This window comes from Pistacia vera, unplaced genomic scaffold, assembly GCF_008641045.1.
Source record: "Pistacia vera cultivar Batoury unplaced genomic scaffold, PisVer_v2 Contig210, whole genome shotgun sequence".
Taxonomy (NCBI): domain Eukaryota; kingdom Viridiplantae; phylum Streptophyta; class Magnoliopsida; order Sapindales; family Anacardiaceae; genus Pistacia; species Pistacia vera.
Window position 1 is genome coordinate 615987 of NW_022196014.1, and position 72089 is coordinate 688075.

The 72089-nt window shown below is 36.9% G+C and overlaps 1 protein-coding gene across 1 annotated transcript; it reads left to right on the forward strand.

The window, feature by feature from the left end:
* The first annotated feature begins 1258 nt into the window (after positions 1 to 1258).
* On the forward strand, positions 1259 to 3697 carry LOC116129300 (nascent polypeptide-associated complex subunit alpha-like protein 1). The gene is made up of 4 exons (XM_031415047.1): positions 1259 to 1392; positions 1848 to 1935; positions 2923 to 3050; positions 3147 to 3697. The coding sequence occupies exons 1-4, from the start codon at positions 1333 to 1335 to the stop codon at positions 3483 to 3485; spliced, it is 615 nt and encodes a 204-aa protein (XP_031270907.1). The 5' UTR covers positions 1259 to 1332; the 3' UTR covers positions 3486 to 3697.
* The last annotated feature ends 68392 nt before the right edge of the window (positions 3698 to 72089 follow it).

Here is a 72089-nt window from a genome sequence, read left to right on the forward strand (position 1 = left end):
TTCTGGCTATTATTGACACTAGGGGGTGGGCGATGGTTAGACAAGGGTGGGGGGTGAGGTAGGGGGCGCCAAAAAGTGGCTAGAGGTTAGGTTATGGATTTTGAAACAGTGAAAAGTGGTAACCCGACTTGGAGAAGGCCCTGGCTCTTGATTCAATCGGTAAAACCAGCTACGTCGGGTCGGGTTTCAGAATAGTGGTTTATATTGCATGTCAATTAAGATTTTATTTTTCAATACAATTAATGTTTCTAATTAAAAATATGTCAAATTTTGATTAAGAATCTTAAGCTTATAATTTCTCGACTTTAACAATTACATAATAAGCACATGTAATAGGCTAATTAATGATAAAATGCTATATTTGGTTAGAGATGGCAATGGGCCCGACATTTTTGGGTATCCGGCCCGAAAGGGGCGGGCTTTACCTGAGGTTGGCAGGCTTGGGCTTGGGCCTGGGCTTGATTTTAAGGCTTGACCTCGGGTACGGGCCGGGCATGGGTACATATTTAGGCCCGCCCGGCCCAGCCCGTCCTGAAAATTTTAGTATTAATTTTACTAATTTACCCTTATACTATATATTTAATTGCAATATTATCCTATATATATTTATTTTTTCCAAACCCTAACCTCAATTTTTATCCCATATTGAAGGTTTAACATGTTAAAATTGCCTTTAAATGAGTTAGATGGGTTTGGTTCAACTTGTAAAAGTGGATTTCACCACAACATATTATGCACAGCTGAAAAGTCAGTATAATCAAATATTATGGAGTTTTAATTGCTCAATTATTGCTTAAATTATTTGCGGAAATAGCTTCAATTAATATTTAAAAACTATTTCTAAAATTAAAAATAAAAAAAATTGAAATTTATTAATATTTAAAAATAAACATTATTAAAAAAGGCGGGCTTGGGCCGGGCCTATGGTTATAAAAAACCCGTCGGGCCAGGCTTGGGCTTTGCCTATCATACCCGTAGCGGGCTCGGGCCAGGCTTGGGCCTGTGTCATGAGATCGGGCTTGGGCCTGGGCCAAGGGGTACCCGGTCCCGCCCGGCCCATTGCCATCACTATATTTGGTTTGGGTTTTTTGGGTCGAAGAGTAATCCCATATCAATCCGTTCAAATTTTTGGTTCGATAAATCCGACCCACACGGAAGCGGTTTGGGTTTTCGGGCCCTTAGTTGGTCATCAACTCATCATACTTGAACCCAAACCCGACCCGATTAAGGGTCATGACTATAAAAGCCGCAAGTACGGAGCTCGACAGTCGGGGGGGTTAACTAGGGTTTCATTATCTCATTATCGCATCGTCTTCCTATCGAACCGCAACTATGACCGCTCAAACTCAAGAAGAACTCCTGGCTGCCCATCTCGAACAAGAAAAGCTCAACGTAAGCCAATCCCAAAGCTCTTTCTTTTTTATAACCCACTACTTAATGTCATTTGCAATTTTCTTTTTTTAATTGTATCGTTTGCCGCCAATAACCTCTTTTTAATTTCTGGATTTGTAAGGTTTAATTATTGATGGAATTAGTGTAAAATGTTTGCCGATGTTTAGCTTGGTTAAAATCAAAAAGTAAAATTATACATTTTCAGTGGAATGAATTGAGTACTTATTGGGCAAAATTATCAGTTCATAGAGTATTTAAAAAGTGTTCATTTTATGCTCCTTTGATGCTTTGGTTGATTTAAAAACCTAAGTGAAGAGTTTTTTTTTTTTAATTTTTTTTTTTTTTTTTTGGTTGTGGGTGTTGTAAAGATATGATTTGTGGGTCAGGATTTGACGGTTTGTTGCACAATCTTTGCTTGCGTGGTGGATGCTTCATAGTAATGATGTTTTTTGCAGCCTGATGAGCCCGTGCTTGAGGATGATGATGATGAGGATGACGATGAGGAGGATGACGATGATGACAAGGATGAAGAGGATGCTGAAGGTAAGGGCTGAACACAAATATGGATTTTGTTAAGAGTTTTTGGCTGATTCTTTTGTTTCATTTGTTCCTATGTAAGAATTGCCTGAACATATTATAGCAGTTAGATGGTTTCATCTATGTAGATTTAGAGCATCGTTTTTAATGTGTCTGTCTGTCTTAGCTGTAGAGAAATATAGGTATTGTAAAGACAGTATGCAGAGTTCTTCAATACTAGCGTCACTTCTTATAAGTTGAATATAATAAATTAGATTTATGATTTTATGAAAAGTATAATAAACAAAAAAGAGATTTTTTTTTCCTAACTTGTTCTTTACAAACTTATGTTTTGCATAAATGTGATACTGCATTAAATGGTTTTGTTATTCTGGATTAAGAAGTTTGTCTTTTATGTCTGTTTTGACGGTGGATGGATAAACCTTGGTGCCAAGAATGTGAGATGGTGTTGCAAGGGTATGCAGTGTTACGCAAATGCTAGTACCAACTTTAAATGCTAAATAAAATGAATTGGATTATAATTTTCTTGGGAAACATTTAAGTACATAAGGGATTTGAATGTTTCAAGCAGGCACGAGAGAGCCCTCAGCAGACTATATACATAACAACATTTTATTAATACTCCAAATTTTTTTTGGAATCGTATCCACCTTTTCTAAATAGTTTTGATATTACTGCATTTATTGGATTTTAAGTACCTTTGCATTTCAATCGGACTCATGAATTAATCGGAAAATCATGGAGATGGAATTAGTGTACTTCCATGGATGCAGTGTGTATGTCAAAAAGAATCTATTTGAGGTACATAGTTATTAGAATTGGAAGTTGTAATTTATGCACATTATTCTGGTTGTAAACAATTATTAGCTTTATCATGTGTGAAGAACAGAACCATATGGTATGTGATCATTGTATTCACTGATTAATGGAAAATTGGGCACAATTTCACTGGTGATTTATTTTTTTTTTTTTATTTTTTTTTTAATATTGCAGGGAAAGGGGATGGAAGTGGTCGATCCAAGCAGAGCAGGAGTGAAAAGAAGTCTCGCAAGGCAATGTTGAAACTTGGAATGAAGCCAATTCCAGGAGTCAGTCGTGTAACCGTAAAGAAAAGCAAAAATGTTCGTGTTTGAATTGCTGCCCTACTTTTTGTTTCTTTCAGTTTAGTTTAGTCAGATTTCTGTGTAAACTAAACTCTTATGCTTTTTGCATTTCAGATTCTGTTTGTTATATCAAAACCAGATGTTTTCAAGAGCCCAACATCAGAGACGTACATTGTTTTTGGGGAAGCGAAGATCGAAGATCTAAGTTCGCAACTGCAGACTCAGGCTGCAGAGCAGTTCAAAGCTCCTCCTGCCAATTTGGCTAATGTGGTTTCAAAGCCCGAGTCATCGACCATGGCACAAGATGACGAAGAAGTAGATGAGACTGGTGTGGAGCCAAAGGACATCGAGTTGGTCATGACACAAGCTGGGGTGTCAAGATCAAGGGCCGTGAAAGCACTCAAAGCTGCAGATGGTGACATTGTTTCAGCCATCATGGAACTAACAAATTGATTGTCACTTCGTTGAATATGTTCTGCTGGGTAGTCATTTAAGGATGGTTTCTTTTTGGCGTTGTTACTCTTGGATGATTGGGGTTGCAGATTTTGAATATTTATTATTAATCTGTGTTTTCTAGTTCTCTTTTACTTCTGTATCAACATGAATCAGTGTTGGATGAGCACTTGTGCTATATTTTATTCTTGGAAGCAATATTTTAAACCCAATCCGGGGTGAGCGGTTTGACCCTTGACAAAACTTTAAAAATTCAGTAAATACACATTTGAAAATTATAGTTAAATCCTTATAAGTTTGAAATTTAGCAAACCCGACTCAAATACAAATCGGTTGATGATGTTCGTGGCGGCAACACTTCAAATGCAATCCAAATCGTCTCTTGAGCCTATTCCCCAAAAATCCTATTGAAGATGTGGTTGAAATTTGTTTGATTTCGGTTAGATTTTACCAATGTCGGCTTTGACATTCCAAGTTAGATCTCACTGACGTCGGTGTTGATAACCCTGTTTTAAAAACCGGACTGGACCGATCGGTCGGTCAGACCGGTTGGACCGGGAACCGGTAGTTTCTCCGGTCCGGTTTAGGTCTCAGGGGGGTTTTTGAAATATTTTAAAATTATGAGGGTTACCTTGTCATTTTATAGGGGTATTTTAAAGATATATCAAAAGCTTAGGGATTAATTGGTTATTTTATTGGGGAATTTTTGGAATAAATAAAAATTTTAGGGACCAATTTAAACTTTTTTAGGGGAATTTTTGTAATATATTGAGATTTAAGGGGTTAATATAAGTTTTTAAAAATAAAATATTGCTGACATCATCGGTCCAACCGGTCGGACCGATTGAACCGTGACCAGGACAGCAAAACGGTTTGTCCTCCGGTTCGGGTTTTAAAACAATGGTTGATAACACTCTTTATCATCCCGAAAATACTCCCCTTTTCCTCCAGACCAAAACCCACCTCGCCAATCGTTGGTTGTTTTTGCCACCCCTTTTTTTCGATTTCTTGTCGATTTACTCATTGGAAATTAACTTCGCCGCCACCATTACACTTACCGACATTTTCTCATCAACAATCCCAACATTCCGACCTTTAATTGTTCGTCGATCATCATCCTAAATTCTAGATTTTGGATAAATAGAAAAAATGTCAACCCGGCCCGGTGAAGCTCTTGGTTAAACCGGACAGATCGGGTCAGGTTTTAAAACAGTACTTGGAAGTATGTAGCTTGGTGTACGTCTAGTTACAATTTCTACTAACGAAGCGAGCCCATGCGGTTGAAAAGATTTTAGCAAGATACAATGAATACACAGAATATTCAACAATTATGCAGTTGGCCAAAGCTTCTAATCTAACTCGAGTCCTTAACATCCTTAAAAAAACAGTAATCAACTTCATAAAATGGCATATCTCAAACACTTACTAGATGGCAAAAGCAAATGGGAGTATTGAAATTTGAAATATCAATTTATTGAACTTTATGTGAAGTTCATTTTGCGAGCCTCACTAAACTGCTTCAATTTTATGCATCTCAAAACTCAGTTAACATAACATTAAGATTAAGTCTTGATGGGCTTCCTGACTTGCTCAAGACATTAAGCTTTCAATCTTGTCATTTAGGGCCTAAATTTCCATCGTGAACATAGAAGAAATTACATATATATATTGGATATTAAATTCAACAACTTAAAGATATCATTTCTCATAAACAACGGTTCTAAACAATTGCAACTTCACTTAAAAGTATCAATGACTTAAATGGGCTAGACGTTCTAAAAGATAATGCTTAGCCTCCAAATAAATTTCATGGTGTTTTACCAATGAAATTTTTTGTTTATCTTTTCTACAAACTTTCGATCTGGTTGATAACAGTCTCGTTGGAACCATACTAGATGTGTCACTAATTCTACTGTCATGGTGAAAATATGCTAGTATAGAATATCCTTTATTTTACGGGTGGTTTTGTTAATGAAGATGGAAACCCTGTGATGAATGGGGAAATGGCTGAACATAGGCATTGTTCTTAATTTGGTAAGAAGTATAGACCTTTCCAAATACAATTTCTTTGGAGAGATTCATATCAAATCATTGAAACTGTCGCATAAATCTTTCACAAGAAGAATTTCTTGAAACTATTTGTGCTATGACATTTAAAGAATCCATTGGTTTCTTTAGAAGTCAACTTTCAGGTCCTTTATTTATCAACAGAAGACGAAGGTATAAGTATTGTCATTTTTACATCAACGGGGATAAACTTTATTCTTTGTACTAGATCCTTGATGATTTGAACTATGTTATTGTGTAGTGGAAGAGAGAAATGAATATCGAGATAAGGATAAGGATATTGTTTTCATTCAAAGGAGTCTTGTTCCATGTTACATTTGATCTTTCTTACCAGAGGTTGTTAACTATTATTATTTGAGACATAAAGATAATTATTCGATCGTTTCTGGTATTTCTTACATATTTATACAAAATTAATTTCATTGATGTAAATATAAAGGCATATCAAAGACACATCAGAGATACAGCATTAGAAAGTGCCCAAATGATAAATCATTAACGTTGTTGAAAACTGCGGCAAGTGACTTGATCTTGATTACGAAATTATTGACAACCCTCAGAATTCTCCTCTCCCTTCACCAAGTTATTAAAAGATAGTAAGATTATTGCTTAACAAAAGTCCAATTTATTAATTAAAGGAATTAAATTAAATTATTGCAAAGATTTGAAATTTCTAAATTAGTACCCTTCTCATGTATCAGTATTCAAATTTTGGTCTTTGGGACCCGTTAGAGGGAGGCTCTTTGGGAGTAAGCTCTGCGCGCGTATATTTATTGTTTTGCCTGTACTATGTTAATTTTGCCAAGTGTATGACCAAATTTCCGCTCTACTCTTGTGAGTTTCACATGGATATGACAAGTTTATTCCCCTGGGTACTTGGTTTTATGTAAGCATGCCAATTGGATTTGTGGTGGGCTTCGGCATTTGAGGAATTAGTTAGACAGATGACTGAAGCTCTAATGTAGAGCCACCATGATTTTCTGAAAGCTTTTCAAGTAGCTTTGTGATGCATTTGGAGTAGGGATAGGTAGTGTTTTGAGTCAACATACAAGGGCACTCTATGCCTTATTACTTTACTGAGAAACTTAATTGATATTAAACAACAATAAACCATTTATGATCATCCTTAGGACTTTATATCATTGGCAGTAGTATTTTTTTTTTTTTTTACCATGTGAGTTTGTCCTTATCTCTGACTATCATTCTTTCAGTCACAAAAACGATTGAATGAGGGACATGTGGCATGGATTGAGTTCCTTCTGATCTTTATTTACCTTTATCGTTAGACATCATCTTGGTAAAGATAGTAAGGTGATGATCCACTTAGTTATGTTGTCTATGTCCTATTGACCATGATGGACAAAATTGTAGGGTTGATGAAATGAAATTTGAGTAAACCTCTTGCCTAGTTTTCAAACTCATCTATCAAAAGATTTTAGCAGGTTATAGCCGAGATAGTTTGGAATTCGTTATTCACGATGGTTACCTTTTTCGAGGAGCTCATTGTGCATTTCTTATATATCCATGAGAGACTTCGTAGTTTGGGAGATCCATGTAGGAGGTTTAACTAGCCATTAGGGAGAGATACTTGACGATAGGTTATATAATATCGACCCTATATATCTTTACAAACAAAATCTATTCTCAATATGGTCTTTTGTCTCTTATAATAATATTTTACTTATAATTAAGTCATACAAATAAACAGAAATTATACAAAATTTATGTAAAATAATTATTTTATCTTTTGTTTTTTATCTGTTTGTATAACTTAGTTGTAAGTATAACATTGTTGAATTTTTTGGATGACCATAATGTGGGCTTTATGGTCTGGGAAACTTACTCGATGTGTGGTAACTGGAAACGTGCCAAAATTTTCCATTAATTTAGGTGGCTTGGGGCCATGATCTTCAAGAGTGATATTTGTGTCTTTAAATATTAATTTAGCTAATGATTTTTAGCCCTTACCTCCTCTTTGATTAGCCTTCATTTAATTATATAATTTCATTTTGATGAATTTAACCTTAAATATAAATAACAAATAAAAGGAAAATTATATACACCCAAGTTCTCTTAACTCCCCATTTCAATAAAATAAAATTTATATTACAAATTATTAATAAAATAGAAATTCAATGTCTGCCATATATAAGGCGCGTGCTGTTCCACTAAATGGTGATAATACTGCAACTGAAGATGTTTTAGATCCTTGATTTTGGTGCAGCTGAAATTCTCCGTGTTTGATTCTGGTAGGAAAATAGTTTGTGTAGAACAATTTTTTTAGAGTAATCTTTACAGATTATGGTGGATTGTACTGTCGAAAATGCTCCAGGGATCATTCAGTGCAATACAGAGCTAAAGTGCAGATTAGGATTAAAATGAATATGAAGTTGTGCCTTGCTGATTGTTTTGAGATGTTCCCAACTTGATTGAAGTCCCAAATTTCCTAAAACAATTCAAAGAAATTTATTTATTTCTATGGCAGAAACTACAGATGGAAAGTAAAATGATAGAGTAATATTGTAGTGAAAAAATGGTATTGACAAGCATATAAAAAAAGTGGTGTTATTTAAGCCCCACTAAATCTCTTTGGAAGCCCCAATAATCATTAAAATCATTTTAACAATTAAATTTATAATTATTTTATATTTCATTCCATAATTGTTCTTCTCTAATATTTTTCCTTCCAAATTTCTTTGTTAACCCTGTTATCCCTATTTGTTTTTCTTGTGCTAAATTTCAGTTGCCATTTTTATTTTTGATAAAATCTCAGTTTGCTTCTCTTAGACAACATATTTCCTGTCCAAATTCTTATATAGAGTATTTTTATCCAAATCAACTTCAATTTCCATGAGAACTAAGAAAATGAAAGAGTTTTTACCTTGCAAATCAATTAGCATGGGATGACTATTAAAATAATTTTTGTTTTTCATTTTTCTCCTATATATGCAAAAATTAACTGTTGTTTAAATAGGGTTAAACAAAATCTCCTAAATCAAACCCTAAACAAGAACAATTACTGAGAATATTCAATATTATTTTATTTCAATTGTTTGAATCCACCTTCCATCTTTTCAAAAATATATTAATCATGACTATATAATGATCCGTTTCCAATAGATTAGAGTGAGTTTAAACGCATCAAACAAGAACAAATGCTCAAATTGACAACAACTTCTCTTTATATAACCCAAATTAGCACATAACATCAACACCAAGATAGAATTTTGGCCAACACAAATAACAACACAAACATACACACAAGAGCGACTAACCAATACTAACACAATGCCAATTGATTCCCAGGCCTAAAAGAAACCCATCAGCCAAGGAGATCCACCACCAACCCTTAGCAAGATAGAATAAAGGATGAACAATACTCTCTCAAGAGTCAAGTTTTTCGTTCAACAAGTCTAACCCTCACAAAAGGGAAAATTCGGCCTTAAATAGATGGCTTTACAAGTTGCCCTAGCAAAAATTTAATCTAAACTGTACATGTGACACAACTTAAATTAAATGCAATCAAGACCTTACATGTTGGTTAAGATTGTTACAAGTCAACTTTAGTTCAAAATATTACATGGGATAATGCAAAGGAACAAACATAAATAAATAATTTAACAAAATCCTAGGAGTCAAGATTCATTGACTTTCCCTTTTAGGTAAGGGATAAGGAGCCACCAAAATATTGTCATCTTGTCTCTTGCTGAAAATGAAAAGTGTAGACCACTTTGTCATAGTTAACTCCATGGGCTTGTAAGAACTCCCCTTTGCACAATTGGTTTTCCCTTCATAATTTCCTTCCCCATTAAGTTAATTGAATCCCACCGAATTATTTTGCATCCAAATATTGGGCTTGAGTTGAGAAAGTAACCAAGTGGGGATTTGGGGTGGTTTGGGCTATAATTGGGCTTCTTAAACTCATTTTGAGCACACAAATTCTCTTGGGCCAAATTGTTCCCAATACCTTGAATAGTTTCTTCTATGGGCTTCACTTAATTCCGCGGAGATTATTGATGAACTTTGCTAGTTGTATCTTATCTTGGCTGAGTTTCATCACCTTGCGGATTTAAGGACAAATCCTATTCAACTCGGGGAGAATGAAGCAAATTCACATTCAAGGTAACCCATTAATCTTCATATGAGCCTATGGGTGTTCATAACCGGTTAACAGATTTTCTGAATCGAACCAGTTTTTCAATTTAGGAATGTTCCTGAACCGAAATTGAACTAGTTAAGGGGAAAACGAGTTAACCGGTTAGTAAAAACTGATTAATCGGTTTTGAATTGGTTTTCCCTTTAATTTATATTTTTCCTTAATTTAAACTGATTTTATATTTAATTATTTTTATAATAAATTAGTTTTATTGTTTTTATTTTATATTTTATTATTTTTATAATAAACCGGCTTATAAAACTGGTTTCGGTTAACTGGTTCCCATAATTCTGTAAATCGATAATCGAATCGGAAAATCGGTTTTTGTATTTCTTTGAATGAAACCGAACTGGTTCAGTTTCTACATTTTTTTTAACACCCCTATATAAGCCAAGCAAAGTTCATGGGAAAAGCCATTCATGATTTTAGAAGCTATTTGGTCCAAGCTGAAGTATCATTGCGAGACAATTCCAAGCCCATAGTCAATTCGGCCCAAAGAGAAGGAATGAAGCAAGATGAGATCAAGTTAAGCCCATTTCATCCAAGCCCTTCAATTGTTGATCCAATAGGCCCAATCCATTTATTTGGGTGTAATTTGAATAGTTGGAGCCAAGATTTTCAAGTTAAAATGGAGGGAACAAAGACTTGTCAAACATATGCACATGAAGACATTTAATGGAGGAGACAAGATTATGACATGGGCGGCTCAAGACATTCTGAGTTAGAAAAGATAAGGTTGTCATCCTTGGCGGCTCTATATTCATTACCATTTTGGGAAAATTCTAGGTCAAAGATTCTTACTTATGTTTGTAGGCATTTTGGCTTTTAGGGGATATTTAGGGTGACTAATTTAAACATGTCCCATAGTTTATTATTATCTTGAATTTGACTTTGTAATTCTCTCTCCAATGTGGCGTCCAATGTAACTCTATATAAAGGGGTCTTCTCCTTCATTGTAATACAAGTTGAGAGTTAAATTTTTGGAACTGAAAATGTGAGAGCTCTTGAGAGAGTTTGATCATTTATCCTTTATCCAAGTTCTTGCCATGCTTGGTGGTGGAATCCAAAACTGGTGACTAGGCCTTTACGTTTGAAGACCCTTGGCCGGTGGCATTGTTTTTAAGCCTTGGGATATTGGCTTCTATCTTGTTAGTGATGTTCCATAGCCGGTGGCATGGTGTTTATGCTTTGGATATCATTGGCACTTATATTTAATTTGTAAGTTATTATTTGTTATGTCTATTTTCCATTGGCCAGTGGCATAACCTTTAAGCCATGGATTGTTAGGCTTTATCCTTTGGGTGCATTTGGATCGGGGGCATATAAGATAATGGGGGTATCTTCGTTTATTTTGCAATATTCCAGTGTTTGGTTTGCAAATAATAATATATTATAGGTATCTTTTATTGCAAATAATGTTTACTGTTGGTAATGTAGGGAGTAATCCGATACCCTCCCCTAGGGCTATTATTAAAAAATTATTAGGTAATCTGACTTTTATATCTATTTCACCCTTAATTAAATACCATTTGGACACAATTTCCCTCAAGTGTCTACCAAATAAAAATATCTCAGCCCCTCTATGTTTGAGAATTTAGCTAAAACATCCTAGCCACAAAAAAGTTTTAAAGTTAACAAAATACCCCTAGCCATCCAAGACTACTGTCGGCTGTCGGTGTCAGTCGCCATAATGGTGCATGACTGACGGGATCTGGTCGGTCGTGCGCTGGTGAGGCCTTTTTCAGCTAGATTTGATCGTTTCACGGCCAAGTCTGTGGCCGTTTCATAGCTAGATCTGACCACATCTTTGGTCTTCAAATTAAAATGTTAGAAAAGAAAATAAAGGTCTTAGGATATTCAGAAAACGAGTTTTTTAATACATGGGGTGTACTAAAGAATAAATGCCCTTCTTTTTAATTATTAGTTTTAAAAATATATATTATTTAAAAAATTGTTAATAGGACTTAGAAAAGATTTGATAAGGCTTAAGTAACTCCACTCTATAAAAAGGAAAAAACTATATAGATGAAGAGATGATTGCACGGCTTTTAGAATTTAGAAATTATGGGTGTTAATAGGATTTGATCTTGGGCTTAGGAATAATTGGGTAATGACTAATTGGGCTGGACCAAGGGCTGAGTTATCTTCTCATGCGTTAATATAATTTAGAGGGGGCAAATAATTAAGAGGCCATATTAGCTTTGAATTTAACTAAAAGGCCATCTAATTTTTTAGCCTTTACTAAAAGGCCTTATTTTTGATTAAGACAAACTAATGACAATTAAACACTAATCATGGCTTAATTAGGATTAATGAAGTATTGTGTATTAAAAATTATAATATGTCCCCAAAAACCTAAAATTCTTGCAAACAAACCTAAACATAATATCTTCTTCTTCTTCCTACCGCTATTAATGCATCCCTCCCTTGGTTGCTGTTTATTCTAAGCTTCGTCTACATCTTCTTCTTCCTCCTTCCTGTACATCTTCTTCTTCCCGCCATTAACACTATCTTTTTCCTTCGCCATTAACATCTTCTTTTCCACAGATCCTGCTCCTCCTCCCTATGACATTTCGTCTAGGTATGTGTATCTCCTCTTTCCATTTTATATTTCAATTTACAAAGATTTAATGATGGACTGGGTTTGGGTTATGATTTTGATTTAGTTGTTTAGGTTGTTGGGTTGTGTTTGATGTAATGCAAGTTGGAAGGAGTGAAATTTGTTGAATATTTTCTTCCATTGTGGGTAGCTGGGGGTGGTAGCACCGATTGTAGGTGGAGATGACTGAAAATGTGTTCTGGATATGATGAATCGCTTAAGCTATTTGGTGTATCGCTTAAGCAATTTGGTATGTCTGGTATAATGCAGCAGATTGTAGATTGCTTAAGCGATCAGATATATGGCAAAAGATCGCTTAAGCGATCTGCTATAAGTCTGGTATATGGCAATAGATCGCTTAAGCGATCAGATAAATGGCAAAAGATCGCTTAAGCAATTTGCTATAAGTCTGGTGTATGGCAGCAAATCGCTTAAGCGATCAGGTAAATGGAAGAAGATCGCTTAAGCGATCAGACTTATTTATACCAGATCGCTTAAGCGATCTAGTAAGCGATATACCAGATCGCTTAAGCGATACACCAGATCGCTCAAGCGATTCTACAGATACTTTTTAAAATCTTTTAATCCCTAATACATCAGTTAATAATTTTTTTTCTTGCATTATAGGTACTTGGCTATTATTAGACATGGGACAAGTTGTTTTGGATGTTGAATATTTTGGTGAGTGGGTGGAGGAACAAAGTTGCTGGAAGTGGATTGGGAAGAACAAAGAAGTTATACCAATTGCTGTTAGCATAGAGGTTAGTGTTGATGAGTTGATTGATGAAATAATTAGAAGAGGTGATTTGAGTTGCTCATGTAGTGATATAGTTGTGAAGTACGTTTTAAGCAGAGTTCCTGAACATTAAAAGGTACCTCCTGCTATATTAAAGTCGGATGAAGATGTAAAACTATATATGATTGATGTGGGCGATAATGGTTCGAGGCCGATTTTAAGGGTTTCTTTTGTAGATAAACCATTGGAAGTTGGTTCAAAGGAAGAGGATAATGAGGAAGTTGGCAGAGAGAATGCTGGTTTTAATTTGAACTATGAGGGCATTGATTTCTTAGTTGAAAAATCAAGAGTAGGCAGTGATTTGGGTGGTGAGGAGGACATTGTAGAAGAGGTTGGTCATGTGCGGCAGAATGAAAATGCTGACGAGGAGGACCCTGTACATGTTCTTGCAGATGTAGAGGTTCCTTTAAATACAGATTATGTAGAAGGTGTAGTTTGTGAGGAAGAGAACAATATGGTCCTTTATCCAGGTTCAGAGGTGGCAATTGCAGGTAGTAGTAAATCAGCTCATGTTTTTACTGATGGATCGGACTTGCGCATAGGGTATTTATTTGACAACAAAGAGGAAGTGGTGAGGAAGCTAAAACTTGTTGCTGTGAGAGGTAATTTTGAGTTCATCACAAAAAAGTCTAATTCATCTGTAGTGATGGTTGCATGTCGTGACCAAAAGTGCAAGTGGCGGGTTTATTGTAGAAGGTTGGCAGAGTCCAAAAAATTTATTGTTAGCACATATACCTATGAACACACATGTGGTTTGGGACATATTTCAGGTGAGCATCAACAAGCCTCCGCTGATGTTATTGGACAATTTGTCAAAAGTTAGTTCATTGAAGGGAAATGTCTATCTCCTAAGGACATTCAAAGACTTGTGCGCATAAAGTTGGGATGCACTATTAGTTATTGGAAATGATAGAAAGGGAGACAACATGTACAAGATTTTGTGAGGGGCAAGCTAGAGCATGGGTATGCAGTATTAGAAGTGTATTGTTATATGCTTGAGTTGACAAACCAAGGTAGCAAGACGACTTTGAAGTGGGACAAGAATATAAGGTTTAAATATTTTTTTGTTGCTTACGTTTTGTAAACATGAGAAAGGTGTTGGTTGTTGATGGTTGCTTTTTGACGGGAAAGTATGGAGGTACATTATTGGTGGCCACTACATAGACAATGAGAATCACACATATCTCGTTGCATGGTGTGTGGTTGACTCTGAGAACAACAAGTTGTGGACTTGGTTTTTTCAGCAATTACGTATGATAGTGCCTGACAGTGATGATTTGTGCATAATATCCGACAGGCATAACTCTATAAAGAATAGGATTGCCACTATTTACCTTCAAGCACATCACAGATTCTGTATGAGGCACCTTGGTGAGAATATAAAACAAAAGTTTAAGTGTGCTGGCCTCTTTCAGACATATTACATGACAACAAAAACCTATTGAATTGATGAGTTTGAAGAGCACTTTCGGCAAATCCGAATCAAGGATGATAAAATTGCTAAGTATCTTGAGCATGATGTTGGTTACGAGCGATGGAGTAGAGCTTATTTTCCTGGAAGAAAGTCTAATGTCATGACCACGAACATAGCCAAGTCCATCAATTCAAAATTGTTAATAGAAAGAGAGTTTCCAATAGTTGTCCTTTTTGATGCAATCTAGAGGACATTATCACGGTGGTTCCATGAGCATCGTACGGAGTTAGATAATTTTACCACAACCCTTGTTTCATCAGCTGAAAAATTATTACGAGAATGTATGGAACTATCAAATGCACTGTTTTCCTATCCTCTTAATGCTCAAGAGTTCACCGTGTATGGCTATGGTTCGGATGCCCTAGTTAACCTTCTTAGTAAAACTTGCAGCTGTAAAGTACTTGACATTCAACGTTTACCTTGTCCTCATGCACTAGCAGCACTGAAACACCAACGGAAGCCAGATTTTGGTTCAAGAATTTACATGGAACTTTGCTCCCCTCTTTATATGGAAAATCACTATATGCTTGCTTATTCGTAAATGATATATCCAATTCCTCTAAAAGAGCAGTGGGTGGAGCCGCCAGAGTTGGTTCACATTATCATCCATCTGCCATTCAAGAAGACAGAAAAGGGGAGAAAAAGAGTTAAACATATTCCATCAGCCTGTGAGGTTCCCCGGAGGATGAATAAATGCTCAATTTGTAAGCAACCTGGCCCCAAGAGAAGCAGTTGCCAGAATCGATCACATGGAGATCCAGAAAATTAGGTTCGAATTGATCAATAACAAGAAAGAAAGTAATTTGCAGATAAGATTGGATCGCTTAAGCGACATAATTTCGCTTAAGCGATCGACTGTTATCTGCAGATTTGAACAGTAGATCGTTTAAGCGATCTTAGGTTGCTTAAGCGGTCTGATGTTCAAATCTGCAGATAATAGTTGATTGCTTAAGCGATTTGCTCTTATCTGCAGATCTGAAAATCAGATTGCTTAAGCGACCTAAGATCGCTTAAACAATCTATTGCTCAGATCAGATCTGGTGGCCAGCAGATTGCTTAAGCGATGTAAGGTCACTTAAGCGATCTTTTCTTATATGCAGATCTGACAAGCAGATTGCTTAAGCGACATCCGATTACTTAAGCGATCTGATTAAGTTATTATGCTTCTCTTTTGTGGAGCATTAAACTGATTTTATGTCCTTGTATTTCCAGCTATGTCATCAAGAAGAAGGATGAAATCAAGAGAGTTGCCAAGGCCAGTCGTTGAAGAGTTGCTGTTTTCAATTTTTTATGTTTTAATTTTTATTGTTACCTTGGATAAATCATCCTTTATAACGTATTAAATCAAATTAATTATTTTTCATTTTCATCAGTTTTAAAAAGGGTTTAAGTTAGTAAAATTTTGCATATTACCTATGTACGACACTAATTGTTGCCCAAAGAAGTAAGACAAGCAAAATAAATATTATCAACATTATTGTCGTATCAAGACAATCAATCAATCAATCAATCAATTTACTGAATTAGTCACGAGTGTGGCACATTAGTAGAAACGTACCTCATTTCAAAAATATGGATCGTTATGATTGAATATAGAGCTGATCCACAATACAGAATATAATTTCTTACTCAAACGTGCACAGTATCAAAAGATCGGCGAGATAAGAAGCAAAATGGCCTTGGTCAGGAATCGCTTAAGTGACCAAGGCCAAAAGTGAAGAATCACTTAAGTGATCTTGATTTTGCCTTGGACATGATCGCTTAAGCGACCAAGGGTAAAAGTGAAGAATTGCTTAAGCGAGAACTTAAATCGCTTAAACAACGTGCACCTGGGGTGACTTGATTCTACCTTGGACATGATCGCTTAAGCGACCAAGGGTAAAAGTGAAACATCGCTTAAGTGATCCTGATCCTCGCTTGTACGTGATCACTTAAGCAACTAAGACTGAACATACTGGATCGCTTAAGAGAGACCTAGGATTGCTTAAGCGATCCAGTATAGTCGGATGATCTTTATTCTGCCTTTGACAAGATCGCGTAAGTGATTTATTATCACTTAAGTGACCAAGGCTAAATAGACAAGATCGCTTAAGCGAAACCATATATTGCTTAAGCGACCAAGACTAAATAGACAGGATCGCTTAAGTGAAACCATATATTGCTTAAGCGACCAAGGCTAAATAGACAGGATCGCTTAAGCGACACCATATATCACTTAAGCGATTAAGGGTAATTTATTTTAGTACTTTAAAAACATTCTATACTTTAATATTTCTTTTCCATGTTTATGTACAGACGTAAAAGAATTAATTCAATTAAAATATAATTTTGAAAAAAAATCAATTAAGTGATATAAATAATCAAATCAATTAACACAAGACAGATCATGGTCCACTGAACTAATCGTACAGTCAAAATTGAAGCTTATTTCAATCTAATCATTCTCAAATACATCATCCATATTTATGAAATCAGGTATGTTTCTACTAACGTGTCACGCTAGTGCGCTATGACATTCATCCATATATCATACAGTTGTAATCTTTATATGTGTTGATGGAATTAAGTTGCAAATAATCCTTCTTAATTGGTCTTAATAAGTGTTACTAACCGATGTCACTTAACATTAACGTTAATAATCATGTGATGTTGTGAATCTCTGAAGTTCACATTAACATCACTTAATATGGGTTGATAACCTATTCCAAAAAAATAATAAAAGGAATCGCTTAAGCGATCTTTCCATCGCTTAAATGATCCAGTGTTTATAAGCTTTCATCGTTTAAACGATAACGTTAATCGCTTAAGCAATCTTGTGAAAGGCATAACAAAAATAATTCGAATACACTGGATCGCTTAAGAGATTTCATTTCTTGATTAAGTAATCCTGTGTATTTAGCCTTAGTCGCTTAAGCAATCTAGTACCATCACTTAAGTGATCATGCACAAGCAAGAATCAAGATCACTTAAGTGATGCTTCACTTTTACCCTTAGTCGCTTAAACGATCATGTACAAAGCATAATCAATATATGCTCAGATGCATGATTGCTTAAGCAATTTGCTGTCTCACTTAAGCAATTTTTTGCTTTTACCCTTGGTTGCTTAAGCGATTTGAGATCGCTTAAGTGATTAAGTCTGAGGCAGAATGAAGATCTGCTCAGATGCACAATCACTTAAACGATTTACTATCTCGCTTAAGCGATTCTTTGCTTTTACCCTTGGTCGTTTAAGCAATTTTGGATCACTTAAGCAATCAAGTCCAAGGTAGAATCAGGATCTGCCTAGATGCACAATTGCTTAAGCAATTTATGGTCTCACTTAAGCGATTCTTCGCTTTTACCCTTGGTCGCTTAAGCGATTAAGTCCGAGGCAGAATCAAGATCTGCCCAAATGCATGATAGCTTAGGCGATTTATGGTTTTGCTTAAGCGATTCTTTGCTTTTCTCCTTGGCAGCTTAAGCGATTTTGGATCGATTAAGCGATCAAGTCCATGGCAGAATCAAGATCTACCCAGATGTACGATCGCTTAAGCGATTTATGGTCTCGCTTAAGCGATTCTTCACTTTTACCCATGGTCGCTTAAGTAATTTTGTATCGCTTAAGCGATCAAGTCCATGGCAGAATTAAGATCTACCAAGATGCACGATCGTTTAAGCTATTTATTGTCTCGTTTAAGCGATCCTTTATAGAAAACCCTTGGTTGCTTAAGCGATATATTTAGTCACTTATATATCACTTAAGCGATATGGGCAACACATATTTTTTCTAGCTTTTCTCCTAAATTTTGACAAACTAAAGTCACCAACACATTAATTCCATAATTTCTCTTGAATTTGATAACTTAATTGCATCAACAAATCAATGCCATGTAACAAGAATACTAAATAAACTCAAACTCAAAAGAGGAAAAGAAATACTGAATTGCTTTTATATAAATCTGAAATGTGTCAATTACATTAAATTACAACATTATATACAACAAATAAATGTCTTGTATACACCCAAAACAAAAGCAGGGCCGGCAGCCTCCATCCCCCCATCTTCATCATTCTCTTCATCATTCTCTTCAACCACTTCCCCATCCTCCAAAATTATCTAGCACACCTTCAACATCAGCATTAGCAGCAATACCACAACCCAAGTATCAACAGCCTAACGCCTAACAACACCAGTTGATCCAATTCAAGACAATCCAATTATTCAAGACAACCCAATAAGATAACATCACATAAACTACAAAATTCTAAGTCCAACTTCCATACATTTTGATGACAGCATCAACAATGACTTGGATTGGGTTCTGGTTAGTCAAAAGGGATCCATATGCCCATGGAAGCACTCAATAGCCTGGCGCTCCTGATAGTTGCTCATTGTTTCATCATTTAAGCTGTCCATCGGGGTGTTGGTCATGTCGAACTCAATAAATTTTAGTGCATATGCCTCGCAATCAACACTAGAATAGGAAGAAGAGATTAGCATTAGAATCTTCTTATAGAACAATTGTATTATGTAAGTTTTATACAAAATTTACCTTGAGTCATTTTTCGGGATGGAAAGGCGCTTGAGTGGCCTTTTTCCAGTTAGTAATTCATCACCCAGGTGTTGAAACATCTAGCTGTCATGCAACAACCGTGGGAACAATACACACAGTGGTTGCAACTCCGTCTCCAACTGCCTCTCTCGACAAATACTTGAGTTGCAGTCAAGGATCTGTAACAAACTCTCCTCTAGTAGTGCGATGACGGTTATCCAATGCATATCCTTGATGTTCATGATGCAGTATACTCTTTTAATGTTTTCCCAATTGTTGCTAAGTTTGGGCCTTTCCCTTCATACATAGTGTATCATCCTGTCATCAAACTGAAAATCATCAAGGACACCATTAAAGTCATCTATGGCCCATCTTTTCCACTTGCCTCCCCTTGTTGCACCTCTACTATTGGCCTTTTTCATTAAACTGTCATATGTAGTTACTAGCGTTTGGCCAAAGGCCACATCGGTAATGGCAAAGTGCAGATACAAAATATCACTATTACTGCTCTGTCGTAGCCTCATAAGTGCCAATACCTCATTGATGTGCTACATCAAATAAAAACAACATGATAAGTATACAATACCTCATGGAAAACATAAGCAAAAATAAGGAAAAATAAGGGAAAATAACTCACCGAGTCATCGAGCCACCTGCCCATTGTCAACATCTTTTCAAACCACTCTTGGGGATAATCCTCGGTCTTGCACTTCACATGCGTATCACTTCCAGAATCATTATAATAGGCATAGAAGAGTTTTTTCTTTTCCTCATCTATTGGACTATACAAATCGACCTTTAACTCCTCCGTTTTCACTTGTCCACTTCCTTCGCCTTCCTCCTCCATTTTCACTTCCCTACTTCCTTCATGTCCCGCCTCTCCATCCTCCATTTTCACTTTCTCACTTCCTCCTTACCCTCCTCCATTTTTGCTTCTCCACTTTCACGGACTTCCTTATTTTTTTTCTTCGTTTTCCTCTTCTTTCCATACGTTATTGCCGTGTAAGGAGAAATTACGTGCTTACTCTTTTGGCTCTCTCTTTTATGCTCAGGTTGCACTTCAACCACTTTCAATACCCCACCAACTTCCTCCTCCACCCTATCAACTTTCTCCTCCGCCCTTTTCATCCGCTCTTCCATCTTCTCAAACCTCTCATGAGTGGTTCTTGTAAAAATCTCAAACAGACCCTATGAGGTCAACCACCTCATTTTCCCGACCCCGACGCCTTGACAAAGCGGTACTTGTTGTACCGGTTTGCCAATTGGATGGAGGCATGCAAACCTCTTCATCCTCCTCCTCCTCCTCCCTCCCGCCGATTGGAGCTTCATCATCCTCGGCGTCAACAACATTCTCAAGTAGTGGCCTTGCAACTGTACTCACATGCATAGCCCCTTCTAGGTCTTGCATTAGGCGGTCTATCCCTTCATCTGCTACATCCTCTCGTGCTTTGAACGATGTAACATACTTCTCTCCCGCTTCACCTTTAGTAGTGGTGAGGAAGGGATGAATGACTACCTGCAATAAGAAAAAAAATCAATCAAATTTAAGCCACATTTAAGAGCAAATGCATATTCAAAAGATTAATCCTTTAATCTTACCTGAGCTGCTTGAATTTCCATGTCTATTTTTCGTAATCCCAATGGGTACACTTCTCGATGTGCCACTGCAACATCCTAGGAAATTGCGGTCGCTTATCCGAAGTCTTCATCCTCCCCCCTGCCTTAGTCAGGACAGGAAATACCTCATACATCCAAGCCTACATTGTAAAAAAACAATCCATATCATAATTAAAACACATATAATACAAAAAATATAACAAAAAGCTATTAATATTTACCTGCATTGCCCATGGGAAGCCAAAAAAATTGTACATGCTCGGTCTATTCTTCTTGACAGATTGACGCTGCTTTAACGCCATGTCTTTTTCTTGTAGGGAGTCCATGGTTAGCTGAAATGATACCCGTCCCCACAGATAAGCATTAAAGAAGTCCTTATTGCTTGCAAACTTCACCCAATCCATATTAACGGCTTTTGTTGTGTCAGAAGCCATTAGGATCGAATGCACGAACCATACCAGACATATCTTGAACCTCTTTGAAGAGGTATACCCACCTTCTCCTAACCTCTCCTCTAAATCACGTCCCGTAATAGATGCCTTCCCCCCCCAAAACCTTTTTAGCCAAGTTATCAACTGTCCTACTCTTCTTTATTCTCTCTTGCTCTTCTGCATTTGGAAATGCCACACATCTTAAGCTTGTCATCAAGGCATATTCCATCATCCCAAAACGTAATGGCTTCCCATCCACCACGAACCATATTTCATTTTTTTTGGCTTTTAACTGAGTGCAGCAACATATAATGCACTCCCTGTCCCTAGAATACCTTTCTCCAATTTTCTCCGATGTTCACAAAATGGCCGAAACAACTCTCTTTGAATCGGTCCCTACCTTTCTTCTGTTCCTGTAAAATCTCCATTATTCTCGTAAAAATTTGCCAGCTTGACCTAACTGTCACCCTTACGGGGAAGTACTGTACCTTATTGCTTACAACCTCCAACCCATAGTTTTTATAATTTATGCTTCGGGAAATCTGCATAATTGATATAAACTAAATATCAGTAAAAAAAAAAAAAAAAAAAAAATACCAAAACAACCAATAAGCTGCCAATTTGGGGGATATGGGCTTTGAGAGCATCCGGGAGTGGGTGTTTTTGTCCTCGAGAGGACCGGGGAAGCCAATGCAAGCCCTACAGAGGCTATTGTGGTAGGTTTCATGAGGTTGGAGGGCTGAACGCTGTAGGAGATGGCAAAATAGGGGGGCTGGAGGGCTGCCGTGCATATTGTAGGGCTCGCCACGCACAGAACTAAGATCTCCTGCGATTCTCTAGCCCTCCAACCTCCCACAAACAACCTCTCTACAGCCTTCCTTGCCTTCCCCCATCCTTTGGAACCCAAACAAAGCCACTCCCTCAATGCCCGCCAACTGCTTGACGAAACGCCACAACCACCATAACAATAAAACCAACTACATATCCCTTAAATTCGCACAAATCAATCAAATTTCTCATCAAATTCAAAACAACAAGTAAAAAATGTACCATTTCTTCACTGGTGTCCTCCTCCCCTGAATTCTCGCCGGTGTCCTCCTCCCCTGAATTCTCGCCGGTGTCCTCCTCTTCAGAATTGTTTTCCGATTCTTCTCTTTATTTTTATGTTGTTGTTGTCTCCTACCTCTAGACCACCTTCACTCATCAGATGATCCACCGGAGCGTCTTCTTCGATAGCCTTTGAACTGTCGCCGTCGTCGGAGTATATGATTTGGAGTGGGGTTGGGTTTTCCTCCTCTTTGTCAACTTCAGCCATGATTTTGTGTAAGAAAGCTTTAGGATCAAATATTTGCTGGAGTGGGCACTTTCGTCACCGAAAATGGCAGAGAAATCAAAGGTGTTCGTTGGTCATTTTTTTGGTATTTGGCTCGATTAAGTGATTTTGAAGGGTATGGGTCGTTTTTAATTTTCAAAATTTAAATAAACTTTCGTTAATTATAATATTACCCACATATGTTTAAATCTTTTCAGTTTAACCCGTTTTACATGTTTAATGAATCCTAAGTGTGCCATGTAATATCCCACTTGAGGTACGTATTTAAGATTTGCTGTATTAGTTAAAAGTTTACCATTTCAGCTTCAATTGAGTTTGTTTGTTATCATGGTATGTTGAGTTGGTTGAATGGTTGCCTTGAAATTTGTTGAGTTTTGGTGAAGTTTGGAAATCCAATCTTCGCCGGGCTTCGCCGCGACGACGAGGAGTTGCACCCACGGGTAGGTTCTGCCCTGTTTCGCCAGGGCGACGGAAAGTTCTTCGCCGCGGCGACGAGCCTAATGCAAAGTTTCTTGAGTTTTCTAGAGAATTCTTCTTTTGGAGCACAATGACCATTCTACCCCTAATTAGTAGGAAAAGTGGGGAGTAAAATGTAAGAAAATTTGGTAGAGATTGTGTTTGGATAGGGGTGTATTTGTAAAGAATCAAAGGATATAGATGGAATTCCAAGGAAGGGCAAGGGCAAAATGGGAAATGATGCTTATAATATGAGCTAAAAAGGGTTAAGTGTAGAGAAACCCTTTAGTCCATCCTTTCCACCGCCTCTTCCATTTGCCTAATTTCTCTCAATTTCTCCATCCAATCTTCCAAGATTTCTAAGGGATTTGAGAGAGCTTTTGAGTAATTTTGAGTAGAGATTTCATCTAAAGCTTCCTAAGGTAAGGATTCATGCTTTAGATGTGAGTTTTCTTATAGTTATAGTGAAGTCTTATTTGGTTGTTATTGTTCTTGTTGTTGTTTTGAGTTGTAGAAAGGATACAAGACAACAAAGGAAAGGAAAAGTGCTAAAGAAGTCACCTTTTGACAAGGTAAGTAAATCCAACCAACTTGAGTTTTGAATAAGTTTTTGAGTAGAGATTTAGAGATTGAGTAGAGATGTATGCTTGTATAAGTATGTTATGTTATTGAGAATTGAGTTGAGATGACTATGTATTATGAGAAGTGTTTTTGATGTGTGATGAGAAATGGAATTTGAGATGAAGTTTGAGAGATGTTGTGTGAACCTATTTGGAAGTGCTTTTCTTGACAGGGATTATGAGTATTTGAGGGAGTTTTCCCCCATTTTGGATGGCTAGAGAATGAAGTATAGTAGTAATTATAGTAGAGTGTTTATATGCACATGAGTTGTTTGATGAAATGCCTAAGTGAAACTGCCCTGTCACAGCCGTGATGTTCTAAGTGATTTTTGGGTATTTTACAGATTGAACTGGGCTGAGACCAAAACATAGAAGTTGTAGCCCTGTCTCTAAGCTTTAAAATTAGACCAGAACTGTGGCAATCCGAGGTGTATAATGAAAGTTATGGCCTTTTTAGTGTGACCGGTATAGAATGACTGTTTTGAGGAAATCTTGTGTTTGGCATTTCATAAGTGCGTTAGTGAGCATGAGCTAGCTATACACATTTGTTTATGCACTTAAGAAGTAGCTTGAGACATAGTAGAGAATTTGAGTATAAGCTACTTTAAGATTTAAGAGAAAGGAGAATAGAGTAGGTTGTGCGATGGGGAACCCGTGAGTAATGGGTAGAGTATCCCCGCATGTACGCCGCATTGAGAGAGCGGCATGAGTATGAGATAGAGAAGTGGTGTAACCCGTGAGAGTGCATGCGGATGAGGGCTATACCCGAGTGCCTGAGAGAGAGATTATACACTCACATGGCCAAGGGTTCCGAATCCATGCATAACCGAGTCCGATCGGCTAGAACGAGTAGAGGTCGCGTAGAGTGGGAGCGAGTCCCGGCCGTGCCCCCAGTAAGATGGGGCCGTGACTTACTAAAGAGCTATTAGAAAAGAGTTCTAAGAAAGAGAAATAGAGAGAAGTACCAAAGAGAAGTTGAATGAGAAATTGTAAGGAAAGAATTAGAGAGAGAGTTTTACGGGGATAGATGAGTAGAGGATTTACTTATTGAGCATTATTTTAGTGCTCACCCCGTCGTTTTCCTATGTTTTGCAGGATCCAGGTGAGGACGCAGTTGGATGGACGTTGACACGCGAGGGGAAGCGGTTACACTGTCCACCATGTTTTAATATCTTTTGTACACATTATAAGTTTGTGTAAAAATGTATATGTTTGTAAAGAATATATATATATATTTAATAGAAAGAAAATTTTGGGCCCAATTTCTTTATATTATTTTATATGTATTTCATTATGAGTATTTGAGTAGAAAGTGGCTATTACATGCCACATCAGTTTTTCTAAATTAAGAAAAACTGCAAAATATTTTCAGGGTCATTTTTTTAAATACAAACTTGGGAGGTTTGGCTAGTTAAATTTCCCATCATTTTGAGTGGTATTAAATAAGCCACCCCATTTTAAAGTCTTAAAAGGGTAAATTTACCTGAGAAAAAATAAAATTAGAATGAAATGGATTTTGTTTAGCTATTCTTCTACTGACTTTAACAAAAGGCTCAGGAAAACTACACTACATAAGCAATATGATATTGAGTTATAAAAGGCAAATACTATATTTTTAAATAAATCTTATTACTAATTTTGTCATTTGAAGGATATTTTAATTTATAAATCCCTTCTGATTAGAACAAAATACAAAAAATCTTCCATACTTTTTGAAATTATAGAAGACATCCGATTTTATATTGTATTTTACAATAACCCTCTTGAATTTCGTACTTCTATAGAGGGTATTAGAATTGTTGTTACCTTAATCTTGTTATTAAGGCTTCCACAAAGCTAGATGATAAATGCCGAGGCTGAGGGTTCTTACTAAAACTGAGAGATTACATCTCTCCTACAACAGCACCACTAGCTAGGGAGTTAATAGACCAGAGTGTTATTTGTTGAGATTTCTTAAATATTTTGTAATCTTCTTATTTTGTCAGACTTAGGATACTAGGATATTCTTGATATTCTATAATCTTCTAATTATGTCAGTATATTGTGTAATCTGTAATTGACATGATTAGGATCTAGTAGATTGTATACGTCCTATATAAAGCCTGTAACCCTTTAGAAAAAATCAATGAACTGAAAAAACACAATTCTTCAAACAAACATGATATCAAAGCCAAGTTCTCTAATCTAAAAAAAAATTTCTCATCACAAAGTAACCACTGGAAAAATATATCGACAAGTATCCATCCTTCCAGTCATCCACAACCACAATCAATCTAAACAAATCCACAACCACAACCAATCCAACCCTCTACCACAATCAATCAAAACAAACCCACAACCATAACCAATTCAAATGAACAATTCAAACAAACCAAATGTCAATCAAACCCCAAACAACATAATCTCCCCCCCCCCCCCCCCCCCCAAAAAAAAATTTCCCAATCGAAAAATAATTCCAGAAAAAAAAAATCAACCAAGCCTGTTCATCTCTAGCCGTTATCATCTCTAGTCAATCGAGAAATAATCACGTCATCAACCAAGACCAGTCGTTACCAACACTGACAGTCGAAGCCAAGTCATTGCCGAGATCTTTTATCACTGACGCTGAAGTCAAAGCCAAGTCATCACAAAGGCCAAAAAGAACTGTTGATCTACTACAACTTAAAAAAACTGATCTGACGCCGTTTAACTACTATTGTCACTGATTTGCTGCTGTCTCAACTATTGTCATCGCCAACCCAGCTGAGAAGAACCATCGATTGCCGATTTGTTGCTTCCACCACCATGCCAATCTACTGCTTCCGTTACCACGTCAATTTGTGGTTGTCGATGTCACTAGTAATAGCTGAAGAAAAGAAAATTTTGGTGGCCGAGAGGAGACACTCGTGATAATAGAGGTTGTGTTTTGTTCTTTTGAGAGAGTTTGTTTTGTTTCGTTCTTTTTGAGAGAGTTTTTTTTCCTTTAACTCTTTTAAAACCTTTTCTTCCTTCATTAAAAAAAAAAAAAAAAAAAACAAAGTAAAAAAAAAATGATGTGTGGAGAAATTCTACACAAAGACTGATCCCAAATTTGGAAGAAAATTACTTGGAGGTTAGACAAGAAGAGGTATGACTTACTACCTTGAAAAGAGAATCAAGAAACTTTGAAAATTCAACAATGATAGCTTAGAGTAAAAGTCAACATACGCAGACGAAACTCGACAAGCCCAACAACACTAACAAGAAGATAAGTTCTACTGCTGCTGTTGTGGAAATGTCCTCATCATTTGTAGCCACTATTAGAAATGATGGTAAGTCTTTACATATGTGTACATCTGTTTCCACTAGTGCATGGATAATTGATTCTGGTACTACCGATCATAGGACATTTGATGCTAGGCATGTTTCTATATAACCATCATCCTCGAAAAAATTTGTTTCTACTGCCAATTGTGAGTCCATCCGGGTCATTGGGGGAAGGATCATTAACTGTCTCAAACACTTTACACTTAGATTCTGTTTTAGTTGTTCTATCCCAGCATTATAACTTGTTGTCAGTCTCCGAAATAACCAAAGCCTTATCTTATGTGGTTATTTTTTGGCCTGGATTTTGTGAGTTTAAAAGCATTCAAACAAAGCAAACAATTTGTTATGGTATTAGATGGGGACAATTGTATTACTTGGATTTACATTTAAAAAGTTATGCCATGTTACAATAGGCTCTGACAGTAGATTACTTTAAAAGGGATAAACGAAAATACGATATTTGATTATGACCTCAACATCTCAGACATGCTTCGTTCAGTTACTTGAAGAAACTTTTTCAAGTTTGTTTGAAAAAAAATGATACCAGTAACTTTCGCTATGATGTTTGTGAACTGTCAAAAAGTCATCGGATCTCATTTCTAATAAAATTAAAAAAAAGTCCAAGTCCTTTTATGCTTATACACTCCGATGTCTGAAGGCCATCACAAGTTACTACTTTAGGTGGATCCAGTTGGAGTGTTACTTTTTTTGATGACTGTACAAGGATGACTTGGACATGTCTAATGAAATCCAAAGGGGAGGTTAATTATGTTGTTGAAGTGAATGCTCGAAATGACGATGTATTGGAGGTTAGTGGAACGGCATTGTTTTGGACAGTTTTTGAGTTGGATCCTGACCATTGATCCAACTCAAATCTGACGGTTGAGAATCCTCTATAAGTCAACACTATAAAAGGGCAGAACAATTTCAGTTACACCCCAGCCTTCTCAAATCGAAAGCATCGCGTTTCTGTGTTCTTTGTATACAGTTAGGGTTTATGTTTTTCTAATTTGATTTCTTGTGTAATCTAGGTGATTCTTGAGTGGTTTGGTTTAATCATTTGAGGAAGAGTAAAATTGTTCTTATTCTAGGGATTCCGGGGTTACAGTGTTCCTAGGGTCAGATTACGGGTTTGATTTCAGAGGAGTGAGAGGTGTGAGTTGGGCGTATTCAAGATTAGGGCTGTAATTGATTGATTCTTAATAATAGTAGTGCAGCGAACTCCCCGTTTCCGGAGTTCAACTTGGATGTAGCTTGCTCAAAAATAGAGCAAGTGAACCACGGTAAATTGTTGGTGTTGTCTGTGTTTGCTTTCTTGATTCTATGCAATTTGGTTCTTGATTGATTTAGGGTACAGCATAACAGTGGTATCAGAGCCTTTAGGCAACAAATCTTTGGGTGTTTGGATTCTGAATTTTTTAGATCAATAAAATTAGGGTTTTCGAAGTTTGGGGGTCTCTCAAATCTAGGGTTTCTTGATCTAATTAAGAATCCTTAGAGCCTATATCCGGGTATATCGGTTTCGATTAGACCAAGGGTAGAACAAATTAGGGCTTCTTTGGGTCGTTTCGTAAAGATTCAAATCAGTCCTGAGCTCTTGAGTCTATCGTTTCCTAAACACTAAACCAAACACCAAATCATGACCAACACCACCAGCCGAATGGAGATCTCCCAATATGATGGGAAGATCGACTTCGGGAGTTGGAAGAAAAAAATGAAGGCCGTACTTCCGCACAACAAGGTTGGCCTTGCATTGGAGAAGGATGTAACAACTTCTTTCTACTATAATATTCATAAAACATATTAATAAAAAAAAGAAGTATATTTATCAAAAAGGTAGGGCCCAAAAATTTTCTTTACTTATGTAAATACGTTCTTTACATAATACAACATCATTTGTACAAAAAGACTCTAAAAAACAGTGGACAGTGCAGCCAAGTCTCCCTGCTCGCCGATGTCCATCCGACCAGGTCCTCACCTATGTCCTGTACAACAAAGAAAACAACGGAGTGAGAACAAAGATGCTCAGTAAGTAAATCTTCTACTCTATAATCCCCGTGCATTACTCATCAATTCTTTTCGTACTCTTGTCACTTTCTCTAATTCTAGTTCTCACTATTCTTTTCTTTCTTTCTATTCTCATCACCCATGGAGAATATCATAACTATGCATGGATGAGACACTAAAGCATAACAATGCATTTTCTTTCTTTTCTTTTCTTTTTATTCTTTTCTTATTCTTATTCTTTGCCGGTCTTGGTCGATGCATGGATTCGGAACCCTTGACCATGTGAGTGTACTCTCTTTCATGTATAGCTCTCATCCACATGTATTCTCACGGCTATACAAATTCTTTTTCTCATTCTCATTCTCATTCCGCTCTCTCATGACGGAGACCGCTCTCTCTCATGGCGGTTTACATGCGGGTAACTCTACACTCACGGGTTCCCCATCACATGCATGACCTATTTTCTTTTCTTTTTTGTAGTACTTAATAATCATTTTATTCTCTAGTGCTAATTCTTTCTTTCTCTTTATTCTAAGAGAATTGGTTCTTTTCTTTATTTTTATTCTTAGAGTGTTTCTTTCTCATTTCTCATATTTCTTTCTCATGTGATTACTCAATTAAATATATGCATATGGATGGCTCATGCCTAAAATCTTTCTTATATGCATTCATGACATGCAAATATGCTATGTTGCATAAAGTAAGGTTCTCTACTTCTACTCATGCTTCTTTTAGGCATTTCATCAAACAATATGTGTGCATACATAAACTCTATTCTAATTTTAATTATACTTCTTTCTTAATCATCCAAAATAAGAGTTCAACTCCTTTAAATCATCACACATCCTGCAAAGAAAACACACTTCAAATATTCCTCTCAAATTCTTCTAATTCTCTCCATATTTCTACCAAAATTTTTCATCATAATCCACCTTATTCATGGTGGAAATTTTTTCATAAAACAACATTGAACTCATTCATGAATTCATCAACTCATTTCAAACATAGAAATTCAAGCATTAATCATATATAAAATCTCTACACATCATTCAATCATACAAATCACAACTTAGGTGGATTTACTTACCTTAGGCTCAAGTAGAAATCACTTAAGTTCTCTACTCTTGATGGCTTGATACCTTCTCTTAAACCTTCAATGCAAACTCAATAAGGATCCTACTCTTTCAACAATAAAATTCACATCTAGAGTAAGGATTCTCACCTTTTAGTGCTTAAGATCAACTTTTATCAATTTCTAGTCAAAACTTCTTCAAAGATCCTTGGAAAATTGAATGAAAATTTGAGAGAATTGAAGGATGAAAGAGGCGGTGGAGAAGAATGAATGAAAGGGTTTCTAAAGTTAAACCCTTAATATCTCATATTTTCTCCACTCTTTTCCAATATACCCTTGCTCTTTCTTTGAAATTCCACCTATGACCTTTCATTCTTTGCAAAAACATCCTCATTCAAACTATTCTCCATGCAATTTCCTTGCATTTCACTCCCCACTTTTCCTGCTAATTAGGGGTAGAATGGTCATTGAGTCCTAAAAGAAGAATTCTCTAAAACTCAAGGAAAAAAATTCAACCGAGTCTTCGCCCCGACGAAAACCCACAGCAGCTACACAGGGGTTGTAGCACTTCATCGCCACGGCGAACCTTCTTCTTCGCCCCGGTGAAGACTGTAACATCAAGATTTCGCCAAGTCTTACAATTTTTTAGGGCAATCACTCAACCAAACCAATACACCCTTTCAACTAAGGGTAAACCAAGCAATATTAACAACAGACAGACTCAAAAGAGGATAAACCAATAAACATTCAAGCCATTCATCAAATCTTAACTATGTACCTCAAGTGGGGCGTTACAAAGGATCCCAAGAAGTGGCCCGAAGAGAAACTGAGGAAAAAGGAGGAAATTGTCGAAGAAGCTTACAACCTGATCATGATGAACCTATCAGACAGCGGATTGAGGAAGGTTGATGGAATCAAAACCCCTATAGGGTTGTGGGGTAAGCTTGAATCTTTTTATGCCTTTCAATCTGCTCCAAATTTAGCATTCCTTAAAGGTACTTTATTTTCGTATAAGATGGATAGCAATAAGACCATAGAGGAAAACTTGAATGAATTCCTAAAAATGACACTCATTTTAAAGGGAACCGATCAAGAATTAAGGGAAACTAGTTTGGTTATGATATTATTGAATTCCATAAATGATGACTACCAAGTAGTCAAGAATGTACTCCAGTACTGTTCCTAGTGTTGACTTAATAATTGCAGGAGTTAAAGCTAGGGAACTAGAATTAAAAGTACCAAAACAAAATATGAGCAACCTGTTTGTGAGGGGGAAACCAGAAACTATCCAACTTGCTAAAGGAAACCAATCTAGTTAGGGGTCTAGAAACAAGAAAAACGGTAAATGGAATAATAGGCAAAAGACTGAGTTTAGAAAATGCTTTTTCTGTAACAAAATTGGTCATCTGAAAAAGAACTGCTTTGAGTGGCTTAAGAAACAAAAACAAGGGAACACAGAGAGTAATATAGCCTCTACCAAAAACTTAGCAAAAGAAACAGAGGTCCTTACTGTGTCGGTCTCTGATAGTACAAAAGAGTGGGTATTAGATTCAGGATGCTCATTCCATATGAGCCCTAACATGGAGTGGTTTTAGGACTTTGAAGACTATGATAAGGAGACCGTGTTTATGGGGAATAACCATGCTTGTAGAGTGAAAGGAATAGGAAGCATAACTCTCAGACTTAGTGAGGGGAAATTGATAAAACTCACTAATGTTAGGTTTATCCCTAAACTCAAGAGGAACCTTATTTCTTTAGGAAATTTAGATGAGGCAAGGTGTTGCTATAGGGCCAAAAATGGACGCCTGAATGTGTATAGGAACCAAAACCTGATTCCGAAAGGAGACAAAAGGAATGGGCTATATATCCTTTGTGGTGACTTCTGTTATGACTAATTCAATACTGCCCTAGTCACCTCAAACTTATCAGTTACTGAAAAATGGCACCTTAAGATGGGTCATATGAGCAGAGAGGGTTAGACATCCTAAGCAACTAGAGAATGTTTGGAAAAGAGACTGTATCAACCTTAGAATTATGTGAGAACTGTGTCCTAGGTAAGCAACATAGAGTTAGTTTCCCAAAAGGTACACACCTAGCCACATGATGCCTAGAATATATCCATTCTAAGATGTGAGGGCCTGAGAGGGTCAGGTCACATGGGGGCAGCAACTACTTTATATCTATTGTGGATGATTTTTAGTAGAAAAGTTTGGATCTAACCTCTAAGAACCAAAGATCAAGCCATGTCCAAGTTTAGAGAGTGGAAGGTACTCGTAGAAAATCAATTAGACAGGAAAGTAAAAGCCTTAAGAACAATAATGGACTAGAGTACTGCAATATTGAATTTGATAACTTCTGTAGTGAGCAAGGCATTCTAAGACATAGAATAGTAAGAAAACTCCTCAGCAGAATGGGGTGGCTGAGAGAATGAACATGACCCTTCTAGAAAAAGTCAGATGCTTACTTTTCACTTCAGGATTGCCCAATACCTTTTGGGGAGAGGCACTATCCACTGCTACCTACCTGATAAACAGAAGTCCTTCTACTGTTATAAATTTTAAATGCCCAAAAGAGGTGTGGTCTGGGAGAAGGCCTGGTCTAAATCACTTAAGAGTATTTGGGTGTGCAGCCTATACACACACAGTAGGGGAAAAATTAGAGCCTAGATCCACAAAGTGCGTGTTCCTAGGATATTAAGAAGGGACCAAGGGTTATAGACTTTGGGATAGAGGGTCACCAAGGGTAAAAATCATCATAAGCAGGGATGTAGTGTTTAATGAAGGGGTTTTCCCTTGCAAAGCCACTAATCATGACACAGGCAATCACACTTCACTTGAGCACATAAACCACTCAACAGAGACTACATCAATTGAGGTGGAGCCTATGGGTCAGCAGGGTGAACCACCTCAACCTGATGATGAACAGGTACCAAAAACTCAACCAGGACCAGATGGTCCAGAATCTGAAGAGGAAGAAGCTGTAGCAGATGCACCTGAGCCACAACATGTCTAACTGGAACACTATCAACTTGCAAGGGACATAATAAGGAGAGAGGTAAGACCCCTTGCTGGATTCTCTTATGCTGAACTAATTTACACTGCCTTGCTTGCAGGAACAGAGGTGCAAAAAATAGAACCAGACTCATATGAAGAAGTAATGAGCTCCAAGGAGAAGGACAAGTGGAGGGCATCAATGGAAGAGGAAATGAGGTCGCTTGAGGTAAATAAAACCTGGTCCTTGGTTCTAAAACCAAAGGACTAGAAACTGATTCAATGTAAATGGCTGTTTAAAATAAAAGAGGGTGTTTTAGCTACTGACCCACCTAGGTACAAAGCTAGATTAGTTTCTAAGGGGTACACCTAACATGAGGGGATAGACTTCAATGCAATCTTTTCCCTGGTAGTCAAATACAAGACCATTAGACTAATGCTCTCCATAGTTGCCCATTACAACCTAGAGTTAGAATAAATGGATGTGACCACTGCCTTCTTGAATGAAAATTTAGAAGAGGAAATTTACATATGCCAACCAATAGGCTTTGTAGACTATAAAGTCCCTGACCATGTTTGCATCCTGCACAAATCTCTATATGGGCTGAAACAGTCCCTGAGGCAGTGGTACAAGAGGTTTTACACTTTCATTTTGAGCATAGGGTTTACTAGGAGTAGATTCGACAACTGTTTTTATTTTACTTTGAATGAGGACATGCCTGTATATCTCTTACTGTATGTGGATGATATGTTGCTAGTGAGTAAGTCTAAGTCAAAAATACTTGAACTAAAAGGAAAACTTAAGTCTGAATTTGACATGAAAGACCTAGGAAATGCAAAAAGAATTCTAGGAATGGACATTACTAGAAACAAGAGCAAATATGAGTTAAAAATTAGGCAACAATCATACCTTAGAAAACTGGTGTCTAAGTTTGGTATGGCAGATTCCAAACTAGTTTCCATGCCCCTTGCAAACCATTTTGTGCTGAATAAAGGTCAATACCCTTAAACTGAAGCTGAATTAATAAAAATGGAATCTGTCCCCTATGCAAATGTAGTTGGATTTGTTATGTATGCGATGATTAGCACCAGACCAGACCTGTCATTTGCCATTTCCTTGTTGAGCCAATTTATGGCTAATCCAGGCAGTGAGCACTGGGCTACTTTAAAATGTGTATTGAGGTATATTAATGATTCTTTGAATATTGGGTTAGAATTTTGTAAAAGGCATGCTTCACTTGACTAGGTTGGCTTTATAGATTTTGACTTTGCAGGTGACAAAGATACAAGAAAATCCACCACTTCATATTACTTCACTCTCGGTGGAAACTATATAAGCTGGAAGTCTTAGCTTCAGCCCATTGTGGCCCTCTCATCGACTGAAGCAAAGTATATTGACATTGCTGATGCGTTCAAGGAAGCCCTATGGTTGCGAGGTTTGCTAGTTGAAGCAAATCTGACAGAAGGAAAGGTAATCATATATTTAGACAGCCAAAGCACAATTCATTTGAGCAAGAACCCGATTTATCATGAGAGGACAAAGCATGTAGATGTCTGTTTCTACTTTGCCAGAGATTTAGTCACACAAAGAGTGGTCGACCTAAGGAAAGTGTCCACTGAGGATAATCCAGCTGACATGGGAACAAAGATCGTCTCCCCTGCCAAGTTCAAGCATTGCTTGGACTTATTGCATGTGAGATAATCTATGAAGACAAGAGCGATGAGGGATCTGGTTTGGGTTTGCTGCACTAGAGAAGTTTCAAGCATTCAAGGTGGAGATTATTGAAGTGAATGCTCAAAACGACGACGTATTGGAGGTTAGTGGAACGACGATGTATTGGAGGTTAGTGGAACGACGTCGTTTTGGACAGTTTTTGAGTTGGATCCTGACCATTGATCCAACTTAAATCCGACAGCTGAGAGTCCTCTACAAGTTAACACTATAGAAGGGCAAAACAATTTCAGTTACACCCCAGCCTTCTCAAATCGAAAGCATCTCGTTTTTGTGTTCTTTGTATACAGTTAGTGTTTGTGTTTTTCTGATCGGATTTCTTGTGTAATTTGGGTGATTCTTGAGTGGTTTGGTTTAATCATTTTAGGAAGAGTAAGATTGTTCTTAGGGTCAAATTATGGGTTTGATTTCAGAGGAGTGAGAGCTGTGAGTTGGGCGTATTCAAGATTAGGGCTGTAATTGATTGATTCTTAATAATAGTAGTGTAGCGAACTCCCCGTTTCCGGAGTTCAACGTGGATGTAGCTTGCTCAAAAATAGAGCAAATGAACCACGGTAAATTGTTGGTGTTTCTGTGTTTGCTTTCTTGATTCTGTGCAGTTTGGTTCTTGATTGATTTAGGTTACAACATAACATATGTGTTTCAAAGATTTCACAAAATGATTTGTATCTAGTATGGTGCACAGGTTTAGGTTCTCCAAAGTGACAATGTTGGAGAATATCAAAGTTATGACTTTTAGCAATACTTGGCATCACATTGTATTATTCATCAAACTACTTGTCCCAACATACCCCAACAAAATGGTGTTGCTAAATGGAAAAATCGGCACTTACTTGAGGTTGTTCGTGCCTCATTAATAGGAGCTCATATGCCATTATCCTAATAGTAATTAACCCGATTTGAAATCACAACCCACGGCTTCTTAGCCAATCTTGCATGGTCTTTATAATGTTGGATGATCAAACACAAAATTTGGAGTATCTTTTAAACTGCTTTGTTAAGTTTATTGGGAAATTGGATTCCCCTAATTTAAACTTATATAAATTTTAAAAATCTTATAATATATATTTTTTTAAAAACTTTTATTTATTTGTGTGAAAATATATCATAGGGGATTCTAGCGATGACATCACATTCTAGAAAATTCCACTAAAAGCAAATTGATTAGATTATAAAATGCACAAAAATATGGGTGAATTACATGATGCATGTCACATCCATTAGAATTAGTGTCTTATTATCATTACTATTTTTATCATCTTTAATGAGACATTTTTTTTATAGGTGATGATTGTCTTATAAGTCTATTTTTAATAAAAATGTAGGACAATTCATTTGTCAAATATTATCTACATTAGTGGTCGTGTACATTTAATTAACCATTCAGTGTCTCATAACTACTGTATGACTCAAGAAAATTAATATATAAAATAATAAAATGATTAATTCATCAACCAATAAAAATAGTGTTCAAGTCTCTCATAATTAGTCACTATAGCCACTTGAAGTTTTAAGTCTCACTTACTAAACACTTGGGGAGTATTTATCGAAATTAAGAACATGAAATGCATATATTACTTTTGGTTGCGAATCTATTGGTGACAAGGAAAATCTATCTTTTGTTTGTGGATTGCTGAGACATTTCCACTAACAATGTCTAGGATAATTTTTTTTTTTTTTTTAATATTTGTGTCTTTGGCTCATTGCATTCTTCTCACCACTATAAGACACCTTTATTTTTATATCTGTATTGACCCCGAATTCCCATCATTATAATGTATTATGAATACGAAATGTGCCTCCTCGAACTTTCCAAATATTATATATAAGTCATGATCAATAATCATTTTTGATGATCATATAGCCATAATTATAATTTATATGCTTGTATCCCACCATCATTTCTATGCTTTTAAGTCATGCATTCTTTATCACAATAAATATTTACATAAAATATTCTCATGATCACCTTTCTTTATTAAATACGATGAGAAGTTTCAATAAAATAATTCGTTGGTGATAATTCATAATTTTTTTTTATTATTATTAATAAATGATAATGATTGAATCTTTCCTGTACGTGTAGTATTTTCCTAATGAATTATGCAGAATCTTCAAACCAGGCCATGCATATATAAGGAAGTGATTTACTATTAGTTGAGATTAGATGGCGCAGTTGAATTAATATGATTATCTCTTGCATTATTAATTTATGTTTTTATTTATTTATCATTTATCATTTATTGCGTTTGATTAATATGTTAATATAGTGGAGATGACTCAGATTTCACTATCAACATCCAATTTTCTCCCTTAATAATTTCTTTTCAATTTCATTATGATCAACCCTCATGCATTGACTAAACGGTGTAGCTTTATTCCTTATTTCAAGTGTAAGTTTTAATTGTTTATGCAATTATTGGAGAGTGCATTACACTGAAATGTTTAATTAGAAATCAAATTGGAGGATTTATATGGCTGGAAGTGATGGAAGTTAAAGACCAGCTAAGGTCTTTTCTAATATTGTTTTATATATTCGCAATTAATATGATGACCTTGAATTTGTAATTTATTGAATATATTATATACGATTGCTAATATTCTCCACGACTCAAGTGCATTACATATCTGTAAACCACTGAGATGTCCATTACAATTTCATGTATAAGGTCTTATCATGAAAGGTAATTAATGTGAGTCATTAAGATGTGAGAGATTCGACCTCGAAAACTTTTACTTTTGACATTATAATTGAAAATTTTCAATTTATATGTCATATTAGATAATTGTTTAACCTAAAAACTTAAACTATCAAGATAGAGTATTAAGTCTGACAGTTTTTGAACTCGATATTTTAACAATAAAATTCTATCAATAAAATATTTTTTGTATCCATGTCCACAAAAATAAGAACAAAATATGTAAAAAGGAAGCTCCTATATTGTAGGAAGTCATTTGTTATATTGTAAATTGAGCTTTGAATCTACCTTTTTGTCTCAGGTGGTGGAGCAAATATAGACTAAACAATTGGTTATGTTTAGCAAATTAAAAGGCATAGCTTGAAATCAGGCTGTCCTTTAAAGATGTGTTTCAATACAAGTTTTCTTTTTGGAAAGCTTATTGCTTTTGAAGTTCCCTTTTTATTTTTTAATATACAATTATTTTTAATCCAAAGAATTGATGCTTTTGAAAACTCTGTTAATTATGTACATACATTGCTTTTCTTCTTGAAGAATAAATCATTTTAAACCTCAACTTCTAAAATCCTGCTCTTTCTCAACGCAAAAATTGCTTCGCAAATTGCATCATCATAGCTCTACAATGAAGCAAATTAAAACACTACAAAATCGTTGAGGAACGCTCGTGGTAACAATGCTACGTTGATGTGAAAATTTGCAAACTTAAGCCTAAATATTCTTTTATAAAAGACAGAGATACACAGTTTTCATCTTAATAATATTTTTTTCTAAGTTCTTACACTCCAAAAAGATTGAGAATAAATTCCGTTTCCAGAATACGATCTTTACATTATTACAATTAATGAGGAATCTTAATAAAAGTAGGATTGAGATATAATCCTAATTCTCCTTATGAAATAACTTTAATGCTTTTAAGTTAATTTAAATTACATTAATTTCTTGTTACATCATTCCCCGTATATACTTCCATAGTTTATATGCGTATTTTAAAAGAAAAGAAAAGTAAAGAAAAGAAAAACCCTCGATATGAACCCTAGAGCTCAATTATCTTAAGGCACGCAAATTCAAGGCGTGAATCATGAAAATTAAATTACATTATCACATTCAAGTAATCGAAAGAGATGGTGGCCAATGGCCAAGACTTTTTAAAAGCACTAAAACGCAAACCAAGAGAATCTCTGTGATCAATTATTGAGCTAGTTGATAATATAATATATATGGTATTATATGAAACCAAAGCGGATTCAGCATTGCTTTGGTGCGGCTTATACGGAAAGATATCCACTAAATTAAAGTGGATGATTGTGCAATTTGGCCATGATAAAAGCCAACCAATTAAAGGGGTGATCACTGTGAAACTTGATATGTTTTTATAATAATTTAAAAAGGTGCATCCACTATCAAAATGATTTGGAATATAGAGATGCATATATATTTAATTTTCTTCAGAAATGGAGGTAGCTAGATGATCACTACCTCAATCGATTCCTTGCCAAAAGTTGAGCAAAAAAGTGAAATTTTGAGAAAAGTATTCCAATACTGATTCCAAAATTTGGTTTGCAAAGTAATTATAGTTTAAAAGACCTTCTTTAGCTCACTTGATACGATTGGATTTGATTCCTTACTCGGGTATATCTTTAACTAAAAAAAAAGAAAAAAGAAGAAGATTTGCTATATTTCGCCAAAGAAAAGGCTGAAAAACATGAATAAATTCATATATAACACGATTTTTCATTATTTATCATAATATTGTGATGAAAGCTGTTCAAAATTTCACCTATAATTGTTAATATTTTGTTGAGGATCGAAAAAGCTTATTTAGAGCTTCCAAATTTATGGGAAGTGTTTGAAAGAAACAACATGAAAAGTTGGTTTTGAAAAGTGTTCTTTTGTCCTTTTCATGCAGCAGGTGGTGGATCAAATATAAATGTAGTTTATTATGCTGCCAAAAGTGTTGGCATAATAAACATTGAAAAGTTTGATATTATTTTATTCAGTGTTTCACTATTGGAGGCCAAAGCTTATTTATACTCTATATGGAAGGTGCAAAACTTAGGGTAAGGCTGCATATTTAAGTTTATTTAGCGTACAAGTAGTATTAAAAAAATCAGTTAAGAAGTTTATAAAAATCATTTCAATTATTTACATTTATACAACACACCAAGATGGATGAATGTACCCATTATCAATACAAGTTTGGAGAAATGCAATCTAATATGTTGATGCTTGATTTTGACACCAACTATTCGTACGTGCAAAGTGCTAAGGTGATATAGGAGTTACACATGAACTGGAAATGAAAAGAAATGAAATGGAAGATGATTTTTAAAGTGGTTCGGATGCTCTCAGCAAATCCTACGTCCATTGCTTTTTATAAATGGGAGATTACAATCAGGTCGCGTATAGCGATCAGAGAATAGAAATACAGAGAGGGTGAGTGAGTGTTTTTCTTATCAGGATCCGAAAAAATGAGAGAAGAGCTCTCTATTTATAGTAAGAGGTTTCTGGGTAATGATTTTAAGTCTGCCAGCAGGCAGGTGCCGTATAGTTCCTCCCCTGCTTCCCATTGGCTGGTTGCAAGGGAGATATCCTTAAATCGCGCAAGGCTTAGGCAGGTGGGTGACTCCCAGCCACTCACTAGCCAGACCTTTACCTGCGAAGTTGATGACAGCCTTACTCCTTCTATCCTTGGACGACGTGGCAGTGCTTGGGCGGCACAAAGTCCTCCTGAACTCTGATTGGTTCTTACTGACGTAAGCTCATGTCAGCCTTGATTTCTTAGGCATAACAGAAGCCTACCAGTTCTTAAGGTTCAAGGCTTGAACTTTGAGAAATTCATGATTATGCCATGATTTGACTTGTCCCGAGGATCGCTTGCTTGAACTGCAAGTGGAGAACGCTCGAAATAACATAAGGTTCACGGTCTAAGACCAGCGAACTGAGTGGGGGTCACGATGTGGATCTTAGAGAATTACACAAGCGACCTGCCCTAAAGGTTCAACGACCTGGGGTCAAATCCTGCTTAGTGCTATACCAGTGTGCTTTGAACTTTACCCATCGCTCGCGACCTGAAAACACTTAGAATATTTTCGCTGAGAATCGGAAGTCACTTCGCTTCGAGCTCAATACATGGAGAAGAGTGTTTGATTCGAACTACCTCTTCAGCTATTATCCGTTGCGCTTGACAGCTGGCCTGGTCAATAAAGTAAGATTTATTTGACAGACGTGTCTTTGCACAATAAGTGTCAGCCATGAGCATAAAATGCAAGCCATGCTAGAACGACATTCTTTTTTAAAGCATTAAATGCGGATGAGGGTGCATTCAATATGGCGAAGATAACCACGCCGATGTTTGGTGTCTCCAATGGAGGGAAACGTCGATTGATCTCCAAGAAGCGTGAAGATTACTCTTCACGAGGATTGGCGACATATGGTCGCATCCAACGGATAGGAACGCATCCCGCCCAAACGTGGCTTGCAAAGGAAAGCCAAACGTCGCCTTCTTCCCTATAATACCCTAAGTCTACTTCATGATTTTCATAGAACTCGAATCTTTAGAGAGAAAAATAGAGTTTTTGCACTCAAGAAACCAGTACATCCTTCTTCTAGTTGATGCGCACCCATCGTTACGACAGAATGTTCATCCCCAGCAATCGAGAGGTAAGGAAAACTCTTCCCTTTATTCTTTTCATTCCTGTTAAAAACTCAGTTTTTTCACAACAATGGTGGGTTTGAACGCCTGGTAAACTTACATGATGCACATTCTTGGATAGTGTTAAAAAAGGAACACTCTTAAGAACTAAAAACCTAGGGCACAGATCCTTGGGAACTCATTCTCAAATGTTTAGGGTTTTTAAGTGCTAAGGAAGGAAAATTAGGGTTTCTCTTACTCTTTCAAGTAGTCCTACGTATGAAGACCGAGTCACCTCTACGTGTTGCACCTTTTCAGACTTTAGGAGCAATGGATGCTTCAGAGATGAGAGCAATCGAAGGGACAAACTCGTAGCCCTCGGGCACCTCGGTAGGTCCCACACAGGCGGTACTATCAGTAGCCACTACGGATGAAATTCAGAAGGTAGTAGACCAGTTTTCGATCAACATAAACATCTACCATCATAGGTTGCACACCGCTCAGGACCCTCCAGAGGAATGACTACGATCTCAAAAGCAATTTTTAAATGCGAGGTGATGATACCTTTTCACCCCTTCATCAAATCGATCCTCGACCCCTTCGAGGTCACGCCATTTCAATTGACGCCCAAAGCGTATATAATAGCAATTGTTACGTATATTGCATGCCACGAACATGGATTTGGCAAATTAACAACGTTGGAACTTGCATGTGCTTACTACTTAAAGAAAACCAAAGACAAGGATTCTTTCTACCTCTCGAAGCGATCTACGATCGAAGAAGGGATATTGGTTACCCCAGCAACGTTAGGGCTTATGACACCAAATATTTCTTCTTCGAGTATGATTATATTTGTAAATTTAGGGAGCCGAGTGGGTTTTCCCATTTATTTTCCAAACTGACTATCCTTTCCTTTAACTCTCTTTTGGTAGTTAAGACTAATAAAGTTTTTTTTCTTTTTCGCAAAGACCAAGACGACTAGGTTATCAACTCTAGCAGATTTCAGCCGTATCGAGGCGTTTGGTCGTTTACCCAATCAGAGTCGTGATGCAAGATTGCTCTGACCACTGCCAACCTGCGAAAGTACAGATTTTTCAGCCCCGAGGCATCTTTGGAAGCTCCAGCTCGTAAGTGTCTTAGTATCTAGAAGAAGTTTTAGCCTTATACCAAAGATGACTTTTTTGTTAACACATTTTCATGGTGTGCAGCGACCATGCCACCAACAGTTCCGAAGCCATCGAAAAAGGTTGGGGGGTTTGTTTTTCCCCGAGTGAACCCGACCGAGCCAGCCAAATTGACCCATGGTGCCATCCCCATAGGAGGGACACATATCAATGCTGAAAGGCAACTACCCATGGAGCAACGTGAAGAAGCTCCTTCGCCCGCGGCTGCTTGTGCCACGAAACAGAAAACCATAGGCCAGAAGACCCCCGAGGGGTGCCCTTGGCACTTTGCGGCCCCTGGGAGGAGGAAACAAAGTCAGAGCCAGAAGGCCTTAGGGTACTGCTAGAAAGAACTTAGTCCTACCTCTTCACTTGCTCGAGAATACCCTCGAAGGGTGCCCCCGGCACTTTGACAGCCTTCGAGAGCTCGTACAAGGGAGAGGGAGCGACCACAGCTACCTAGAAGAGAACGGGCAAGCAGCAAGTCGAAGACATACCTGCCCCTTTGGGACCAGACCCATCCGTGTTGGATTCCCTAGGGCAATTGCCAAAGCACTTGCAACTAGTAATGTACACCCTATTGGGATGCCAACTTGCCGCAGCCTTCAAGGAGTTTGTGGCTTTTCAACCTACCAATCTGGTGGCTACCACGCTCTAGCTACATAGTCAGGTAAAGCGGCCTGTTCTCTTTGAGAACTTTCTAATACCAACTGATTCCTTAACTTTTTTATGATTTTTAAAAAAAGAAGCTAACTTTTGTCTCTTTTCCCATGCAATACCTACTCGCCCTGACTATGGCCCAGCATAAGATCGATATGGACTCTACCGGCAGACTCCATGAGCTAAAGGAGGAGAATGCTAAGCTGAAGTAGGACCTCGTGGCCATGGATGTAGAGGCTAAAACGGCTTGCATCTAGTCAGATTAGTACTTGGTAGAGAGATGTTTTGCACTTCAGGCTACAGACTTTCAAAAGGTCAGCTCGAAAAAAGAGGTGGGGACAACAAGGACGGTGGCAAGACTCACCAAGGAGCAGAGCAAGAGAAAGAATGAGGTTAAGGTGAGCACCGATCGCGCAAAGGCGATGGAGGAGAATCAGGCTCAATTGTGGGAGAACTTTGAGAAATAGAAGAAGGCGATGGAGGTAGACCTCAACCTGTCTTAGGGGCGAGTCGCTTCATTGACCGAGCATATGAAGCAACAAAACCTCTAGCTTGAGAGAAAGGTTGCTCACTAGGCGATTCAGGCTATTTACAGCTTATGGTCGAGGAACTAGAGATAGACATCTCCGTCCTTTCGGACGAGTACCAGTCTATTCTTATTTCTATGCTTTAGGCTAAAGACGCCGAGCAACAGGAGGGACAGGAACCTCCTCTGGAAGATGATCAGGCAAACATTCCCGAAGATCAGGCAGACGATTCGGAGGCTAACGATCATCCAGAGAATCAGGAGGTCACGCCTAGGGGGCATACAAATGAAGACCAATGATCGTTCTCTTTTCTGTCCTTGTAGTTTTCTCTACTTAACTTTTGTAGCTTCTTGTCGCCACTTATACATATTTTCTCAATATATTAAAGAAACTTTTGGCCATTGTGATAGTACTTTTATAACTTAACTACTTCACAAAACATATATAACTTATCTGACCATTGAACTTGCAAAATTTTATAAAGAACAAGATTATTAAAAAGACTTGAGATCATGGCACAGGTTTCTCTTCGAGAAGAAGTGGAACAATCTTATTCATAATACTCACAAGAAGGGAAATTTTACAAGTAAAAAGAAATGATCAAAGCTATAAGCGAGTTTGGAATTACTGATAATAAGGGCAAAGATGTTCAGCATTCCAAGCTGGCGGCACTTCGAAACCATTAAGCCTTTTGAGGTGATACGTCACAGGCCGTATTACCTTAGCGATATGGTATGGACCTTCATAGTTAGGTTCCAATACCCCCGTACTCGGTTCCCTTGTGCCGAGAATGACTTCTTTCAAAACCAGGTCGCCAACCTGAAAGTCCTTCCTCCTAACCTTGGAGTCGAAGAATTTTTTTGCCCACTGCTGGTAGGAAGCTATCCTTAATCGAGCTTTGTCGCAGTGTTCTTCAACCAAGTCTAGACTTGCATGTAAGAGTGTTTCGTTGTCTGCCTCATTAAAAAATTTCCTCCAAAGTGAACCAGTTTCTATTTCCACTAGAATCATTACCTCTCAGTCATACGCTAGTGAGAAGGGTGTTTCTGAAGTAGAGGTCCTCAGAGTTGTCCTATATGTCCATAGGACTTCTAGGAGATCATCGGCCCAATTGCCCTTAGCTGCACCAAGCTTCAATGTGTGCTTAATAGTCTTGTTGACAGCTTCAACATGAGCATTGGCTTGTGGTCTCGCTATTGAGGCAAATTTCTTATGAATCGCCAACTCATTGTAAAACTGCTTGAATTCCTCATTGTCGAACTATTTCCCATTATCAGAGATGAGTGTATGAGGAATCCCATAGTGGCACACTATATTCTTGAAGACGAAGTCTTTGAGCTTCTTGGTAGTGATCGCAATCAAAGGCTTAACTTCGACCCACTTAGTGAAATAATTCACTGCGACCTATGCATACTTGACGCTCCCTTTACTGGTCTGCATGGGCCCGATGAGATCAATTTCCCACATAGAGAATGACCAAAGACTGGTCATTGTCATCAGCTCCCTTTACTGGTCTGCATGGGCCCGATGAGATCAATTTCCCACATAGAGAATGACCAAAGACTGGTCATTGTCATCAATTGGTGGGAAGGAGCTTGCCGGACATTCGTGAATTTCTAGCACTTATCACACTTTTTCACAAAGCTGAAGGTGTCCTCCTGAAGTAAGGGCCAATAATATCCCTGTCGGACAATTTTATTGGTGAGAGATCATGCAGCAGTGTGATTATCACAGATCCCTTCATGTATCTCTATCATGATGTGGTCTGCTTCATTATCGGTTACACATTGGAGGAGAGGAGTGCTAAACCCTTGCTTATACAACTGATTCCCGATAAGTGTGTAACGAGCAGCTTGATAATCCTATTTTTCCCTATGATTTTGCATTGAATTTCGATAGAATTTAGGATGCTTCTCATACAATTTGGGCCATAATTGCTACCTAATTCTATTAATTTTTCTTTGTAGGCCTAAGCGATGATTTTGAGCATAAATGACAGTTTTGAACGTAAATTGTGTAACTTGAGCTTGGGAACTCGGAATGACCTGAATTTAGAAGCTTTGGACAGCTAAGAAGTAGATCTACAACTTTCATGTTTTGGGTTTTCCTAATTCTAACTGGAAAAGGGTGAAAACTTGGCTTGAAGTCGTGAATAGTATGTTGGAAACTAAAGAAAAATGTCTTTGGATTTGCTTCAGTATTTTGGCCAAAACTTAAGCTGTAGACCTTTGATTAGGCTAATTCTTAAACAAGTAGAAATATAATTGAAATAGATAAAATTCATATGTTTACCACTTTTCCATATTCAAATTCTATCATGCTCAAATTTGGCCCAAAAGATCCTCGTTGAGGCAAGAAAAATCTTCGCTGCGGCGAAACTGCTTCAGATGTGAAAAATAAAATGACGTGTTTTGGCTTGCTAGGGCTTCATCCTTAAGTGAGAGAGGTATAAACTAGCACGAAAGGGAAGGGAAAAAGGTCTTGGTTCGTCATTTGGGAGGCAACTCATGGAAGGAGAAGATTATTGAAGATTTGGGCTTCAAATAAGAGAAGATTTCTCCATCTTTTGCTTGTTTTTCAATGATGAACCTTGATTCAACTTGTGTTTGTTATTTTATTTTTTTTTTAAGTATGAACTGAGTTGTTTAGCTAGGGTTTGATGTAACCTTGATACAATGATTCAAATTTATATGTTTTGATTTACTTTGAGTTTTAATTTCATGATTGAGTGTTTATCTCTTTGCTTAATGACTTTTGGATGCTTGATCACTATTCAAATGTATGTTGTTCACAATGAGACTGAGAAATGATTTGTGACTGTGCCTCTTGGGATAAATACCATAGATTGAGCAAAAACTACAGATAGATAAACATGATCTATGAAATCTAGATAGAATTCCATAAAGCTTAAAAGACTTTGAACTATTAATCTTCATTTTGTTGGGTGCGGAAGATTAATAGGGATAAGTAGGAATATATAGACAGAGAAGGTATGCTTTAGAACTTAGGGGATTCGATTTTCAATCAAGGAATTAGAACTTGGGTAATAGATTCTATGATTTAGGTTAGTGTATCTAGGTGAAATTAACACCCTAGCATTTTTTTAGCATTGTTTAATTAGTTAAATTGTTGGGTTTTGCTTTAATTTCATTATCATTCATTTATATTTTGTCAATTTGTATTTAGTTGTTAATTTTCCATCAATCCAATTTATTGTTGCTTCAATTAGGACTTAAACTAGAGAAATCGGTACTTAGTAACACTATCCTTGTGGGATCGATACTTTACTTATCACTTTATTACTTTTTGTGACTAGTGCACTTGCTACATATGCATGTTTGTGAAAGCACGCATCACAGCTCTAGTTCACAGGATTCTTGCCTCAGTTTTATCGCTAGGCAGAGTCCCATTTCAGAGATACTGAATAATTGGAGTCATCCAGGAAGTAGATTTAATTATAGCTACGACTTGCTTAGGCGAGCTGATGCTGGGAACCTCGATGTAACGAACTGGAATGCTATCCAAGACATCGAAGTCTAGCGAGGAGGCTATTTTTTCCAAAGCATCCATGATAGAGTTGCTGCCTCTTGGGATTTGATTGATCATATAGTGCTTGAAAGGCTCGAGCGTGGCCTTAGATAGCTGATCATGTTCTCTTCTTTGGCTTGATATTCTCCCAGGATCTGATTAACAACCAACTGGGAGTCGCTATAGATGTCAATCATTTTCAATCCCATTTCTGTTGCTAATTGCAGACCAGCAAGTAGCGCTTCATATTCGGCCTCATTATTCATAGCTTTGAATCCGAACCTAAGGATTCCATGAATTTGAGTCCATTTGGGACTAAGGAGTAGAAGACCAGCTTCAGCTCTTCTTCTGTTTGAAGACCCGTCAACATAGAGGCTCCAGGTTGATAAGTTTTGAATAGTTTCTTGGACAACTTTGTTGGCTGATTGTTCGAGTTCTCGACCTTTCAGGTAAGAGAACTCGAAAATTAAATCAGCAACAACCTACCCTTTGATTGCTGTCTTCAGTCTGTAATGCAGATCGAACTAACTTTATTCCATAACCCATTTAAGCAACTTACCTGAAGCCTCCAGCTTCTAAAGAACTTGTCTGAGTGGGTAGTTAGTCAAAACATGATGATGTGGGTATGGAAATAAGGTCTTAGCTTCTTGGAAACGATCAGTAAAGCATAGGCTAATCGTTCCATCTCTGGATACCATGTCTTAACATCCGATAGTTGCTTGCTTGTGTAATACATTAACCACTAAACTTTGCCCTCATCTCGAATAAGAGTTGCACTGACCGTATATTGAGAGATGAACATGTAGATAAATAAGATTTCCTTGGACAAAGGCTTGGATAGAAGAGGTGGCCTTTCGAGATGTTCTTTTATGCTCTAGAAGGCTCGCTCACATTCTGGAGTCCATTCAAACTTCTTGTTGGCCCTAAGTATATTAAGGAAAGGCAAGCAATGATCTATTGCTCTTGATATGAAATGACTGAGAGCTGCTATCTTCCCATTCAAGCTCTGAACTTGCTTTTGATTTGCGAGACTTTTCATATCTAAGAGAGCTCGGATCTTTTTGGGGTTGATTTCAATTCCCCGGTGGTTAACTATATACCCTAAGAATTTCCCTGAGGATACTCCAAATGAACACTTAAGAGGATTAAGCTTCATTCTATATCTTTGGAGTACGTCGAATATCTCAGCGAGATAGGCTACATGATCGGAAGCGATATGTGACTTAACCAGTATTTCATCAACATAGATTTCCATTGCTTTCCCGATCTGTTCGGAAAACATACGGTTAACCAAACACTAGTAGGTTGCCCTAGCATTCTTCAGACCAAAGGGCATGACCTTATAACAGTACAGTCTCCGATCTGTGATGAACAAGGTATGCTCCTCGTTAGGCTCATACATCGGGATCTGATTATACCTTAAGTAGGCACCTATGAGAAGCTTAATAGCTCGTGTCCAGAGGTGGCGTCGATGAGCTAACCGATCTTGGGGAAAGGAAAATTGTCCTTCAGATAGAATTTGTTGAGATTAGAGAAATCAACGCACGTTCGCTATTTGCTGTTGGGATTTCTTACCAAAACCGAATTGGCAACCCAACTCAGGTAATGAGCATCCCGAATGAACTCGTTTGAGAGGAGCTTATCCACCTCAACTTTAAGAGTGGCATAACGCTCTAGGTCTATGACTCTTCTCTTCTGGTGAACCGGCTTGATTGTGCTATCGATGTTGAGTGCATGACATATTATATTTGGGTTGATCCCGACCATATCAGTATGAGTCCATGCAAAAACATCGATGTTCTGTCTGAGGAAGCTTTTTAAATCTACAGCGAGCTGAGGGCTGAGATTACTCCTGATTCTTAACACTCGTGTTGGCTCATTCTGGTCGACAGATACCTCAGACAGACTCAACCAACCCACTATGGGAATACTCCTGAACACGAGGATCTATGCAACCTTCCACTAGACCTGGCTGTGGTTCGATCCTGCTGATCACCATTGCCTGCTCGGGAATGCCCACTGGCTTTCATGCCATATGCACTACTCTCACATAGCAGTTGTGAGATTCGCTCTAAGACCCTTTCATTTCCCCACACCTCGTTGGAGTGGGAAACTTCATCTTCAAATGATAAATAGAGGTGACGACCTTGAAGCTTCGCAGTAGAGGTCGTCCCAAAATGTCATTAAAAACAGACGAATAGTCTACTAGTAAGAATTTCGTCATCTTGGTCACTTCGGTGGTCTCGTCCAAAGTGACAGGAAGTGTGATCGTTCCCTTGGGAATCAAATGATCCCCCGTAAAACCATAGAATAGGATAGAGGCAGGCTTTAGATCTGCCTCGTCCAATTGCATTTCCTCAAAAGCTCACTGAAATAGGATGTTCACAACCCTACCATTGTCCACCAACATCCTGTGGACTTCTTACCAATCTATTTCAGGTACGATGATGAGTGCATCCTCATAGAGATGATGTAATTGCACCGAGTCTTTTTCTGAGAAGCTAATCTCTTCTTCTTTGCAAACCTTAGCGGATCATGACGTCGTGCTTATCACACTCACGGGTCATGCCGAGCTTCTCGAGCGTACCTTTCCTAGGCACCTCAAGAATTCCCCACAAGGTGTGACCCTCCAAAGATGATCCCCACAAAGTAAAGACCCTTACGACCATAGCGTTTCTTCCCTTGGTTCTCTTGATCTTTCTCTCGAATAGGAGTCAGACCATCAACATATTCCTTGAAGTGTCCATACTTAATGAGGTCTTCAATTGTTTGCTTAAGAGCCCGACACTCATAGGTGTAGTGCTCATTATCCTGATGATAACAACAATATTTCTTACTGTTTCTTACTAAAAGGGGATTGTTCATGGGTGTCGGCTCTCCTAGCAGGCTGGCTCTTCTGCTTTATCCAGAATAGCCAACACTGATGCGTTCAGAGGAGTATACTGATTTTGTCATGATCACGATGAGGGACCTGGATATAGGATTTCTTGGGCTCAAACTGTTGTTTCTTTCTCTTTCGCTGATTGTCATTAGCCCATCTGCGACCAGCTCCTCTACTACCCTCCCCTCGGTTAGGAGTGCTGGTCAAAAGACCAGGGTTGTGGCAATTAAGAGTGGCCATATAATTCTCTATTCGGAGGTACTTCTCCATGAGGTCGTAGAAGTGAGTGAGGGAAATGCCATCCTCGGATTGCAGCTTTTTCCATAGGTTGGTCTATGGGCAAACTCCCGTGATAATGAGAGTCTGAACATATTCTTTAGATGTGTTAGCCACCTTGTGCAGCTCCTTGTGGAACCGATCAATGTAGGATTGGAGAGATTCATTCTTCTCCTTTCGTATGTTGCTCAGATAGCTCAACAACATTAAGAACTTCCTATTCGCCTGAAAATGTCTCAAGAACAACGAGCTCAGCTGCTCCCACGAGTTAATAGATCTTGGTGAAAGCGATCTAAACCAGCATTTGGTGTGGGTAGTCAGGGTCATTGTCAAACAACAACATTTGGCCAAGTTGGAAACTTGGTAAAGCTCCATGAGGTCGTTAAACTCATAGAGGTGATCTTGCGGATCAAAATTCCATCGAATGCTTGCATATCAGGCATTCTAAACCTTGGCAGGAGAGAAGCAACTAACACTACTGGAGAAAAGGGAGACGCCTCAACGACCTGTCCACGCTCATTTTGCTGAGCTCTAAGCTAATCTAGAGCTCGCTGTAATTCCTCAATTTAAGGCAGTGGAGCTACCTGAGGATCACTTTTCGTAACGTGGGTTTGACCCTCACGATTGTGGTTGAGGAAAGACCACAGATTGGACTATTTCTCACCTTGGCTAGAAGCTCCAACATACCTTGACACATGTTGATTGGAGCCGTGTAAAGGCAATGAATGGTTTGGGGAGTTATCTTGACCTCCACGGTGGCCAGAACTGACCCGCGGTTAGTGGGGGTTTCCCTTCCTTGCACTCTTATGGGGGTGCCCATGCGATGTGGTGTGGAACGGTTCATGATGCGACATACTACCAAGTCACAAAGCCACAGGTATTCTACCGGCATTCGCTGGTCCTTTGGAGTGCTTTGGCCCATTACCTGCCATCTGCTTTTCCTTGCCTTTACGCACTGTAGTGTGTGCGACATGGGCCTTCACCCATTCTATGCTTTAGCGTGACCTACAGGCATTTTCGGTGGTGGCACCGCCTTGTTCGACTTGGGTGGTACGACCTGATCCAAACGGTCTAACCTTCGGTTAACCGTTTGGAGAGTATTATTAAACCTCTCCAGGTAATGCATCACAGTTGAGTCGAGCTGTGAGCTCGAAGGAATATCCACTACGGTACTTTGCTGGATCTGGGGCACTTTAAGAGAAGTGTCATCCTGTACCTGGGGGACCTCCTCGGCGCTAGGGCTAGCCTGCTCAGTTTTGAAACCACGAGCCATTTGCCAGCGAATAGAACCGATTGATTAGAGATTCCTGGTGAAGAGCGGATACTAAACCAGGTCGTCCTTCCAATGCTAAACTGTTGATGCTTGGTTTTGACACCAACTATTTGTACATGCAAAGTGCTAAGGTGACTTAGGAATTACACGTGAACTGGAAATGAAAAGAAATAAAATGGAAGATGATTTTTAAAGTGGTCTGGATGCTCTCAGCAAATCCTATGTCCACTGCTTTTTATAAATGGGAGATTACAATCAGGTCATGTATAGCGATCAGAGAATAGAAATATAGAGGGGGAGAGTGAGTGTTTTTGTTATCAGGATCCAAAAAATGAGAGGGGAGCTCTCTATTTATAGTAAGAGGTTTCTGGCTAATGATTACAAGTCTGCCAGCGAGCAGGTGCCATACAGTTCCTACTTTGTTTCCCATTGGCTAGTTGCACGAGAGATATCCTTAAATTGCATAGGGTTTGGGTAGGTGGGTGACTCCCAGCCACTCACTAGCTAGACCTTTACCTGCCAAGTTGATGATAGCCTTACTCCTTCTGTCCTTCGACAACGTGACAACGCCTAGGCGGCACAAAACCCTCATGAACTTTGATTGGTTCTTGCTAACGTAAGCTCACATCAGCCCTGATTTCTTAGGCATAACATAATAAAATTTTAAATTGTTTCTTATGCTCTTTCACTTTCTCAAAAATTTAATTTCCGTCCTAAATAAAATTTGTTTAATTTAAACTAATATTAAACTAATCTTAGATAGGTTAATTAATAACTAAATATGGGATTAAGATTAAAATTTACTATTGAACACGTGATTAAGATGAAGCAATTCATAACTAATTACTAATTGACATTAATAATTAAAGAAGACTGTAATTAAGATTAATGAAGATATAGAAGGTTAATTGAAATTTATTTTAAAAGACACTAAAAAGTGGAGCAAGATCCTAAATGAAACCTATTAATCCCCTTCTAAGTTTATGATACACTATATACTATAGATCCATAAGCTTCCATTGTACAACTCACAAAAGTGTGTATACCAGTTAGGTTTAGACGACATAACTCTAAGTAATTTTTTTTTTGTTAAGTAAATATGTATTAGAAAAAGGAAAAAATGTACAAAGAGGCCTAAAAAACAACCGACCTATCTCAGTACAAGCCTTGGGTTAAGAACAAAAAATCAAATAGCAAATCCTAGCTAAAAATCAATTCTCCTCTTATTTTTCTATCTTTCCACCCAAAAGATATGAAACAAGAGAATTAACAAGCTCAAGATCTCAAAAAACTAGGAAAACACAAAATCTTCCAGAAAAAAAATCACAAGAGTCATCCAAAGTCCACGAAACAATGAGCTAGAGCTGGAATATGAGCTCGATCTGAGACAGCACCAAATTGCGACCTCGAGTTTGAAGAAAGGTGTGTAACTGAGAAACGAGCAAGCGAGCTCGCGAACACTTCGAGACTCACCAGTGCGCAAGCTCGTGGGCTGGCGAGGGTAAGAGAAGGGCTCACGAGCTGAAGAACTCATGAGTATACGAAAACCCAAGCTTCCGAGATCATGAGCTCATTGGGTCACGAGTTTGAAAGCTCCCATAGTCATTAGGTTTAAAAATGGTCATAGGTAAACCCCATATCTCCATTAGTCTTCTATTGGCCATGGAGTTCAAAATTTTGTTAAGGTCCATAGTCTTATCTCTCACCACATTTTGAATTAAGTTGTGAATAGTACAAGCATCTTTGCATTCCCCTCTAAAAAAAATCTATTGTTCCTTTCCCTCCAAATGTTGTAAATTGTGGCACCCAAACATAATTTACTTATGGCATACTTTAGCTTATTTTGTTTCCAGGATGAAGATAAAGAATTTATGTAGTCATGCCAAGTCGCTACCCTATAACCAAGAGAACTAATCTCAAGAGTTCGGCACCGAATGGATCTAGTAAAGCCACAAGTGAAGAAGAAGTGATCCAAAGACTCTTGGGCCGAGCTGCAAACACAAGCATTTTGAGTGATACCATACCTTATCAATTTGTCCTTAGTGTTAAGTCTCCTTTTAAAAGCTAACCATACAATCATAACTTGTCTTGGGATTGTTTTCTTGAACCAAACAAGGTGGTGCCAATCCATTGGGGTTTCCTCATTCTTACCTAATTCCATGCCGAATTGATAGAAAAACCTCTCAACAAAGAAGGGACCCATAGAACTTTATCTCTACTCAAAGAAGGCTTGAAATTTACCAAGTCTTTCATCTCCATTAAAGCATAAGAGTTTTCTACTAGCCATTTCTACTAGCCTGCTTCACAAATCTCACTAACCTTGGCGTCATTGTGGAACCCCAAATCATAAATAATCCTATAACAAACTTTACATATAAGTTGACCAAGAGGGTATTGATTATCATGCCAAAGTCTAATATGCTCCCCATTCCCTACCTCATATTTAATCCTCATCCGAGCCTTTTCCCCAAGTTTCAAAATGTTCCTCCAAGTCCACAAGCAGTCATGAGAAATTGGGACTTCCCAAAAGCTTTTGTTTTTTAGAAGATAGGTCTTGACCTAAAACACCCAACCTAAAGAACAATGTACTTGAGAAAGGATCCAAATGTGACGCATCATTGCCTCCTTGTTCCACTCTTTGGTTCTCATAAGATCGAGCCCTCCTTTCTCTTTGGGAACACATACATGCTCCCAACAGATCTTAGCTCTAGTCTTCTTCATTTCTGATATGGACCATAAGAACGCCATTAAAGAAGCCTCAATTTCCTTATGGACTTTAGACGAAAGAATAAAAATGGATGACCAATAGACTTGAATGCTCTACAAAATGGATCTTATAAGAATAACTCTATCCACATAAGAAAGAAAGTTACTTCTCCAAGAGTTTATCCTAATAAGATTCTTTTCTATGAGCGGCTTACAATTGGCCTACTTCAACTTGCTTGTGATTAAAGGAACTCCTAAGTAGTGGACTAGAAGTCTCCTTTCTCCCATCTTCATAATCTGTATAATGTCCATTTTCTCTTCCTTAGAAACTCCCCAACGATACATGTTACTTTTATTATGATTGGCCTCTAGACTCGACCACTCCTCAAACTTGCTCAACCATCTCGATGGAAACCACATTTGGAGTGAAATTTAAAATTGGGGTCCATAGCCATTTTCGCTAGGATGTCAGACAAAACCTCCATTACAAGCACAAATAAATAAGGGGAGATAGGATCTCCTTGTCTTAAACCTCTAGAGCTCCCAAAAAAAACCCCCCAATTCACCATTTGTAGCAATTGAGAACATAGGTGTTTTGATGCACAATTCGATCCAACGAATAAGATTTGCAAGATATCCATACCTTTTGAGGATCTCTATGATGAAGTCCCAATTTACCATATCATAGACTTTCATCAAATCTACTTTAAAGGCATACCTTTTCCTTTAGTTGACCTTTTACCGTAATTCCAAACTAATTCTTGACATAGAGAATGTCGTCCGCCATCCTTCTACCCTTTACAAAAGCAGATTGAGCCGGATTAATAAAGTCTGAGAGGGAACTCTTAATTCTATTGGAAATAATTTGTTAGAGTAGGTGCCCTAGAGCCAATAGATATAATGTAATTGACTCTTTGTAACATGTTTATATATATTAATAAAGACATTTTATATCATGTAATTCATGTTTAACTATATGTAATTATATATGTCCTTTGATTGGTAGAATTGTGACGAGGGAATTAAGTGTTTCAAATCTTGATTGTGAGGACCCTATGATCACATTTGGTGGCCATTTTAGAAACGTTCATAGCCTCAGTATTATTCTGACCAAGGGCACAAATAATACTATAAGACTATCATAGCGTTGAATGATCATACTGAAAGGTAATGACATATCTCACATGTCAAAGTTGTTTGGTGACAACTTGGTGTGACGCATGGATGCTTGTTGCTTGCAAATTCACTAGACTAACCCACCAGAAGATTTCATACAGATCGTAACCTTAGTGCTTATGGAACAAATCCTTTAATGGATGGTGGTGCATGTGATCCTTAGACTTGTGGTCACCAGAGCGCCATGTGTACCTATTGATGTAATTTGACACTAGCTTAACATAATCCTTTTTAAGGGTTATCAATACGGTAGTGGTTGGTTATTTTATGAATTATACTATAGCCATGGTGGATCGACAAATGATTCATCACTCTCGGGTACGAGAGAAATTATCTCACTGCGCATGTTTACTAATTAGCAACTACTACAAATATATGGTCACAGTGGAATTGAGTTGTTGCTCAAATCCAATTTTATTCGATCGATTTTTTGATAGTTAAACACTAAAATATCAAAGATATAATCTAAGGTTGACACTATTATTGTGTCTCAACCTTGATGAGATAATGTATGATGAAATGATTAGAATGTATGGTAACCATATTGTTGACAAGTATCAGTTCTTTGTTGATCCTTACACATTGGGTGACCATAATGCCTTGCTAGAAGCCAATCTTAGTTTGTGTGTAGTGAGACGATTAATTGGTGGTTAATTGTGATATTGCTCACTGCCAACATGATAGGGAGCCCATGATTCTCACACTTAGAAGGCAGCTTGAGGTTCATAATGCATAAGGGTGTTTTCATCTTTTAGGCAAAATGGTATTTTGGTAATTTTGCTGTGCAATAAAATTTGTCGAGATTGTAGTCTATGTCCAATATTTATATTGGAACTAAATTTGCAAAATTACAGATTTATATATTAATATTAATATGTAAATTAGTTCATTATTAAAATTAATTAAAATACCAATTAAGATGTTCCACTTAGGAAAAAGGATTATTCATGCTATAAAAGCATAATTAAAATTAGAGTTCCATAACCCTTTTTGAGTTGGCCGACCCTTTTTGAGAGAATTCTTAATTTTCTTTTTGCTCTTTTTCATGATTCCTTGAATCTATTTATTTGTTCTAGCTTACTAAATCAATTGAATTTGTTCATGCCTTCATGTGGATACCTTTGAGCACAATTTTATTTTTGAATTTGCTTGTGAAGGATTTCAAAGATATTGAAGGAGCCTCCAATGGAAGGTATGGTTTAATCCTTATATGGATTTAATCTATATTGGTTGTATGTAAATAAAATAATCATCAATCGGATTCATGGGTGCTAGGTTTATTTGAAATTTTTTTGTTGTTTTCGTTGCCTCTTAATTCGAATAAAACCTTACATGATCTTCAAGATACATTTATATATTGTGTCGCAACACGAAATAGGCTTGAAATCATGGCAAGAGGTGGGATTCCCGCACTTCAGTACAAAGGCTATAAGGGTACAATTAATCTCCTTTAAAATGTGGCCAGAATAAAAGAAATTTTGGATTGTTGCCACCATATCGTTCTTTGCAATACTCCAAACTTGTTTGAAGAAATAAGCTCCAAAACCATCCAGAACCAGGGCCTTGTCATTCCCAAGCTCAAACATGGCCTTGTTAAAATCCAAGAGGAAATAAGCTCGTTAAGGCCAACAAAATTCCTTCTCTGATCCTTCTCATGAAAAAGGTTTTGGTTAAAAACTCACAAATTCCTCCTTTATCCTTGTTAAATCCTCGGTCATACTCCCATCGTTAAGACTCAATGAGTGGATCTTATTCCAATTTCACCTTCCATTCACGGATTTGAAGAAGAAAGTCCTATTTTGGTCACCCTCCTTAAGCCAATTAACCCTAGCTTTTTGTTTAGCAAGTCTCTCTTTCGCCATACTCAACCTTTTAAATCTAATAGCTTTAACATTCTCCTCTTCAATAAGGCAGTTGCTCAAAGGATTATTAGCTAACTTCTCTTGGACCTCCAAAAGCAAGTCCCTAGCTTCCTTAATGCTTTCTGAGATGTTCCAATACTCCTTATGATTAAGGATTTTAAGCTCTCTCTTAAGCATCTTTAACTTAGTCACCAACCAGAACATAGGGTTACCTTCCACCTTTTCTTTCCAAACCATATGAATGATCTCCAAGAATTTATCATCATGAGCCCAGAAATTGAAAAACTTGAAAGGCTGATAAGAGACTCGTTGTGGGTCGAAAGTATCACTTGAGCTAGGGTAAGAGGAAATCCATTTGTCATTAACAAGGACCTAGTCAAGCTTGCAAATAATTCTCCTATTCTCCTCACTATGATTACTCCAAGTGAAGAAACAACTCATATTCATTAAGTCTTATCTCTTGCTCTAACCTTGGTTTTTCTCTGCTCATTCATTCTCATTACTCCTTTTAGGTTGCCAAACGAGGTAATATCCGGAGATATGACCTCATTTCCACTTCTTCCAAACAAGAACCCACAATGCATACCTTGGGAGTAGATAACTCCTCTCAGCCATTATCTAAAACCTCTACTTGGCTCTCCTCATGGCATTCTAAACTACCACCTCCTTTTTCAACCTCCCCACTATCTACCTTTAAAACGAAGGATTGAGGTAGCAATCAACTTCATGACCTTGCGACCAGGCAAGCTCTTGAGGTCGTGAGCTCGGTACTACTGAGATCATCAACTTGGCAACCCCTAACCTAGTGAGTTTGTGATCGCGTGACAAATGCCCTTTCCTCAATTTCTTTCTCTATCATGTCATCAAGCAAGGCAAACAAATTTCCCTTCACCAAACCTTTACTTGTCTCATTGTTATTTACCTCCTTTTTTTCTCTCTGTGTCACCTCCTTCCTCTTGTTTATCACTCTTTATTCATGTGATTGCATCTTAGCTGGTGGCTTCAGTTTGTCTTCTCTTGGGGTAACTCAACAATCCTTTGAAAGATGTCCAAAAAACTTTACACCATGAACAAGTCATAGGTTTCCAAGCATACTCCACATGTAAATCAACAAACTCTCCATTAGGCAATGCTAGTTCAACTTTCTCTAGGAAAATCGATGAGGAATCAATTTCCACACACACTTTTACAAACCCAAGTTTATCTCTTGCTTCTATAATATTATCCATGTAGAGAGGTCTCCCAAAAGCACTTGTAATATAGCTTAATCCTTTAGGTGTCCAAAATTCCAAAAATGCACCAAATATTTTAATCCACATTGGGACTTTCCTCACGCCTTCCTTGGCCATAAGCATATTTAGGCTCCATTTCTTGAGGAATAAAGGCTGGTCGACCACATGCCAAGGACCCCCCTCTAAGATTTGATCTTTCATAGCATTATCATTTAATTATTTGATATGAAAATTGGAGAAAGCATCATTGACATATATAAAAGGTTCTCAAACTTGCTGAACTATCTTAAAGGTCTTGGAAAGAGGTTCGATATACTTGAATTGGTGAAGAAATTGCTATTATCATTACCTGAGAGCTTGACAATGAAGGTCACTACTATATAAGAATCAAATGATCTCACCAAGATGCAAATAGATGAGTTAATTGGGAGTTTGCTAACTTTTGAGATGAAGAGAAAACCAAAGGAAGAAGAGAGCCAACCAAAAAGGGAAATTGCCCTCAAGACGATCAATGAAGAAGAGGAATATGTTTCTTTTCTGAAAGAAGGTGAAATCAATCTCTTGGCTAATAGATTCGCCAATTTTTTTGCAAGAAACTAAAGGTTTGAAGGAAGGAACTTCCAAAAGCTCAAAGCAAGAAATGATGATGATAAGGGCAAATCAAAGATAATTTGTCATGAATGCAAGAAACCAAGCCATATTCGACAAGATTGTCCTCCACTCAAATGGAAGAAGAAGGACAAGAATGACAAGCAATATAAGGAGAAGGTTCTTGCTGTAACATGGAGTGAAAGTGATGACTCTAGTGATGAAAGCGAGTCAAATGAGGAGCAAGTCAACCTTTGTCTCATGGCCAATGAGTGTGATTCGGAAGAGGACTCCAAAGCTGAGGTAAATGAATCTAAACACTACACTTTTAAGGAATTTCAATGTGCATTTGAGCCATTAATGGAAGAGTTTGAAAGGGTTTCTTCAAGAAATCATGTTTTAAAGAAACAAGCATGCATTTTGAAAAATGAGTATGAAAAACTCGAGTTATCATGAAGAACTCAAGAAAATATTGATTGTGTTTCACTTGAGAAAACCTCTTTAGCTAAAGAATTGATATTTTAAAATTGTCTTGTGAAAAATTTCAAAAAGAAAAAATTACTTTTAAAATTAAGCTTGAAAACAAAAAAGAAATTTTGAGCAAATTCACTTTGGGAAGCAAGAGACTTGATGAAATGCTTGCTTCACAAATATGTGCTTTTAACAAAGAAAGTTTGGGTTATAACAAGTTTTCAAATGGAAAAAAAACCCTTTTAACAAATCGCATAAACCTCGCATTAATTCAAAAGCACTTCATAAAAAATGTGGTTTTTTCAAGTACATTGGTCATAGCACACACACGTCCTATTACGAAGAGCAAACCTTTTGTGGTAAAAAGGGTTTGGATTCCTAAAGGAAGGATTAAGACTAACTCTCCTAGACCCAAGACCATTTGGGTACCAAAAAGTGCATAAATACTTTTATTTTGTAGGTTTTAAAATTGTTTTTCAATCCATGTGTTGTGAAGTCATTGAGTCCAACACTAATAGGATTGCATTCATTGGTTATGGACACTTAAATGTGTACATTGTTGACCTAGGTGACATTTTATCCAAAGATCTTTGTCTTTTGTGTAGAAAACAAGAAGATAGTTGGTTGTGACTGATGAACAATTTTATAACCTCGCAAGTGCACGAATCGCTCTTGTAGTCTAGTGTGCAAAAGCAAGGGTCGATCCCACAGAGATTTGTAAGCAATTTACTAATCCTAATAACTATGCTTCAATTAAAACTAAAAACAAGACTTAATAATGAAGAATTAAGGAAGATCACTTTAAAAGCAACGACTGAATAAAACTAAAATTAAACAACTATTAAAATTATCTAAAACCTAATTGACCAAAACCTAGGGCTCCAATTTCACCACAATTATCCAGCTCCATGTCAAACATCTCTCCATTGTTTATCAATTTAGTCTCTAGGGTTCGCATTCACTAAATCAAGGTATTACCGTAAGGCGTTCGAGATTAACCTAGTATTTTTAACACAAGAATAGCTAGGGTGTATAGTTTAGCCTATGAATTAAAAACCCATTAAACACAGGAATACTTGAAATCAAGAACAAAGGTGCATCTGTCAGGGTGTATGCACAAACACTAATTATTCAAGAAATCATGAACCAACTAATATTTTGTCAGGGCGTATGGACAAAATACTAATCATTCATTCACATGAGTTCTTCAAGACTAAAACATAATATATGTCTAATCTCAACACATACAACCTAATAATTCACACTAAGTGTCATCACACAATAATGAAAATTAAAGATCAAATTAATAACATGAATGAATAAAGAATTCCAATTGAATTGACTGCAACAACATCTGTTTAACAAAGAGCCTTCCAATTAGGCTACATTGGATCCCTAGATAAGAAATTAGTTACACATTGTCATCAAGAAAACAAACCTCAATTCCCCCAAAAACATGAAAATAGGAAGAATCTCCTTCTCTTTTTTGCTACAAAGTGGCTCTTAATTTAGGTCAAAGAGTATCCCTTACAAAGTCTTATTTATACTTTTCCTTTACTAGGGATATTTTTGGGAAAATACAAGTTCAAGTCAGAGTTGGAAAATGTTAGGTTTTTATTTTTCTCGTGATCCATGCTGCGATATGATTTTTTGGCGCTGCAGTGCCAAATTCTTCCCTAAACATAAAACTTTGTCATGTCGCGGCGCCAACTTCTTCACGCTACTGCATGAACTTTCTGTCCAAATTCAACTTCTTGCGCTGTGGGGCAAAAAACCCATGCTACAGCGTAGAAAAACCATGTTGTGGTGCAATCTAGCAATTTCACATTCTTTCTTTTGCTTGACGATCCAACTTCTCTCTTTAGCATGTACAAAGCCTCCAACCACTATGTGAGCATAAATTCATCACTTTTTCTGCCTAAAAACCTAAAACTCATACACATACCCATGATTCTAGAAAGTAGAAATATACAAAGAACTTGCATAAAAATAATTCATGAAAGTCACAAGTTCCGTACAATCTACTTATAAAATCATGGAATATATATATATCATTTCATCACTCATCAGTGATATAGAAGGTTAGGACATTCTAGCATGGATGTCATTGCAAAACTTTCAAAAAAAGGATTTAGTAAATGCTTTGCCGAAACTTGCTCTTAAAAGAGATCATATTTGCAATGTATGTGCAAAAGGCAAACAAACTCAAGTGTGTTTTAAACCCAAAAATGTTGTTTCAACTTCTAGACCTCTACAATTGTTGCATATTGATTTGTGTGGTCCTACAAGGACAACTAATCTAGGAGGTAAGCATTATTGTTTTGTGATTGTTGATGATTTCTCATGTTTTACATGAGTACTATTTATTGCACACAAAAATGATGCTTTCAAATCATTCTTGCACTTGATTTAGGAAATTGCAAAACCAAGCAGGTTGTGTAATTGCATGTATTAGAAGTGATCATGGAAAGGAATTTCAAAATACGAATTTTGAATCATATTGCAATGATCATGGCATTGAGGATAATTTTTCTACACCTAGGACTCCTAAGCAAAATAGAGTTGTTGAGAGGAGAAATAGAGTTTTAGTAAATATGGCTAGGACCATTTTGTGTGAACATGACTTACCTAGATACTTTTGGGCTGAAGCTATGAACGTTTCATACTATATCATTAATAGGGCTATGATTAGACCAATCCTAAAGAAAACTTCATAGGAGTTATTCAAAGGGAAAAATCCAAACATTGCATATTTTTGTCCCTTTGGTTGTAAATGTTTGTGCTTAACAATGGTATGGAACCTTGGAAAATTCTACGCCAAATCAAATGAAGCAATCTTCCTTGGTTATTCTTTACATTCAAAAGCATATAGAGTCTTCAACAAAAGAACTCTCTTAGTTGAAGAATTTATACATGTGTTATTTGATGAATCTTCTTCTAAGGATGCAAGAAACAAAAAATGAAGAAGAAATTGATGAGTTAATGAAAGAACTAGAAATCGCTGATGAAAGAACAAGAGATCAATGATGAAGCATCACCATCAACCATCAATAAAGAAGAAAAACATCAAGAAGAGGCCAACGATGAAAATGACACATTTATGAAACCTTGAGAAATAATAAGAGAGATCTCATTTCCAAGCGTGTAAACGGTAAAATCTATGGTTGATTCGGAAGGGACAAATCTTGTGGGAAGCAAGCCATTAACAATTGAATGGACCTACACAAAGAGAAAGCATGAACATGAAGGCTTGGGTGACATCGGTGTAGTGTCTGTTGTAGACACTCCGACACTCAAGTCAGCACGGTTGAAGGTATTTTAGTGAGGACTGAGAACGGGAAAGGGTTTACCATAATATGGCTAGGGCGAGCTAACACAAAGTGGTCGGAGCATAGCTTTGCGGTGGCTGAAGGTGGTAAAGTTAGTATAAGCTTTATGGCGAGGAAAATAGAGATTCTTAGAAGCAAGAATTTAGGAGCTAAAGCTGTTGGTGATTTTTGAATGCGTAATGAGAGGCTTGACCTCTGTTTATATAGGAGTTCAAGGGAGCTTGAGTCCTACATGGTAGAGGAGTTCACATTAAGAAGGAAGTTTTGTGACTTGCCTTTATCGGATTAGGACTACCAATTCGAGTAAGATCTTGGATCTTGACTGAAGTGGAAAGTAAATAGGATTCTGATTTCTATTTTGGGATGACTGTGGACTAATGAGTTCGAGCTTGATTTAGCTTAACTTGTAGGAAAGCCTAACTCATGAAGTGGTCAATCCACAAGGTGGATTTAAGCATAGGCCTAACTGAAATCGGGTTAAGGCATTAGGCCGTAATATGTTTATTTCGTTATTGGACCTCATCAGGCCCAATACAATTTTTGGCCTATACAGTTTGTCCTCCACTCTATAAGTTAAAGGGTTCTTAGCTTAGAGAGTAGATCGAGTCAAATATGAGTGTGGACTGAACAACTCAATGCTAGTAGCTCGTTGGGTCGGATGGACTGTTGGTGGGGAGGAACATAGAACCTAGTACATCAACTCTTGTGTTGGAAGCTTACTCAACCAACCAGAGTTGGGCAGAGTGTGGAAGCTCGCTTGACCAATTGAAGTTAGGAGGAATGTGAAGGTTAGCTCGACCAACTGGAGTTGGGAGGAGTGTGAAAGTGAGTAGCTTGGAGGGTAAATGGTCACTCTCGAGGAGATGACTTGACTCGTCTTGGCAATGCCAATGGCCAACCGAACGGAGTGAAGTTGAGAGTTGAAAACTTTGACCAACTTGTGCAAAGTTGAACATCAGTAGGACCATTTGTCTCCACTTGGCTCGACATGCCTAGTGGGATGGCGTATTCATGATTGTTGACATTGAAGTGGATCACTTGGCTTCACTTGGCCTGTCTTGCCAAGTGATAATCTACACTAGGTAGCTGTTGGGGCCGAATGGGACAATAGTTCCTTGCTGGTTTCTCCACTTGGAAAGCCGAGCCGAATGGTGAGGGGAGAATGAGTGGCGTCTTTTGCGGAGTTTGTTTTATTGAGTCACACCATGGGAGCTGAGTCGAATGGAGGTGTGGAGGGCCACATGAGGACTTAATAATATGATTATCCATGATAAGCCAAGCCGAATGGATGTGTCGATGAATAGCACTTGATGTATTTTATTCGTGACTTATTCCCACTCGGTTGGTAGTGTCGAGTGGAGCCAATTGGTGGGTAAGTGTCTTGAATCTTCTGAAGGTGAATGAGTGACGATATCATTGAAGATGTTCGAGTCAGTTTATTATGATTCACTTTGTATGGTTGAGCTGAGTGGACTGATTCAATCTAAGCATGTACAAATGGTCGAACGAGAGACCCTAAAGATCCACTCAACTCGTCTTGCTAGGTGGAGAGTAATGGCCTCTGGCCCTATAGTGAAGCTGGATTGTTAGGCTATGCCATGGAGGGGTTGAATCGAGCCGAATGACAATTTGAGGTCTTGAATGTTGTATTCCTTCCATCATTGTTCCCATTCGGATAACCGAGTGCAGCCGAGTGGAGAAGGAAGATGAGTGTTTCAACACCCCTCATGTCCTAAATGGGCATGTCACCTTAGCCATAACTTTTGAAAGTTTTGCCAAGTTCATTTTTGTTTTCATATTTGTATTAATTTTTAAATTTTTACAAAGTTTTTTGGTTCTTAGATAATTTCATTTTTATGTCTTATTTTGTATATTTCTTATTCTTTTCATTAATTTAGATTTTTTTTTTAATTTTTTTAGTTTCTTTTCTATTTTCTTATTAAAATTTTTGATATTTTCATTATTTAGTAATTTTTAGCCTAACATAGAAATTGGGGCTAGATGAAGTGAAAGTAAAGGGGGTGGGTTGCGATTGATGGACACACCAGGACACACCACATGAGGGCAAGGATATATTAACATAATAAAAAAGATCGTCAAATTAATTTTTTATTTTTATTTTTTATTTTTTATTTTTTGGGTAAAGGATTAATCTCTTTTCCCACATATTTGCTTCTCTTCATAAAGTAAAAGAAGATCAGTAAGAGATAAATATGCTTATGTGGCCAAGACTTAAATAAATAATTAGGTGCTAACTAAACAAAAGAGTGTGAGCATGAAAAATGAAATCAGTAATGTCAAACAGCACCTTTAAACTTAATAAGTTAATAAATTAAGCCAAGATAAAATATGCTTATGCTAAGAAAGGGTACTTACGAATCTACTTTAATTAAAATTTAAATTGAAAATAATGAGAATGAAAGTATGTCAATATTACAAGTATGGTGCTCTAGCTGATGTACATTTCTAGATGGAATAATGAACATCAAATTTACAATAAAATATAATCTTTCATTCAAAATGATAATATTTGATAATGCTTACTTTTTTTTTGTCTTTTAGTTTCAGGAATGAATATGAGACACGTATTAGATGATTTGATTGTGCTTAAATATACCAATTCGCTCTTTACAACTCAGCTCCTCATTAAGATAATCTTTTCAAATAATCCAAATTTTGCGTATCGAACAGTTATCTCCATTTATTCTGATGCATATGTAGCACTATATTTCTCCGAGATCAAATGTCAACTCACGTGTTATTTATACTATCATCTAATGTAGTATTATAAATAAAATTTTTATTTAACAATTCTAAAATTTAAAAAAAAAATAACGAAGAAGAAGAAGAAAAAAAGAACCTGGATCATTTGAATATGAATAAAAAGTGCTGCTGGGAGTTTTTTTAGAGCTCTGAAGAGAAGATAAATTAATTGTTACAATCATATTCACTTAATTACTTCTTGATTAGTTTTACTTAATTTTCGTCAACCATTTTCACCTTAATTATGAGTAAATCAAATCCATAAAAGAATGTAGGAAAGTATAAATACTGTTCTTTCTGTTTCATAAGATCCTTCAGTTGCAATTAGGAAGCATATAATTAGGCTTATTCTCATATATTATATTCTTCCACGTACCATTCAGTTTCTTTTTCTGAAACCTTTGATGAGAACCAGCATATGCATATGTACCTTACACATTAGATAAATACTTCTTTTCCAATCTATTTTTTTTTAATTATTTATCAGAAATATCATGAATCTATCAATGATTCTAATGCCATTCCCTCTATTTTGTATGTTCTCTTGAGATGAATATGTAAAATGAATAGCAAGAGAAGGATATAAATATACCGACATTTGAATTAAAATTCACACAATATTTGTAAATGATTATAAATGCAAGGGTGGAGCAAGGAAATATTCTTTTTTTTCTTTTGGCACGGAGGGGGGCGGTGAAGGGTCATCTTCAATGACAAAAGGGTTAGAGGACAAAAAAAAAAAAAAAAAAAAAAAAATTAAAATAGTTACACTAACGGAGGTTAAAGTGTCAAGTTCGATGAATGAGGTGACTGAAAACAAAAATGTAAATATTTAAAGGTAAAAATGATATATTTCTATATATAAATTTAAAGTTTTGGTGATTTTTGAGGGCTACCTCAAGCCAACACGTAATTCCACCATTGGATAGATAATTTCATACTATTTAAAAAGAAGATAATGTCGTGAGTGTTTACTAGATATATAAAATATAAAAACATGTATTTTATATCAGATAATAAGAAGGGTTAGTGAAAAATTCTTCACTTGGACACTTGCATTTGAATCACGGCATAAGCTGTGCTGTATAGAAACTTATTAAAGGAATAATTCTCTAAATTAAAGAAGAAATTCATCACTTTGTAGCAAAGTCAACATCTAAAATTCTCTAATTATATTCTCCACTATAAAGGTTGAAGGGCTAGTGGGCCTACGTAATCAGTATAGTTTCATTAGCTAGTCTTTATCATGGGCTTCAAATTGGGCCTTATGGACAATATTTCCAGACAATTCTTTGTCCACCACAAATTCACAATTCTTTCTATTTTTGGATCCTACTTCCATCACGAAATTAACCGGAGTGCAGGCGATAGAATGGGAAAATAAATAAATAAATACATATATTTTGACATTTCGATACATCACTTTCTACAAAGAAAAAAAAGGAATTAACATAAGGTAAATTAAACTTATAATAATCATAAAATAATTTATTAATTTGTAGACTTGGCAAAGGTGAATTAATTTCTATATGTAATTTAAATGAAATATATTATTAGTTTTACCAAATATCCAAACAAAAAAACAATCATTCAATCATCTGTTCTCTTAATAACATTGATAGACTTTCGGTAACAGTTTTCAAGTCACAAGTTGTCATATTTGCTTTATCAAACTTCAGAAAGTTTAATTTGTTTTCTACAATTTTATTAATTACTTATTCATGTTTAAATTGATATATAATTGATAAATATTACTATCCTAATAGTTACTATCCTATATATTAATATATAGTTAATGTGTATTAATTCATTGAGAAGATAAAGTAAAACATCGTGTGGAAAGTACAAATTTATATACTTAGTTTAGGATCATGATCTTTTTTATTAAATTAAAATTAAAACTAATTAAGACTTTAAAATATTTTTAAGTCATAATTAATTTTTTTAAAATAAAAAAAAAAACATAATTTTTTTCTTTAGATTACTTTCATTTCAATATTTATCATTTAGTTAATTTTTTTTTTTTTAATGTAAATGTGATCCAATAATTCATAATATTTATAAAAAGTTCATATTTCGTTTCAGACTTATTCACTTAACGTGACATCATTTTCATCAATCTTTCTCACACTATTTTCTTAATTTGTTTTTTTAAGTTGTTTATGTAATGTTCCTAAAGTCTCATTAGTATAATGTAGAAGTCATTTTCAGCTTTATTTGCCGGCGGTGGAACAAATATTAATATTGATAACCAATTAGGACATATCCTTTTGACATTGCCTAAAGACGGTTTGGAACAAAGTGGTCTATATTCAATCAAGAGATCCGTTTTTAATTTGCCGATCTCTATTAATTGAATCTTCTTCGAAGGTGAATCTTATATTTAAAGTATAAGCTTGTCTCACATTAGCTTAGCATTGTGATAAACAATTGTGATGTTATTTAAGTATATTAAGTTAATGAGTTTACAACTTTTCATTAATGGATTTTGTGGCTTTTAGTTTCAAAAGTAGGGGAGGACAAATATGATTCAATTGGTGTTTTTTTTTTTTGGGGCCAAATTGAGCCCAACCAAAATTCTTTTGATTCGCTTCAGTTTCATTCCAGCTTTTAGCGGCCTTTTTAATTTCCATAAACGGTTGGCATCATCCAATCATCGAAGCAAGGACAAACCTAAGATTTAATGTTAGAGGGGGGAAAATTTAAAATAAATAATATAAAATTTATGATAAAAATGACATTAGGGGACAAAAAATATTCTATTTACCTTTTTTTAGTTTTTAATTAATTTCTAATCAATAAAGACAATATAAAAACCAATAGGAACAAAAAAGCAAACAAAACACCTCCTTACCCCGCCCACAACATTCGGCCCAAACCAAACCAACAAAGCAAGTAGAGAGAAAGCAAGAACCGGAGCACACTCATACAAACAATGGATAACCAAAATTGATGCCAACACCAACAAACTAACAAGAGTCGAGCTAAAGAGACAACCGGAGACACCCCATGAGATCTGAGCACAACTCTTCCCATCAAGTCTTGTAAATGCATAATGGAACGCCCAAGTTTTGGGCTATGATTTTACTTTCCATAGTTCCCTTCATGTTCCTCAAATGCAAAGCCCTTTCCCTTACCAAACCTTTAATCATATTAAGCAAAGAGGTGGCATCTTGGTAATCTTTTCCAAAAACCCAGTTATTTCTTTCCCTCCAAATGGTGTAAATAGTAACTCCCAAGCATAATTTCCCTAGAGGAGATGTGACATATATACTCATGCCAAGGCCGAGGCCTATACCCTAACAAACACATGTTTGATAAACGCCTCCACACATTCATAGTAAAGTTGCAATTGAAGAAAAGATGGTCCACATTTTCAATGCTCCTATTGCAAAAACAACAAGCTCCATTAGAAGTAACACCATATCTTACAAGTTTGTCCTTTGTTTGAAGACGATCTTTGAGAGCCATCCACAAGATGAGAGAATGCCTAGGAATAACTCTAAGAGACCAAAGAATGTGATACCACTCCACCTTAGGTCTTTGCTCACGGATTGCCTTCCAAGCCGACTTAATAGTGAAAGTCCCCAAACGGTTAGGCTTCCATCTCACTCTATCATCATTACCCAAGGGTATGAAATTCATTGAGTTTTTGACTTCCATTAAAGCCTAAGAATTAGCTGTCGGCCATCTCCAACATGTACCATCACAAATCTCATCAACTCTCACATAGTAGGGGAGCCTAGATTCATAAAAAATCCTAGGCCTGTACTTGTTAGTAAGAGGTCCATTAGGGTGCCAATTGTCATGCCACAAATGGGTCCTCTTCCCATAGCCGATAACATACGCTAATTTTCCTCTAACTTCACTTCTCAATTTCAATATGCTCTTCCAATCCCAAGAAGCATTGGTAAGGGGGTATAGATAGCCCAAAAACTTTTTTGCCTTATGAAGTACTTTTTCATCCACTCAACCCACATGGAAACGCCATGAGGTCGGATAAAATTCCAAATGTGTCTTAACATAACAGCCTTGTTCCACTCCTTACACCTTAAAAGCCTAAGGCATCCTTCATCCTTTGGAACACACACATCACCTTAACTCACTTTGGCTTTGCTTTTCTTCATGTCCGAACCCGACCATAAAAAAGCACTAAAACATGAATTGATTTCCTTATGGATTTTAGAAGGGAGAAAGTATAAAGAGGACCAATAAACTTGGATGCTAGAGAGAATGGATTTAATAAGAACAACTCCACTCGCATAAGAGAGGAACTTGCCTTTCCAAGAACTAGCCCAAGCCAAAATCTTCCATCAACGGCTTACAATCCGCATGCTTTTAAATTCTTGGTTATGAGAGGAACACTAAGGTAATTCATGTTAGCATGTGATCGGGTTTACGCAGCGGAAAAACACAGTTTTAAAACAAATAAAAACCGATCATATGCTTTAATCCCAAATCTGGGTACAGATTATAATGTTTATAACCTTTTGCATCACAACAATATAGAAAAATCCATACAAGGATTCAGAATGCTTACACACGTTTGGAGGCTCCGCCGAATATCTCTGATTACGCTCATGAACACTGTTCATCGACATTGTTCACCAGATTCTTCGCTAATCGATCCAAAGTAAGATCACACTCACGGAAATCCACACGAAGACAATCTGCAGAACCCTTGATTATTTTGCTAGGACACTCAAAGGGCTTCAAGAATCAAGAAAGAAGAAAATAATTTTTTTCTCTTTTCACTCAAGAGTGAAACGTGAGAGAGAGAGTAAAATGGGTGGCTAGGGTTTTTTTAATTTTATTGAATGAATGAATTCCTCATTTGTTTTAATTTTAAGTTGCACTTATATAGTGCAACAATTAAAATCCTATTCCACTTAGGAATAACCATGGGCTCCAACCCTAGTTCACTCTTGCAACCAAACACCCCCTTTATGGTATTTTAATTAATTAATTATTATTATAATTAAAATCAATTAATATATAATAATATATATTAACATTTAATTAATAATAATAATTCATTTAAATATATACAGAGATATATTTAAATATAATCTCACTAATTTAATTTTAATGTTAAAATTAAATACAGGTAACAACCTTAGCAAATTTAATTGCACTATGAGATTACCAAAATACCCTTTCATCCTGAAAGGCGAGAATACCCTTCTCACAGATTGATTATTAAATTATCTTCTAAGTGTGTATCCTGCTCCTCATCATATCGGTAGTGTGTAGTATTGCGATTAACACCAATTAATCGTCTCACTACACACAGACCAAGATTGGCCCCTAGCAAGGCATCATGGCCACTCGATAGATTCAGATTCAGTGAAACCACAAATTGTCAACGGTATGGTTATCGTGCAATCCAATCCTTTCATCATCTGTTATCTCATCGAGACTAAGTTACAGAGTTAGTGTCAACCTCAGATATCCTCGACATGTTTGTATTCAGTTAATGGACCAATGACTGAAATAATAAATTGGATTGAGCATCAACTCAATCCCACTGTGGCCATAGATTTAGTGTTATTGCCATTTACTGAATTACTTAGTGAGATAACTTCTCCTGTACCCAGGAGTGATAAATCATTTGTCGATCCACCATAGTCTCAATACACTTCTCAATGTAGCCAATCACTACTGTATTGATAGCTCTGAACAGAACTACATTGGGCTAGTGTCAAACTACACCAATTGGTGCATAAGGCGCTCTGGTGATCTCAAGTCTAAAGATCACATGCATCACCATCCGTTAGAGGATTTATTCCATAGACACTGGAGTTAACATCCATATGGAATCTTCTGGTGGGTATGTCTAGTGAACTTGCCTCTGGCAAACACCCATGCATTGCACCAGGTTGTCGGCAAACAACATTGACAAGTGAGATCAGTCACTGTTTTTCGACAAGGTCGTTCAACACTATGAATGCCTTACCGTGTTATCTGTGTCCTTGGTCAGAATAATACACGATCTAGTGCGTGAGTCGCAGTCTCTAGGACATAACCCCAGAATTATGTGGGTAGATCACAAAAACCTCTTCATGGACCTAACTCCCACATTCCTTCAGGTATGTTTAACTCAACTTGCCACATTCGACGTTGATGTGACTTTGAGAATGTTCTTATTGTCCATTTTTGAAAACATATTATTATGAAATAGTTCCATAGAATATTATTTATATTAAAAGACAACAATCCATTAGTAAAGCAATATTCTTACTTGTCCAAAGTGGACACAGAAAAATTATTTCTAGAAACTAAGCGAATATTATAACAATCCACAAGTTCCAAGTAACAAGCTCGTAGGCAAAATCAGACAATAAAATCCTACAGCTAATGCAACATCATGTGCTCTATCTCCAACTAGTAGGTCCACCTCTTCCTCGGCGAGCAATCTACTCTACCGTAGTCACTGTACATTAGAAAAAATGTGAGTATCACATCTTGTGTCAATGACCCAAGATGTTGACAGGAGAAGTTAATCTCAATCAAGAACATACCAGACAAAGAAGTAACATTCTTCTTCCTTTTTGCTAAAAAGGCCTAGCAATGTTTCCTCCAATGGCTGGGATTCCCACAGTGAGGATAAACGCCTTTTTTATCTATAACAGTTCTTTCTAATAACTTCTGAGCCCTTACCTTCTCACTTAT

Bases quoted from the DNA above. Each gene is read 5' to 3' on its own strand.
- LOC116129300 (XM_031415047.1), top strand. From the start codon at position 1,333: ATGACCGCTCAAACTCAAGAAGAACTCCTGGCTGCCCATCTCGAACAA. The intron at 1,393-1,847 runs GTAAGCCAATCC...TGTTTTTTGCAG, and splicing joins TCGAACAAGAAAAGCTCAAC to CCTGATGAGCCCGTGCTTGA. The intron at 3,051-3,146 runs GTTCGTGTTTGA...TTTGCATTTCAG, and splicing joins CCGTAAAGAAAAGCAAAAAT to ATTCTGTTTGTTATATCAAA.